Raw genomic sequence first — 72,089 nt, 5'->3', positions numbered from 1 at the left:
TACATCAGATTACTTTATCTACTTTATTAAGACACCCTCTTAACTAATTAAACAATCCATTTCTTAGACTCCGTGTCCAAAAGAAGGACCTCTATTAAGGCGGAACGGAAGGAGTAATATTTTAATATTTATTCTGGAGTAATTTTTATTTCTATATGAAATTCAAATTTGACTTTGTTTTTACTTTTAATTAATTTGTGGATTGAATTTCACTTTATAATTTCAAACAAATTTTATAATTAAATTACTATGTTAATACACGTCCTGGAACAGTAAACAAACTTTTAAAATAAACAAACATCTATATCTATATATCCTTAAAAGCAAGGTTTATTTTGGGGGGAGTTTTAGGAATGTTTCTGCCAACTTTCTAATTTTATTTACGTGGGAAATCAGGTGAGGTTTGTCCGCCAAATGTCAATTTGATTTATTATAATTATTTTTTAATGTTAATTGCATTTAAGAGGTTGGTGTATTCTTTACATCTATATATTCTTTTTAGGTACGCTGGGTAATAGTTTGTCACCCTGCATTAAAGCTGAGAATTAAATCAAATCAATCTTGGTTAGCTGCTATCATTTCTCAGATTAATTAAAAATAAGTTTTTTAGGCAAAAAAATGGGTGGGAAGAATTCTGCATATAAGAGGATTTTCCCTCTCAAATGATTTAGTTTTCATCATTTTCTCTCTGTCTACTTTCCATCTTTCTTCTCTTTCTTTTCTTCGTTTTTATTTTTATGTTTGTTTATATGTTTAAATTTATTGTTTAAATAATTTCTGATGATTATGTTTTTGATTTTGCAGATATTTCAGCCGAGTTATTTACTGATCAGACTACACAATACACAGTGATGTGTTCTTAATTTGTTGTTTTTGTTTTTGTTAGTATTCATTTTGTGTAATCTAATGAGGGTTTTCTATTTATTATTTCTATTTTATTGCAGATATTTGTAGTCCATCATCATCGTGTAAGACAATCGGTTTTGTTCTATGTTCAAGTTGTAAGTTGGTTGTTCAGTTTTTGATGTATCCCATGTGTTGTGTTTTAGTACTATTTTACTATACGTATATATGTATATTTGTTAGTTGCAGGAGGGGGAAAAGAAAGATGTTTTCGAAGGATGATATGAAAGTTCATACCGATGATCCAAGAAATCATAGTTTAGGATGATATGGTGACACGAGCATTATTTAGTTAGTTAAATTAGAGATTTGCGTATCTTTTCCATATCTTTGTTTATTTGCGTATCTTTTTTCCATATCTTTGTTTTCTTGTTAAGTAAGTTAGTCATTAGCATTATAAATAGGAGTTATTGTAATCATTTGAAAAATCAATCAATAATATCAATATTATCGTTCATTCTCTTCTCCAAGTGAGAAAACCGTCGTGCTCGACGGGCACTCGCCCGCGACAAACATTTATCGATCGCCGATCTACGGACGCCGATCAGCCCGATAAGAGGTTTATCCTATCATATGGTTTGTTGCATATCTTTTTTTGTTGGAGAAGAAATGCCTTTTCAAATTTTCGACAAGACTAAAGTTTTTAGTGAATATCATAGAGTTTGGAGTTGTGAATTTTGTTTCTATACTCTTTTTCTGTATATGGTACTTATTAATTACTACCTTTATTCTTATTCTTCATTGTATATTTAATAATACGCATTATTGTTAATAGATTGAGGACTTCGTCCCCGTGTTAGATCAAAGAAATGTTTTCTATTTTCATTTATTTTTAGGGTACATTGTTATTTTGTTTATTGATGGTTCTGCGAATTTTTGATGGTGATGAATGCTCGTAAAAATAAAGGAAGATCAACACACAGAAATTTACGTGGTTCGATTTACTGAGGTAAATCTACGTCCACGGGAAGAAAAGAGGGCAGAGTTGTATTGCTTGATCTGTTTTCTACAGCTAACAATACAGACTTGCTATTTGCTATTTTCTCTCTAGAGAGCTTAACAGAAGTTAACAGAAGGAGCTTATCTATCTGACCTAGGTTCTATTTATACATTGAACCAAGATCGTGGCATGCAGCATTTATTAGGTAGTGGATGTCGTGGAGGTCGTGGCGACCTTGCATGGGTCCACTATCCTGCATGAGTTAATGACTGCTTGACACCACTAAATAGATCGTCGGTGTAGCGGAGGTGGAAATCTTGCATGAGTCCACTATTTCCTAGTTCGGTCGAATACTGAGACCGGACTGCTGAATTATTGCCGAGCAGCTTTTGCCGATCTGAGAGTAGAGCTTGATGCCGACCAGAGAGCAGAGTTTGATTGGTTGGCTTTTACCGAGCTGTAGGCTGGGGCCGAACTCTGTGGTTGTGCCGAACTGAACTCTTGAGTCATGCCGGACTGATACTCTTTAGCCATGCCGAACTGATACTCTTTCTTGGGCTTTACTGCTGTTGGGCTTGTTTAGTATTTGTTTAGTACGTACTCCATCACTACCCCCCCCGAAAAGTGAAGTGAATCACTTCGGCATTCTGGATAAAGGTACGGGGTAAGTTGATGTTTGTCCTCGGTCTGATGAAGTGAACTCTTCTTTGACCGGACTTGGTTTGTGTCCTAATTTGGCGAGTTTTATCGCTCGGATCGAACTTTCCGTTGTCCTAATTTGGGGATCGGACTTTCCCTTGTCCTAATTCGGCGAGTTTTATCGCGTGGATCGGACTTTCCCTAGTCCTAATTCAGGCAAGTTTTATCGCGAGAATCAGACTTTTGTTGCAGTTCGTTTCAGACGAAGTGCTTGATTCTTAAGCTGAATTGTGGTCTTGTATCTTCTGTAGAAGCTTTGACTCACAATCGTTGGCTTGTTGCAGCTCGTTTCAGACGAACTGCTTGTTTAAGCTGAATTGTGGTCTTGTATCTTCTGTAGAAGCTTTGACTCACAATCGTGTGCTTGTATATGTTCTAAGAAGGGGATCAGCCTTCGAAGAACAAGATACCTCAGTAACATTTGTAAGAGACGACACGCACAGAGACAGACAAAACACATAGACAAAACGCATAGAGGCAAATAAAAAGCACATAGAGAAACAAAGATCAAGCAAACCAAATAAAGCACATTGACCGGACAGGACTCAAGACTGACTGACCGGACTGTCTCTTACAAATGAAACTTCTTGAGGTTGGAAATGTGCCATGTTCGGGGTACCTGTTCTCCTGACATGTGAGCCAATTTGTAAGACCCTTTGCCGAGGACCTCTGACACCCGATACGGACCTTCCCATGTGGGTTCGAGCTTGCCCAGCTTTTCTGCTCGGCTTACTTCGTTGTTTCTCAGGACGAGATCTCCCACTTGAAATTGCAGCTTCTTCACCCTTTGGTTGTAATACCGGGCTACTTGCTCCTTGTACTTGGCTGCTTTTATGCATCCCAATTCTCTTCTTTCTTCGGCAAGATCTAGCTCGGCTCTCAGTCCGTCGTCATTCATTTCTGAGGAGAAATTTAGAGTTCGGGGACTGGGTACGCCGATCTCCACCGGAATCACGGCTTCAGTGCCGTATACCAGACTGTACGGAGTTTCACCGTTGGAGGTTGTGGGTGTAGTTCGGTAGGACCATAGGACTTGAGGGAGATTTTCTACCCATTGTCCTTTGGCTTGTTCTAACCGAGCTTTTAACCCTTTCACCAGGATACGATTTGTTACCTCCGTTTGTCCGTTTGCTTGTGGATGAGAGACCGAAGTGAACCGCTGTTGAATATTCAGCTCTTGGCACCAATTCTTGAACGTCTTGTCGGTGAACTGAGTCCCGTTATCCGAGATGAGGATGTGGGGTATGCCAAATCGGCACACTATGTTCTTCCAGACGAAATCCAATGCCTTCGAGCTCGTTATCGTAGCTAATGGTTCAGCTTCCACCCACTTCGTAAAGTAGTCCACGGCAACGATTAGGAATTTCATTTGCCGAGGAGCTTGAGGAAGTGGTCCCACTATGTCTATGCCCCATTGCATGAAAGGCCAAGGGCTCTGCATAGTGGATAGATCGGTTTGCGGCATCCTTGGGATATTTGCATGGATTTGGCACTTCGGGCAGGTCTTGACGAGCTGCACTGCTTCTTGTACCAAGGTTGGCCAATAATATCCCCATCTTAGAACTTTTTTAGCTAAAGCTCTAGCTCCGATGTGGCTGCCGCACGATCCTTCATGAACTTCTCTGAGGATGTAGTCCGTCTCTTCTGGCCCTACGCACCGCAATAACGGCTGGAGGTAAGACTTTCTAAAGAGGACTCCTTCATGAAGTTCGTACCGAAGTGCTCGGCACGTGATCTTCCGAGCTTCTCTCTTATCCTCGGGCAATTGTCCTTGATCCAGATACTGCAAGATCGGCGTCATCCAGTTCGGCGAGCTGGATACTGAATGTACCTCGGCTTCATCAATGCTTCGATGCATTAATTCTTCCGCCTTTGAGCTCGGATCTGAGGCCAACTTACTTAAGGTATCTGCTCGGCTATTTTCTGCTCTGGGAACGCGGATTATCCGAAAATAGGAGAAACTTCGGCTGATGCTTTGCGCTTTGTCCAAATACTTCTTCATTCTCTCGTCACGAGCTTCACTTGTACCCAACATGTGATTTACTATGACTTGTGAATCACAATGGACTTTGAGAGATTTGACGAGCAGACTTTGCGCTAACTGGAGTCCGACCAGGAGGGCTTCGTACTCGGCTTCATTATTAGTAGTGGGGAATAGGAACCGAAGTGAGTAGGTTACCTCGTGTCCGTCGGGAGCGACGAGTAAAATACCAGCTCCACTTCCCATCTTGTTTGAAGCTCCATCTACGAATCCGCTCCAGCAGTCTGGCGGCTCTACTTCGGATTCCAAGGGCTGTGCTAGTTCGGCATTGGCAGACTTTTTCTGTTCGGCAATGACAGGGATTGCTTGATCGAACTTGGCTTCTGTAAGAAAATCTGCCAAGGCTTGTCCCTTGATGGCTTTCCGAGGTAGGTACTCGATTGAGTGTTCTCCCAGCTCTATGGCCCATTTGGCGATTCTGCCTGATGCTTCTGGCTTGGTCAAAACTTGCCGAAGAGGCAGATCGGTTAAGACGCATACCTTGTGAGCATAGAAGTATGGCCGCAGTCTCCTTGCTGCATTTACTAACGCCAGAGCAATTTTTTCCAGAGGTTGATACCTTGTTTCTGGACCTCTTAATGCTCGGCTTGTAAAGTAGATGGGAAACTGCTTTAGGCCTTCTTCTCGTACAAGCACCACGCTGATGGTTTGATCTGATGCCGCTAAGTATAAGAATATTACTTCGGCTTCGGTTGGAGCAGAGAGAATAGGAAGCTCGGCTAGATAACTTTTGAGCTCGTCAAAGGCCTTTTTCTGCTCGGCTCCCCACTCGAACTTTGGTGCCTTTTTCAACACCTTGAAGAACGGCAGTTGCTTTTCGGCTGCTTGGGAAAGGAATCGATTCAGTGCGGCTAGACATCCGGTTAGTCTTTGCACGTCATGTATGGACTTCGGCATTGCCATGTTCTGAACGACTTGAACTTTTGAGGGGCTTGCCTTGAGTCCGTCCTTTGAAACCCAACAACCCAGAAACTTTCCCGAATCTACCAAAAAGGTACACTTTTGGGGATTAAGTTTAAGGTTGGCTTTCTTGAGCACGTTGAGAGTGGACTTGAGGTTGTGCTCGTACTCCGAAGTGCTTTTGCTTTTGACGACTATATCGTCAACATACACTTCGACCTCCTTTCCAATCAGGTGCCGAAAAAGCTTGTCTACCATCCTTTGATAAGTGGCTCCGGCATTCTTTAAACCGAATGGCATCTTTTTATAAGCGAAAATGCCGAAATCGGTAATGAAAGCTGTTTTCGGAGCGTCACTCTCATCCATCAACACTTGGTGATATCCTTTGTATAAATCAAGAAAACAGAAAATTTCGAAGCCTATCAAAGCTTCTACTTTTTTATCTATGTTCGGAAGGGGATAGCAATCTTTGGGACAGTGCTTATTTAGATCGGTGAAATCTATGCACATCCGCCATCCTCCTTCCTTTTTCTTGATCATGACAGGATTGGCCACCCACGAAGGATACTTCACTTCGAATAACACATCCGCCTTCAATAATTGACGGACTTCGTCATGGATGACTTGACTTCGTTCTGCCGCAAAGAGTCTTTGCTTCTGTTTTATCGGCCGGACCGAAGGATCAATATTTAACCGATGAGTGATTACCTCGGGGGGCACTCCGGTCATGTCCAACGGAGACCATGCAAAGACGTCTTTATACTCCTTGAGGAGCTGGATGGTTTTTTCCCGAAGTAGAGGTGTTCCCGCGAAGCCGATCTTAACCGTTCTGGATGGATCGTCTTCGTACAGCTGAACTGTCATCGAGTTCGGCTCCGGTATGGCTTCGGTCATCGCCTCTGACTCCGACTGCTGTGATTGCTATGCTTGGTGGTGCCGATCTGACTGCTCGGCACTTCTAAGCGCAATTTGTAGACATTCCTTTGCTCTCTTTTGGTCACCTCGGATGACCGCTATCCCTCCTTTAGTAGGGATCTTGATGGTGAGGTGATAAGTAGAGCAAACGGCCCGAACTGTGTTGAGCCAGTCTCTCCCCAGGATGATGTTGTACGGGGACCGAGCTTTCACCACAAAGAACTCGATCATCGTATTGGAGCTTGTAGGCGCTTTTCCCACCGTGATCGGAAGGCTGATAATACCTTCAGGGCGGGTGTCCTCCTGGGCGAAACTTTTCAGAGGAAGCGGAGCCGGACTGAGTCGAGCTGGATCCACTTCCATTTTATCGAAACATTCTTTAAAAAGAATGCTGACTGACGCTCCTGTATCCACAAATACTCTGTGGATCAGTTTGTTTGCCACTCCGGCTTGAATGGCAATAGCGTCTTGGTGAGGAGAGATGGCTGGGACGGGATCGGCATCTGAAAATGTAATCACTTCGTCTTTCTTCAGCCTTTTATGTGTTGGCTCCTCTTGATTGGAACCTCTGCGTTCTGCTTTTAGGGACGACTTAGTCTTCCCGGCAGGGAGAGCATCAATAGTCAGGATTACTCCATCATATTGCGGCTCGTCGTCGTCTTCGGGATCCTCATGCCTTTTCGGATCCTGAGGATTGCAGTTCGCACCTCTCTGTCTTTTGTTCTTTTTCGGCTGCTTGCTTTGGTATTTTTTTAATGTTCCTGTTTTCACAAGAACATCAATACCTGCAGCCAAATCTCGGCACTCCTCGGTATCGTGTCCGTGGGCTTGATGGAAGGAGCAATATTGATCCTGAGGTCGCCGCACGGCTGATTTCGTCATCCGCTTTGGTCTTTCGAACATATCGGAATGTAGTTCGAAAATTTCCGCTCTTGACTTGTTCAGCGGTACGAACTGAGCGGGCGGCTTCTCGGGGTTGAGACGTGGTCCCAATCTGCCTTGTACCGGTGCCCTTTGAATTCTTTCAAAAGGAGTTCGGCGAGGAAGCCTCTGATCGCTATGATCGGGCTTCTTTTCGTCTCCTCGGGATGAGCTGTCTAAAGACCGTTTTCGACGGTCTGCCTCATCCGCACGGGAAAACTGGTCCGCAATGTCCCACATTTCTTGAGCTGTTTGCGGACCGCACTCCACGAGCTTTCTGTAGAGAGCTCCGGGCAGGATTCCATTTTGGAATGCCGAAATGACAAGTAGATCATTGAGATTATCTACTTGTAGGCATTCCTTATGGAATCTCGTCAGGAAGTCGCTGATCTTTTCGTCGCGACCTTGACGTATAGAAAGCAGCTGAGCCGAAGTGATCCGGGCTTCTGCTTTCTGAAAGAACCTCCTGTGGAAAGCATCCATTAGATCTCGGTAGGATCTAATGCTGCCTTGAGGAAGGCTGTCGAACCACCTTCTGGCGTTCCCGATGAGCAGCTCGGGGAACAGTTTGCACATATGGACCTCATTGAGACCCTGGTTCGCCATATTATATTGATAGCGTCCCAAGAAGTCATGAGGATCCTCTAGCCCGTCATAAGTCATTGACGGTGTCCGGTAGTTCCGCGGCAAAGGAGTTCGGGTGATGTCGTCCGAGAACGGAGTCTTTAATGCTCCGTACATGGCGAACCCGACATCTCTTCGGTACGGAGGAGATGGAGTTCTCCTGTGGTTCCGGTACCGAGGAGGAACTGGAACATGTCGGGGTTGAGGATTCTTTCTCCTGGAAGACACGTCACTACTGCGGTAGTGACTTTCATGTCTGGATGAGGAGGGAGAATCCGCCGTTGTCTTCTCCGGCTGTTGGCTCTTCTGCAGGAAGGTTAAGAACTCCTCCTGCTTCTCGGCCAAGAACAGCTTGACAGCTTCATTTAAATCGGGCTGCTGGGAAGACTCGGTGCGATGACTCCTGGAGTGGCTTGTTCCTCCTTCGTGAGAACCGGAGGTAGATGTCTCCCGAGGCCGTTTTTCAGACCTGCGAGCTGGACTAGCTTCCTCACGGTGATCACGAACGGTATTACGGGTGGTATGTGATCTGGTATGCATTTTTTTGGGGTGGAAAAAGGGTCAAAAATTCGCTTTATCACAAATTTGGTTCTCTGGTTCCCACAGACGGCGCCAGTGATGGTTCTGCGAATTTTTGATGGTGATGAATGCTCGTAAAAATAAAGGAAGATCAACACACAGAAATTTACGTGGTTCGATTTACTGAGGTAAATCTACGTCCACGGGAAGAAAAGAGGGCAGAGTTGTATTGCTTGATCTGTTTTCTACAGCTAACAATACAGACTTGCTATTTGCTATTTTCTCTCTAGAGAGCTTAACAGAAGTTAACAGAAGGAGCTTATCTATCTGACCTAGGTTCTATTTATACATTGAACCAAGATCGTGGCATGCAGCATTTATTAGGTAGTGGATGTCGTGGAGGTCGTGGCGACCTTGCATGGGTCCACTATCCTGCATGAGTTAATGACTGCTTGACACCACTAAATAGATCGTCGGTGTAGCGGAGGTGGAAATCTTGCATGAGTCCACTATTTCCTAGTTCGGTCGAATACTGAGACCGGACTGCTGAATTATTGCCGAGCAGCTTTTGCCGATCTGAGAGTAGAGCTTGATGCCGACCAGAGAGCAGAGTTTGATTGGTTGGCTTTTACCGAGCTGTAGGCTGGGGCCGAACTCTGTGGTTGTGCCGAACTGAACTCTTGAGTCATGCCGGACTGATACTCTTTAGCCATGCCGAACTGATACTCTTTCTTGGGCTTTACTGCTGTTGGGCTTGTTTAGTATTTGTTTAGTACGTACTCCATCACTTAATCCGTACTTATTAATTACAGTATCTTTATTCAGACTTGAGACTAATTTAATTTACAAGATGTATATAATTATATTATTTATTTGCAAGGATGTACAGTTTGTGGGATTTGCTTGCCTATGTTTCATAAATTATTTGATTATCTTTGATATTGTAATGTAGATTGCTTGAAATTATATGCTGAGTTGATTGCCTATGTATCGCAGATTGCTAGGCTAGATGAAGTTATTTGTAAATCTAGGATTTTCCAAAATAGAGAGAGAGTTGCTGAGATGAGAGAGAGGAACGAATGAAATGAATGTGGTGGTTGGGGTGGGTGATTATTTTTTCTTAAAATTGTTAAGCACTGATTAGATTTTAATTGTAATAAGGGCATCATTAATTAAGGTGTTTGAAATCCCTAATTTTTACTAAAAATGGAAATGTATCAACTTTGTTGGGACAATCCAAAGAGGAAAGTGACTCAACTTTTATGGGACGAAGGGAATACTAAAGATGTTGTGTGCAGCCATGAACTTGGGTAAGTAAGATAAATCGAGCAAATAACTGAAGTAAGTAAGCACATGATAACATGATAACACCGATGTGAAACGGAAGATAGTAAACTTAATTAACTAGGCGGGAAAATAAGCTATACTATTTGGGTGATTAAAAATAATGAACAGGTGGTACAGTATGCGACAGTCAACGAAAAAAAACAGCAATAAACATCATACGCTAGACTGGGAAAAACAAAAGTCAACCTAACTCATGTTTTCCTAGGATGGAAAGTTACCTTGAAAGGTGGGCATTGCATCTTCATGTTTTGAAGAGGAAATTAAGGAACAAAAGAGGAAATAAACTATCTAATCATAGCTGCAAGGGGTGACACAAGGCTCGGATGAAATTAAGGAAATTAAAGTAATGGTTGTACCTTAAAGCAAATTTGGTTCTAAACCCTACAATAACACTTGGGAGTTGAGCAGACACCAAATATGAGATTAAAGATGACATTTTAACTAAAAACAAGCACAAAACCATAGGGTCCTTCGTCCCTTAAGCTATAAGGCTTGAAGGAACGATGCAAGATGATTAGAAAACTAAGATCCAACACTTGTCCAAGTGCATTTGTATGAGTAAATTACTGAACTAAGATGCTTTAAACCTTGAATCTAATAGCTAAACAATCAACATACAATAATTAACAACAAACACCAAGAACATGTAAGATATCAACAAGAAATAAACACCAACCTAAAACATGTACGACTACCTAGTCAGACATAGATTGGAAACTTAAATACTCCAGACAACATTCTTGACTACAATCATGCAAGAATCATAAATAATAAAGCTTTGAGGAATGAATACTCACTACAACCATGAAATGAAATCTTAACGCTAGTAATAAGTTATAAAGCTAGCTAAGGAAATATGCAATAAATTATCTAAGAGCAAGAGATAAACTGAAGTAACTAGAAACTAAAATAAAGAATGGTTGTTTGTTCGATACAATTTTCGGTTTTTGTACTTCCACATGTACCAGCTTCGCGCATACACTTCACACGTGAGTAAGCAACATGGTCTTCGAGAAGCACGTTTCTCTATGTTGTCCACAGCTGGAACCCATTTGCTAGGTTTGACACATGTTTGCTGGAACTTCGTGGCCTGAGCACCTGGAACCCATTGGTCATCCTCATCATTAGCTAGCGGAACCCTTCTTTCCATCTTCTCGACTTCGCGCGCTAAAACTTGTGCGTGATTCCACTCCCAAAACACACCTTTAACCGCATCTGCACATGCAAACATACACATTATAGCACAAAAGTCATAAAAAACAAGTGACGCAAATCACCTATCAAACCTCCTCACACTTGGATCATACTTACCCCCAAGTATGTGGCTCTTTAAAGATGGGTCGATTTGGGTCACAACTTCCCCCAAAATGCTAGCACATATAACAAAACAAGACACAACAAAAGAAAAAATAAGTAGACAAAAGAGACAAAAATATTTAGTAAGAATTGACAATGCCCCAATCATGTTCCCAGTAATTTGACACTCCTAGAAAAGATTGTACACACCAATCTTATAAATTGGTCTAAACTCATAAACTAGCAATTAAGTAAGAATATGGCTCCCACCAGGGTAGGTCGCGATATTATTAGAAATCACTTCTCATTTAAACCATTTATTTATAAAGAAGTCTAATAAATAAATATAAGAAGTCTAATCACATGAACTTGCATATCAATATGACTCCTACTAGTGGATCGCGGTATAATTAGAAATTCTTTCATATGTAAACCAAATTTATAGAGAAAATATATGATGTTGGTCATAGTTATAACTTAGTTATTTCAAAACTTGGTTTATCATTTAATTACTATAATAGTATTAAGTAAATAAGACAAATTTGTACTTAAAATTATAATGCATATAATTATTCAGGAAAAGTTTAATACCAAATTCTAACTAAATCCATAAGGAAATAATTTACTCTTTAATTATATTCGATGATTATTTCCATAGTTATTTAAGGAGAAGATTGGGTTTTCTCAACAAGATAAAACAATTATACAATAAAACTTTAATTAATTTTATTTAAACCCAAAATAAATGGATACAAAATATAATTATATTCCTTATTATTAGGATTTGATTTTATGAAATAAAATAACGAAGCCTAGTTTTTCATGAATTGAATCTAAGGTTTTTGGAAACCTTAATCACGCGTTTAGAAATTTCTCGAATATGGCGTAGAATGTCTCATCCTAGTCGTCACCTCATGCCGCAAACTACCTGCTTGCGTCATTGTCGCCGCCGCTTCCATTGAACGTGCAGCCCGCTGATTGATCCCAAGCCTGTGCGGTGGTCGCATCCTCACGTTCCAGCCCGTATTCATGACGAGCCGCAGTCGTGTGCGTCACCTCTTGCCGCCGCTCCTATCGCTGTTGCAGTAACTCTCACTACATGATGGCAGTTGGTGACCCACGTCACCACCCCCACGGCCGCTCTGTTTGGGCGCGACGAGTTTGTATTTGAAGATTCGAATGTTCATCACCTTCTTTCATGATAATTCAATTCAGAAGGGGCAAAAATATATATATAAAGAAAATTTGAAAATTTGAGGTGAGACATTTATAAAGAAAATTGAAAAAATTGAAAAAATCAAAAAACGAAATGATAAAAAAAATATGTTGGGGAGGGGGCATTTGCCCCTTACCCCTCTCAAGTAGCTCCGCCCCTAGTGATATTCAATTCGCTCGGTAGACAATCATTTGATGTTATTGTTGGTTCTATTGATTATTACAAGAGATAAAAGCCGGGCGTAATACAACCCAAAAGAAGGAATACAAGAAACGAAACTGAACTGAATTACAATGAAACAAATAAACCGTGAATGTTTAGCCGAGTCGAGGAGGCCTCTTCCCGCAAGACGAGATACGCCCCGGTAGTGCTCTTCGGTTTGGCGTTTCGTCCCCAAAGGTAAAACGACTACGTCTCTATTGATGCAGCACCGCAATCAGTAGAGCTCCGGCGAACTGGATGTAGGAGAGGGCAGAGCTTCGACAGAAAGACAATGCAGAGAGGGAGAGAGCTTATGATGCAGAGAATGCTTGGAATTGTGTGTCCTAATGCAGTGGTATGGCTAGCCTATTTATAGGCCAAGCCACCATGCAGGGTCAACCGAGCCATGAAGGCTCATCATGGCAGATTCGTAACCGACGTCGGTTACGAGCGTGTGGCAGGCGTGTGCCTTTCGCATGTGGAGCGTGTGGATTTCTCACGTGGCAGCCGTGACTGTGCCTCGCTTGACGACGTGTCAAGCCACTTGGATTGCTGACTCGGCGGTGGTCCAAAAAGAATAGTTTGGGCCAAGCCCCAAGCCCAAAGACCACCCAAAGACCAATTGCCAAGATCCAAGTCCAAGTCCAAGTCCAAGTCCAAGATCGAGATCGAGATCAAGATCGGGATCGGGATCGGGCCCAGGCCCGCGAGCGCGAGCGCGAGCACGAGCACGTGCACGAGCACGGGCTCGGGCGGGCGGGCGGGCGGCGGCGGCGGCGCGCGCGTGTGTACGCGTGTGGGCTCTTTCACCCATCTTGGTCCACTATAATTATTAAGTAACATAAAGTCACTTAATTTATACACATTAAAAGATGTGTTAATCCTCCAATGTGGGATAATTAACACTAGTTAATTATTCCCTAAGCTCCAACTCCAAGCTTTAATTAAAAGCTAATTATGCCCAACTTTAATCCACTATTTCTCACTCACCGGAAATCGGATTTGAGAAAGTGAATATACTACATTTATCTACGTAAAATGTAGATCGACGCTATGTCATTTAATTTCACAAAATTAAATATCTCGTCACATTTATTATTTGGTCAAAATCCATTGACCGGGCATATTTAAATACCATGATTTCTACAATCCCCCACATGAGTGGAAATAGCCGAATGCATATGCATGCAGACACAAGCTCAACCCTCGAGAGGTATATAAGCATAAGGATAGGTAGTTGTTGACTTTGAACCCTCCATAGTCGACACCATCGGATACACAGGCGGCTTAGTAGCGCGATGCTTTGAACTAATCCCCCACGGCGTGCACCGAGACAATGATGTTAACGCTTAAACACCTCAACCTCATCCGTTCTCACGTTTTGTGTCCATTGCGGTCTTGGACACCACTTTGGATTCATAAGTGCATTTTTTATGAAGCGACCACACTTCGTACTTACATAGGTGATTCTTAGTCAAGTACCTTGCCATGCTTGGTCTCTTTGAGAATTCCATCTCTTTGAGATCCTTAAGAACCATTAAAAGTCATAGACTTAGCCTTTACCACTAGGCAAGCTCTCCAGCACTCTATTGCTCTCTAGGGAATAGATATAGTTGAGTGTTTCTCATGAACTCTCATAGCTTAGTTGTCCCTTTGAACCAAGTTCTTGGGATCTCCAGTCATCATGGTTGGGTTACCACTATGATAGTTCTTTAGTTTGTGGATTTCAAACCCATTCCCTCTAGCAACTTATTCATTTGATCACGGTTTAACCCTTTAGTTAGCGGATCCGATAGATTATCTATTGACTTCACATAGTCAATTGTAATCACCCCTGTTGTGATAAAATGTCTCACGGTGTTATGTCGTCGACGTATATGTCGAGACTTACCGTTATAGAAGCCATTGTTTGCCCTTCCAATAGCTGCTTGGCTATCGCAGTGGATCAGCACTGGTGGCACTGGCTTAGACCAACATGGAATGTCTTCAAGGAAGTTCTTAAGCCACTCGGCTTCCTCACCAGCCTTATCCAAGGCAATGAACTCCGATTCCATTGTTGATCGGGCTATACAGGTCTGTTTTGTGGATTTCCACGATACAGCACTACCCTCAATAGTAAAGACATATCCACTTGTTGAAAGTGAGTCTCTATTATCGGATATCCAATTGGCATCACAGTACCCTTCAAGTACCGGGGGGTATCTCGAGAAGTGTAGCCCAAGATTTTGAGTGTGTTTTAAATATCTCAAAACCCTCACAAGAGCTCTCCAATGCTCTTTGCTTGGATTGCTCGTGTAACGACTCAACTTGTTCACGGCACAAGCAATGTCAGGTCGAGTGCAATTAGTCAAGTACATAATGCACCCGATGACCCGTGCATACTCTTCTTGTGCAACGTGCTCGCCTTTGTTTTTGCTCAAGTGAACGTCGAGTTCAATTGGAGTCTTAACCGGCGCGCCATCATAGGCTTTTATTCAATATCTTCTCAACATAATGTGATTGTGTTAAGATGATTCCATCATTCGTTCTTAGAATCTTCATTCCAAGAATTACATCGGCTAGACCCATGTCTTTCATGTCAAAGTTTCTCTTTAACATGGCCTTTGTATCGTTAATTACTTGAGTGTTGCTACCCAAGATTAACATATCATCAACGTAGAGACACACTATAACATGACCGTTATTAGTGCTTTTGATGTAGACACATTTGTCGCACTCGTTGATTTTAAACCCATTTGATAACATCACATTATCAAACTTCAAGTGCCATTGCAATGGCGCTTGTTTCAATCCATACAGGGACTTTACGAGCTTGCATACCTTTTTCTCTTGTCCAGGTACTACAAACCCTTCGGGTTGTTCCATATAGATTTCATCTTCTAGTTCACCATTTAGAAACGCGGTCTTTACATCCATTTGATGAATCTCAAGATTGTGCAATGCAGCAATAGCGAGAAACACTCGTATAGATGTAATCCTTGTTACAGGTGAATAGGTATCGAAGAAGTCATGTCCTTCCTTTTGTTTAAAACCCTTTACTACTAATCAGGCTTTATACTTATCAACTGTTCCATCGGCCTTAAACTTTCTTTTAAGAACCCATTTGCATCCTAAAGGTTTAGCACCTTCGGGCAAATCAACCAACACCCATGTGTGGTTTAGCAAAATTGAATCAATTTCGCTTTGAACAGCTTCTCTCCAATGCAGCCCGTCTGGGCCAGCAAAGGCTACTTTTATCGATGTTGGTTCTTCATCCAACATGAAAGCAATGTAGTCAGGACCAAAAGTTTTTGGTGTTCTGACTCTATTGCCACGTCTTAGTACTGTATCTTTTGGATCGGGCCTTGCACGCTTGCGCGATTCAGGTTCCGCATCTGCTTATTTAGAACTAGTGGCTTCTTCTTCCACTTGTTTAGAACTAGTGGCTTCTTCAATTCTTGTCTCAGAATTGGTTGAGACTTTTTCCTTGTCTTTGCAAGGAAATGTATTTTCGAGAAATACAGCATTCCTCGACTCAATTGTTGTTCCTACTGTGATAGTCGATATTTCAGACTTGTGAACAACAAATCGATATGCACTACTGTTAAGTGCATACCCAATGAAGATGCAATCAACCGTCTTAGGTCCGATTGTAACTTCTTTGTGCGGAGGAACCATCACCTTTGCCAAACACCCCCACACTTTGAGGTATTTGTAGGATGGCTTCCTTCCCTTCCACAACTCATAAGGAGTGACATCTTTTCCTTTGAGAGGGATCTTATTCAAGATATAGTTGGCTGTCAAAACAGCTTCCCCCCACATGTTATGTGGTAATCCTGAAGTTAGAAGCAGTGCATTCATCATCTCTTTTAGAGTTCGATTTTTGCGTTCTGCAACACCATTAGATTGTGGTGAATATGGAGCAGTTGTTTGATGAATTATACCACTTGCGTTGCATAACTCCTCAAACGGGGCTACATATTCGCCTCCTCTATCGCTTCGAATCATTTTGATTTTACAACCAAGTTGATTCTCAACCTCGTTCTTATAATTTTTGAACGCTTATCTTTACTTCTTAAAAGATAAATGTAGCAATACCTTGTGCAATCATCTATGAAAGTGATAAAGTACTTTTTACCACCTCTTGTTTGCACCATCTTTAAATCACATACATCCGTGTGAATTAATTCAAGGGGTTTTGTGCTTCGTTCAACCGAGTGAAACGACAACTTAGTCATTTTTGCTTCAAGACAAATTTCACATTTATCTTGGATATCCAATTCATTACCTTTAGTAAGTCTAAATTTACTAATCTTTTAATGGCTTTTGAATTTACATGTCCCAATCTACAATGCCACAAATTTGAAGACTCGGTCAAATAAGAGGAAGTAGATGCTTTATTATTATTAGCCAATGGCTTTGCAACACTGCGAGTTGCTACACTAAGCTTGAAAAGCCCATCAGTTACATAACCTTTTCCGAGGGATTTTCCAAACTTATACAAGACAAACCTATCAGACTCAAATACAAGTTTAAACCCCTTATTAACTAGTATTGATCCTGACACTAGGTTCTTGCGGATGTCCGGGACATGCAGCACATCCTTCAAAGTGATTGTGACGCCAGACGTCATCATGAGAATCACGTTGCCAACGCCGAGGATTTCAGACGATGCTTGATTCCCCATGTTGATTTTCCTTCCTTCAACAGCCGTGTAGGAGGCAAACTTGCTCCTATCGGAGCAAACATGAGCAGTAGCGCCGGTGTCGATGTACCAGCCTCCCTTGTTATCAACAAGGTTAACCTCTTCAGTGACCACTGCAATGAGGTCGTTCTCATCCCAGTCCTTGAACTCCTTCTCAACGACGTGGGCTGCCGGCTTCTTCTTCTTGCTGCGGCAGTCTTTGGCAAAGTGGCCCGGTTTGCCACATTTGTAGCAGTCGCCTTCAAACTTCTTTGAAGGCTGCTTTCCCTTCCCTTTGTCGTTTGGACGGTTTGGGCGAGGACGTTTGTTGGAGGGACCGCCCCGCTCCAACAGGTTGGCTTTGGCTTCATTTGGGGTGAAGCCCTTAGCCTTTTGATCACTTTTGCGCACGTCGGCCTCAATGCGCAACTTCACGATCAAGTCTTCAAGGGTCATCTGCTTTCGCTTGTGCTTGAGATAACTCTTGAAGTCCTTCCAACTTGGAGGGAGCTTGTCAATGATCGTGCACCTTAGGAACTTATCGGGCAAGGTCATCCCTTCAGCCACTAAGGAGTGGATGATCATTTGGAGCTCTTGGACTTGCTCCATGATGGGTCGAGAGTCGACCATTTTGTAGTCCATAAACTTGGACGCTACGACCTGTTCAGTCCCTGCAGCATTATCTATGCTATATTTCTTTTCTAGGCTTTCCCACATTTGTTTAGATGTAGTTACATTGGAGTATACATTGTACAAACTATCATCTAATGCACTTAGAATGAAATTTTTACAAAGATAATCTCCTTTTCTCCAAGCTTCGTAGTCCGCCATGACTTCGAGCCTAGTCTCTTGGTCACTTGGCGCTGGCGGCTCGTTTTCCGTAAGGAAGTTGGCGACGCCCAATGTTGTCAAGTAGAACAACATCTTTTGGTACCACCTCTTGAAGTCTGATCCTCCAAACTTGGGTGGTTTCAAGGCCGGTGGCATCATTCTTGGTGCCAAAGGTGCCGCAGTTGGTCCTTGGAAGGAACCAATTCCCTTGCCCCCGAAGGAGCCAACAACGTGGTTGGGCATAGAGCCCCCACCATTCACGTTAGGCATAGAGCCCGCCATGGTCGTACCAGCCCCGAAGGGACTAGCACCCGCATGAGACCCGAAGGCCCCAGCATTCGTGTGAGACCCGAAGGCCCCAACACCCGTGTGAGACCCGAAGGCCCCAGCACTCGATCCATTAAAGGACCCGAAGGAACCACTCAAAGTGGAACCAACCGACCCACTCGAAGTGGATCCACCAGTGAGCCCAATGGGGTTAACGAACTCCCAAGGGGTTGTTGAGGAAGAAGGATAGCGCTCGGGAGTGGGCATCATCGTCGGAATCGACGACGTGTTGACAGGTCCAGTGGGCGCCATGGTTGAAGGAATGGCGGCGGTGGTGGCGGCAGCGGTGGTGTTGGATTCCGTCGACATCTCAGCAAAGGTGTATTAAGTTTCGAAATTTTAAGTTCAGTTCAGAGGTCAAAAACCCTTCAAAAGCAAGTTATCACGTCTTGCGATTGTTGGTTCTATTGATTATTACAAGAGATAAAAGCCGGGCGTAATACAACCCAAAAGAAGGAATACAAGAAACGAAACTGAACTGAATTACAATGAAACAAATAAACCGTGAATGTTTAGCCGAGTCGAGGAGGCCTCTTCCCGCAAGACGAGATACGCCCCGGTAGTGCTCTTCGGTTTGGCGTTTCGTCCCCAAAGGTAAAACGACTACGTCTCTATTGATGCAGCACCGCAATCAGTAGAGCTCCGGCGAACTGGATGTAGGAGAGGGCAGAGCTTCGACAGAAAGACAATGCAGAGAGGAAGAGAGCTTATGATGCAGAGAATGCTTGGAATTGTGTGTCCTAATGCAGTGGTATGGCTAGCCTATTTATAGGCCAAGCCACCATGCAGGGTCAACCGAGCCATGAAGGCTCATCATGGCAGATTCGTAACCGACGTCGGTTACGAGCTTGTGGCAGGCGTGTGCCTTTCGCATGTGGAACGTATGGATTTCTCACGTGGCAGCCGTGACTGTGCCTCGCTTGACGACGTGTCAAGCCACTTGGATTGCTGACTCGGCGGTGGTCCAAAAAGAATAGTTTGGAGATCGAGATCGAGATCGGGATCGGGATCGGGCCCGTGGCCCGCGAGCGCGAGCACGTGCACGAGCACGGGCTCGGGCTCGGGCGGGCGGCGGCGGCGGCGCGCGCGTGTGCGCGCGTGTGGGCTCTTTCACCCATCTTGGTCCACTATAATTATTAAGTAACATAAAGTCACTTAATTTATACACATTAAAAGATGTGTTAATCCTCCAATGTGGGATAATTAACACTAGTTAATTATTCCCTAAGCTCCAACTCTAAGCTTTAATTAAAAGCTAATTATGCCCAACTTTAATCCACTATTTCTCACTCACCGGAAATCGGATTTGAGAAAGTGAATATACTACATTTATCTACGTAAAATGTAGATCGACGCTATTTCATTTAATTTCACAAAATTAAATGTCTCGTCACATTTATTATTTGGTCAAAATCCATTGACCGGACATATTTAATACCATGATTTCTACAGTTATAACCCGTGTCTGTTTCTTAATCTTACCTGCCCGATCTTCACCAATACACATCACCCAATAAACATTAAATTCATGCAACTCACGTAAACACAAAATATAAATGGACAACATTTTAAAAGTCGCGTAATAAGTAGTAAACTTGTATCCAAGAACTTTGATCCTAAATTTAAGCTTTTTAGCTACATTTATTTGAAGCATAAAAAATTCTTCTCCAATTAATTGGATAAAAAATTCATACCATAACAAACAAATAAGACTATTTGTGAGTAAAGAAAGTAAAGTATTCCATTCCGTTTGCGATAGATTATCTTCATTTTTTAATTGAATATGTTTGCAATTAAAATTTCATTTACAATTTTCCATTTGGGATAAGTGAATTTACACACCGCAATAACTACTAGAATTACATTTTATTATAAAAATTGGGGTACACACTACATTAACCTTTAAACTCATTTTCTTTAAAATTTCATAAACTCAGCGTTAGAATTAAAATGAGACTACAAATTTCTAACAAATGGAGTATTAGTTAATATAAACATTTTTTTATATGTGTAGTAACTATTCATGATTTGTTAAAAATTTAATGCAAAGGGGAAGGCTAGGAAGCAATGAATATTGCGGACCTACTTATAATTGTGAATGAGTAATTAATACACGATTATTTATTTATCATCTACGCTTACAATATGATTTAAATTGTACCCCTAAATCATTACAGGAGTGCGGTGCTAATCGGCAACCGAATTGAGAATCACATTACTTTCAATATTCATATTTCATATTATTAATAATTTTAAAAGGTGCGCTCATATTGTCGTTAAAGTATGTATTGGTAAAATTGGTGATTGTATTAATTGATTAGCCAAATCTCAGTACATTGGCTAAATAAGGTCTCTATGCAATAATCTCTATTTAGTTGCAATTTTGCCGCTTAAAAAATATCAGGCATTGGGCATTAATAGTCTCTAACTCTCTATGCAATAATATCTATATTTGTAAATGTTTATATTTATACCAACAAATAGTTATCCACGTCATCATTACGCCACACAAGCATCATATCGTATACGTGGCATCCAATGTGACACCCACCCAAAAAGCTATCCACCAAAAAAAGCACTCATTTTGTCAAGCCACTATTGCAATCTGAAAATATATTTCATCTCCTATTTCTTTATTTTGCTGCCCTAACTAACATTATTTTTTATTTTTATTTTTATTTTTATTTTTTTACCCTAACTAACATGAGATAGAGCAAGATATGAGTGTGTTTACCTATTATTAGCATGGTTAACGCTTGAATATAAAGATTTCATATTTAAATCCATTGTAAGTTGTAACGCTGACTGTTAAATTTATGATTATATTATTATAATAAGGAATATTGGTGCTTATTATTATGAAATTTTCTTTTAAAAAATTGTTCTTCACATATAATATCATGAATTTAAATAGTTATTGAATTTTTCCCAAAGATAAAATCCAGCTACATTTCATTTATTATTACATCACATAAGATATGGTTACTACTGAAAAATGATAGTGATGTGATTACAAAGTTTCTAGAAGTTAGACATGGTTATCCATCTCTTTTTAATATAGTTGAATTTTGTCTGCAGTAAAAAAATTCAACAACTATTGAAGTTTGTCATATTTAATGTTAAATTCAAAATTCATGAAAAACTAATTTTTGAAAAATTTCATGATATTAGACGACAATATTCCCTTAAAAAAATACAACAATATTTTAGCTTATTCAAAACACATGATTTCAAATAAAAGTATTTTTATTCAAACCTAAACACACAAAATATGACAAATCATCATACATATACCAGCTAATTTCAACATTTAATACAAAAGGGAAAAAACATGAATGGGGCAAGACAAACTCCTCAACACTAATTAGTGGGGACATCACTGGCTAACTACAAAGTGTAATTCCATAAATAAAGCATTCATAAAATTAATTATGGCAGATGCAAACTTTTAAAGGAGTAGTTATAATTTACACTTTACTACTTTCCATGGATCTTCTTCTTCTTCTTCAACCTTAGCTTAATTTTTCACCCTCAAATTCACACAACATTGTCATGAAAATCCATGTGTTTGCTCTACTCATCACCATCAACCTTGCAATCAACCAATCTCTCTCCGCATCCGAAATCAGCACTGGATATCAAGTCACTCTCGCAGTTCCATCCGATTACACAAAGGGCTTTGTTGGGCGTGCTTTCCTCATCAAAACCGATCAAAATCCGCCTTATTTTAGCGCTGCGATTAGCGTGGAAGCCGTTGAAGAAGCACAGAGGTTTTCTTGCTCTTTAGATGTTTTCCTCGGGGAAGTCAGAGTGTGGAGCTCCGCCCATTTCTCCAGATTCTACGTCGATGAACAGTGTGTTCTTGAGCTCAACGATACCGGGGATTTGAGATTGAAGGGGAAAAATGAGAGAGTTGGTTGGAAGAGTGGAACTTCGACACAAGGTGTTAAGGTAAATTTTTTTATGTTGTGTTTCTTGGTTTCCAATTTTGTGTTTATTTTTGAAATTTTGTGTTATTGCAGAGATTGAGTTTGTTGAGAAGTGGGAATTTGGTTCTTGTTGATGAGATGAGATTGATTAAATGGCAAAGTTTCAATTTCCCCACTGATGTTATGGTGTGGGGGCAGAGGTTAAGTTCTAAGACAAGATTAACCTCTTTCCCGCCAAATTCTACTCTGTTTTACTCTATGGAAATCAAGGATGACAAGATTGAGATGTTTTTGAATGATGGGAAATCAAGATATTCTTATTGGGAATATAAGCCAATTGGTGTGAGAAACATCACATTTGTGGAGTTGTCTTCTTATGGCCTTGAGATCTTCAATGGAAAGCACAGATACGATCAGATCAGGACGACCGCCACGTCGTTGGACCCGTTGAGGTTCCTCTCTCTCGACAACAACACGGGCAATTTGAGGATGTACCATTACTCGGAGGAGACCGGGAAGTTTGAGGCTTCCTACCAAGCACTCAACTTCACTTGTGATCTCCCCCTGGCATGCAAGTCCTACGGCATCTGCTTGCTGTCGGGCTCGTGCTCTTGCATCCGCCTCGTTGGGGACATATGCAATGAGGCGGGAGGAGCGTGTGGAGCAAGGGACTCAGAGATGGTTGAGCTCAAGGACGTTGTGAGCGTGCTCACAAGCGAATCTTACAAGGATCGCGTTGGGAAACAGGAATGCTCGCGTTTATGTAATGAAGACTGCGCGTGCGTGGCCGCGCAGTATGTCGAAGATGAAGATGAAGATGAAGATGATATTGGGAGTTTAGGGAGGTGTTTTTTGTATGGGATTGCAAGTGGGATTAGGAAGGTTGAGAGAGGGAATGAGAGAGTTGCATATATTGCTAAGGTTGGGAGAGGGTTGAATCATAGTCATGGTAAGAGTTTTGGGTTGAAAAAATGGGTGATAATTGTGGTGGTAGTGGTTGATGTGTTTATTATTTTGATTATTTTGGGTGGTATTGGATATTATTTTTTTTGGAAAAGGAAAAGGAATCTGGCAGCAAGAGAGCAAGCAAGTTAGTTGCTTACAATTTATATTTCTTATTTGAAAGAAAGATAGTGTAGATGATTGTGAGTTCTTTTTTTTAAAAATTATTTGTGAGTTGTAATAATGTTGTCAATTTGTTGTTTTACATGTACAATGGATTCATTTTCTTAATTACCACTGATTTTATGGAATGATGAGTACATGTGTTTTCTTAAATATTTGGAACTTTTAAATCCGTGAATGCTAATTAAATGTGTAAGCGATTCACATAATCTTGCGCATACATTCAATTTTTTAATTATTTTATAAAATTTGTACTCCTATTTCAGATTAAAGTGAGTAGGCTCGCTCCTAGTAGATATAAGTCCAAATCCTACGCTCTTCATTTGATTAATTATAATTTCCCATTATTATTGTTTGATTAAGTATTAGTTCATATTAATAGATAAGAAAAGTGAGTAGGCCTCTCCTAGTAGATATAAGTCCAAATCCTACGTAAGTTTGGTAAATACTACTACTATGTTTTAATAATTTCAATAATTATTTCTCCTAAAACTCTTCATTTGCATATTTATGTTTTCCTATTATTATAGTTTGATTAAGTAACTAATTCATACTCCATCTGTCCACTACATATGAGGCGTTTCAATTCGAACATTGTTTTACTAAAATGATACTCCCTCCGTCCACCATTTAAAGAACCATTTTGCCATTTTGCCATTTTGGTTTGTCCACAATTTATAGAATCATTTACTTTGTTCCACTTTTTAGTATACAAATCCCACATCCCACCAACTTATTACACTCACAATCCAATATAAAACCAATACTTTAAGACCATGTTTGGTTGGCGGGAAAGTAAAGTTTGCAAGGAAAATGATTCCTGGGAAAATGAATCCCGGGAATATGATTCCTAATAACTTTACTTTCCCGTGTTTGGAAAATATCAAGATTTTAAAGTTTATATTTGATTTAAACACTAAACTAAAAATATACTTATCAATTTTTATTTATAAAAAATAATAATACATATTATTTAATAAATTATTAATTACAAATGATAATAATTATATTATTATATTTATTATTACGATGGATAGTTTAAATATGGATTATACATCATAATACATAAGAATATAATAATAAATAAGATTATTATTATTATATTTACTAAATTTTTAATTGAATAAATTTTTTAATTTAAAATTTTACTACAATTTTATTGTTAATTACTAATTTTATTATTATACAATTATAATCATTTTAATTATTTAATAAATTATTATTATTAAGATAATAAAAATTAAATATAAATATTAATAATATAGTTATAATTATGATAATTTGAATTATAGTTATTTATTATCCTGAAATTAGGTATGGTTTGTACTTTTAAATTATTTTTAAAACATTGTAATAAATAATAATAATAATAATAATAATAATAATAATAATAATAATAATAATAATAATAATAATAATTATAAAACTATACTATATTGCATTAAATATGTAAGAATCCTAAAACTGAAAAAAAGAGTACCTAAGAAAAGTTAGGATTTAGAATCCAAGAAAGTTGTACTAACTTTCCTTGTTTCAGGATTTTGATTACTTTCCCAATTTGATTAAAAATCGAAACAAACACAAGAATTTAAAATTTAAGGAATCAGATTACTTTCCCAGACATAATACTTGCAACCAAACATGACCTAAATGAGTCTCACATTCCACTCACTTTCTCTCTTTACTTTTCTTCACAAAGTCAAATAATTTCTTAAACCCATGCCGAGTCAAAATGGTTCTTTAAATGGTGGACGGGGAGAGTAATAAATAGTTAGAATGGAGAGAAAGTAAAGTAAGTAAGAGAATAATGTATATACGACTCTCTTCTATATTATTCTCTCTCTTACTTTACTTTCTCTCAATTTTAATTATTTATTATCATCCTCGCAAAATAACGGACGAAAAGAAACATCTCACTTGTAGTCAACGGTGTATCTAGTAAGGAACAAGGGGGTACAACTGTACCCCCAAAATTATCAAACAAGTAAATTGAAATCTTATATAGGTATATTTAATCAAAATGGTGTAGCTGTTGGAGTCTTTAGTATTTATGGCTGAAAGCGTGGGTTCGATTCCCATCACCCCTATTTTGCATGCTAGTTGTTTTATTACTCCTCTTTCTTACTGCCTTAAATGACTTTATGTTTTACTCTTCGACTTTATGTTTGAGTTATTACTCTTTGTTTAATATCATTAGATTTAAATCAACTTTCTTTCAATTTTCATATTTTAAGCACTTTATTTTTATTTTCTGCACACTGCTTTTATAGTACACTTTTCTTTCTTACACTCATTTGTAGCTCTCTTAATCTCTTATGGCTTTGTTTTCTTCAATTTTTACCTTTTGTTGAAGAATATATATTTTAAAATCAAACTTTTCCTCAATGCTCATTTATGATCATACATAAAATATGTAAAATATATTTGACGTAAAACATGATAAATAAATTATATAGAAAATGGTAAGGATGCATTATGTCGTTTTTTTAAGTAATTGAAGTTTTTGGCTAAGATGATTTTTAATTAAAAAATACATTCTGCAAAATTTAAAATAAATTTAATTTTTCATTAATCCATTTTTTATATATGATGAACTTTCTTAAGCAAAAAATTAAAAACAAAGATTTTTATTCAAAATCAAAATAAAGAGAAGAAAATTGATCTTTCGGATTTTTAAGTTCTATATTGTGGCGATAATTTATCGCACCCCACAACAAAAAATTCTAGATATGCCATTGCCGTGTAGTGGGACAAAGAGAGTATTAATAGATGTGAGTAGGCCTGCTCCTAGTAGATATAAGTCCAAATCCACGGTGTAAGTTTGGTAAATACTAGTGCGTTTAAATAAATGTAGTGTTTGGTAAATACTCATAATACCCCTACTTTTTCTACATTTTTATTTGTTCTTGAAAGAACGTCATTTGCGGACCTAAAAATTTTTCTCCTTAGTTTTGTTTGTTGAGAGAAGGATATATATTTTGGGCCTATAGCAATTATTCATTTTCTACCCAATTTATTTATTTTTCCTAGCCCAATTCTTTTTATGAAACTACATTTCGAAGCCTAACTTCTGGAGAAGCCCAATTATTCCATAAAGAATTAAACGGCCAATGCAAAAATTTCAGCTCCATAAAATCTTCCAGGTCATGATCTGCACTAGCTGAAAATTAGGAACCAAATCAGTTTCAGCAAACCCTAGCAATAATCTATATACTTTCACGTTACACATTCCCTCAAAGAGAGTGGGCAGTAGTTCAGATTATTAAAGGCAGATTCTTCACCACACAAGAAGGCGACGCCGCTGCCTGTGCGTGTCCGGCAGTGGCAGCGAGGGCGAGGAGGACTGACCGCGACGACGGCGGCTGCTTCAGTCTTGCATCACAACCAAGCCGCAGCAGCGACGCGACCTCGGCTCTGAGCTGGATCGCGCACAGCCACGACGAGAGGAAAGCAGCAACGGTGAGGGTGCTGGTGTTGATGCAGCACCGGAGCAGCAGGCTAAGACGAACAGCGACGGCGCTGTGATGGAGACTGAGGAGAAAGGGAACGGCGGAGGATCGACGGATTTGAGAGGGGTACGCCTGGTCGGAGACAGTGATGGCGCTGTGAAACTCCGAAAAAAAAGAAGAAACGAGAGAGAGGAAGACATAGCGAAACCGTTTGAGATAGAGGACCGAGCAGCGGGGGCTGACGACGACGGACTCCCATGGTGGTGGAGTGCAACAGCGCTGCCACGAAGCAGATGGAAGTCGTGCACCGGCGACGGTGACGGCGCTGCAGTGCTTGGATAGGTCTCCGAGAAAGAGGCAAAATAAACGATGGGAGATAAGAAACTATATGTTGAGAAGTAAGAAACCAAATGTTAAGAGTTCTCTGGCAGATTTGAAGCACATGAGGGAGAATCACGATGGGGAGATTACAAATTAAAAAGAGATAGGCTAAGTGGAACACTCAAGGTGACGAAGGCTTTTCACGCACGCTATTCGAGAATGGAACAACAAGACAAATTAAGGTTTAAGCGAATGATGTGGGCTTTCGAACTAAAGTATTTTCAAGAGCTTTCGTTTTAATACATCAATTTGAGCATCATTTTATGTGACGAAATTTCTTTTAACTGAGACTGCAATTTTTATTAATTTTTTTTGATGATGATGTGATTTATGTGTTTAAAGTGAAATGATAAAAGTGAAAGTGATGTTATGTGATATATGTGTTGATTCATTGAGTGATATTGTGATTTGCTCGACTTGTTGATATGATGTTAGATGATGCTCGACCTTGACAGAAAAATTATTTATGTTTCAAATACATTTTATGAGAAAAATGGAGTTTGCAGAGGGTATGTCGTGCCATGTTTTTGTTTTGAGAAATACCTATCTGTTTGTTTAGCAAGTAGAGTTGTCTCTACTAGACCTATTGAAATCGAATTAAGGTCTGACTAGGGAGTGAGTCCCTACTCAGTCTAGTGTACACCATTGGGGATCGTGAGCTGTCTTTTGGGTCGGCCGGTCTAGTGAACGAGTTTGAGGCCACATTCTCGTTTCATATGATGTTGAGGTTGTTGAGATGATGATGTTAATGATTGCTTAGTGTGGAGTGAGTCCCTAATATGAGTTTAATCGAATTCGGGTCCTAGCAAGGGTGTGTCCCTACTGGACTAGTGTTTATGATGAGGACTGTGAGTCATCGAATGGGTTGGCCGGTTTTCGTGCTCGTGGAAAGTGGTCCCCTTACACGGCACCCTAAAGAACAAATATGATAGTTTCTTAAATGACTTAATGAGAAATGGTTGTGTTTTGAAATGATGAGGAAAAGGATTTGAGTATGAGTTGAAAGTTTGTGTTTGAGATATTTTTAGTATCTCGGGCCTTTTCAAATTAAAACCCCGAGGTCACTCAATGGCGGCATGCCATAACTGTTTTTATAAAATTGTTTTGGCATTTGTTCACCAAGTACATCAAGTACTCAACCCTGTATGTGTTTTCCCTATGTGCAGGTTGAGCTGTGACGAGCGCGGTGGATGTTGAGCATAAAAGTGAAGAATGTCTATCAAATGTCCAGAATATGTTGTGTCTTCATACATAACATTATTCTACTCTCGAGATGCTTCCGCTGAGCAGTTGTTTTCTTTTGAGTTCTTATATTGCTGAGATAGTGTTCTTTTGAGTTGTTGTTTGTTGAGAGATACTCTGATTTTATTTGAGCTATTCCCATTTATTTTGAGCTATGGTCGAGTTTTGTTGTTTTCCCATTTCTTTCCTCGCTTCTTAATCTTTCTATCCTTAAAAAATGCAGGCGTGACAATACTAGTGCCGTGTATGCGTGTGAATATGGGTTAAATAAATGTAGAGTTTGGTAAATATTAGGGTTGTGTATCGTGTGAATATGGGTTAAATAATATGTTATATGGGTAAACACTAGTGCGTGTGTTTTAAATAAGATGTTATAAATTGGAAACAAATTATATGTACATGACACGTTTACTTATATAAACTGTCTTATAACTTAATTTGATTTCAAATTCTGCCAATTGAAAATTTCAATCTCTTTTCTCACACTAGAACTGGAAAAATGCACCCAAGTTGTAGCCTCTTTCATATCCTTTTCTTCTTCACCTCAATAATGATAATTTCCATTCCTTCTTCACCATCTTGTTTAATTTTGCCTATAAATACTCTCCTTTGATCACACACATTAATTCAGTAATCACATTTTTCATTTTTGTTGAATACTCATGGATACTTTTAAGAGCTTTGTTTGTGCATTTTCATTGCTAACTCTTGCACTTTCCAACCTTAATGTTGTCAAATTGTTGTTTTACACGTACAATGGATTCATTTTCTTAATTACCACTGATTTTATGGAATGCTGAGTACATGTGGTTTCTTAAACCAGAATATCCTAAATATTTGGAACTTTTAAATCCGTGAATGCTAAGTAAATGTGTAAGCATTTCACATAATCTTGCTCATACATTCAATTTTTAAATTATTTAATAAAATTCATATTTCAGATTAAACTCTTATTTTCTTCTAGCATTAATTAAACTCTTACTCTCTCAGTTCCAAGAAAGTTGAGTCACTTCTTTTTTGCACTCGTTTTGAAAAAATCGCAATAAATAGTTAGAGTGATTAATAGTAAAGTAAAAGCGAGAATAATATAGAGAAGACTTTATCTACATTATTCTCCCTTTTACTTTACTATACTCACACTAACTATTTATTACGATTTTTAAAATGAGTGCAAAAAAGAAGTGACTCAACTCTCTTGGAAAAATGAGGTATTTTCTTCTTAAAAAAACCATGAAAATCAAGGCTAAGAATAAATATATAGTGAGCCACAACAAATTTTATTCTCCATTTACCACTAATGGGCTTTCCTACACTTTGAAACAAAACTAATAAAAACGAATTCAACTACGGACCCAGCCCATTAGGCTTTTAGGTAACTGGACTGGAGATATTACAATTTACACAAATTTTTATAGGTTTATGAACCGCATGATACGTTGGAGATAAAACTTGCTCTATCCATCCCACAAGAATATACACTATTTTCTTTTTAGTCCGTCTCATAAAAATATACACTTTCTATTTTGGAATATCTTTTCTCTTTAATGAGGTGAGACTTATTCTTCACTAACAATACTTTAGTTACTTTTTCTCTCTAGCTCTCTCTTACTTTACCAATTTTGCATTTAAAACACTTGCCGAACCTAGAATGCATATTCTTTTAGGACGGAAGGAGTATTATTTATATCCAAGTAAAAAATGAAGATTTTCACATTAATTAATGTTTATAACATTATTAAATTTCACTGGTCCATAAAATGAAATTGAAATCCATGAATCCCATGCTATAATTAGTTCGTACAATAGTTAGCAATTTGCGTGGTAGTCCATTCATATTGCCGCAAAATATATGATCTAAAATAGAAGGATCTTACTTGGATTTATTAAGCAAAATTAAAATCCATGACCCCCTTGCAATAATTAGTTCGTGCAATAATTAGAAATTTGCACGTAATTCTAGGATTTATTAAGCAGAATTGAAATTCATGAACCCCATGCAATAATTAGTTCGTACAACAATTAGCAAATCGAGATGGAAAATTAATATGAGACGTATCAAATTAAAAATCTGGGACCCATAATGGGGCGGAGGGAGTTATTCATGTATATTTTCAAGACCCTTGTGCACTTTCATTGCTTTCTTGTCGTGCAATTTTCAACCTTATAACATCCACAGTGGCGTGGATGTCCCGACGGACATCCCCGCGGATATCTCAAAAATACATCCGCTACGTCATAAGGACTTTCCACTGCACTACCACGTCATAAGGACATCCCACTGCACAATGGCGAACATCCTAAAGGACATCCCGACGGACTTCCCACAATAATAATAAAAAATAACCGGGACGTCCGCGCGGAAGTCCGTAGAGTCAACACAATGGCGGACGTCCGCAAGGACGTCGCGACAGAAGTCCCAGGAACGCCGCAGAACTCCGGTGTCCGGAGCAGACGTCCGTATCCTCGTCACCGCTGCACAATGGCAGACGTCCCGCGCGGAACTCCGGGACGCCGGCCAGACGTCCGCCTGGACGGACGCCATTGTGGATGCTCTTAATCCAAGTAGGTGGTTGATGTCCAAACAACAACACATGACTAACTATCATTTCCAACCACCCATACGTTGGATAAACGGGTTCTCTCTGTCTCTCTTTGTGAATGCATGTAATCCCTCTATCAACCATTTAAAAAATTATTTTGCCATTTTTTTGGTTTGTCCACGACTTAAAGAATCAATTACTTTTTCCCACTTTTGATATATGAACCCCACATTCCATTAACTTTACACTCCCAATTTATTATAAAATTAATATAAAAAATGAGTCTCATATTCCACTTACTTCTTTCTTTACTCTTCTTCACAAAGTTAAATAATTTCTTAAAATCAACGTCGAGCCAAAATGATTGTTCAAATGGTGAACGGAGGGAGTTGTACATAAGTATATTGTGTCGATGTTTGGGTTTAATTTGGGGTAAAGAAAATTTGTGATAATAATGTACTACGTTTGAATGCGTGAGGTATCATAGTGCATACCATACCGAAAATTACGGTATGACAAAATATCGTACTGATGGTATGGTATTTTTTATTTCGTTACCTTATTGTTATTGCGGTATACCGAAATACGGTATGGTATATCGTAATACCGAAAAAACTACTCTCTCCGTCCCCCCAAAAATAGGCAAACTTACATATGGCACGAGTTTTAATGTGCAATTGGTAAAGTAAGAGAGATATGAAAAAAGTAAGAAAGAGAGAAGGAAAGGAAGTTGAAGTAGTATTACTGGATTGTGGGGTACACATTATTAGTGGTATATAATTGGTTAAAAACTTTCTAGATTTATACCTTGTCTAATTTGGGGGAACGACAAAAAATGGTAAAACTAGTCAATTTTTTAAGGATGGATGAAGTATTTTATACACATTATTTTAAAGTAAGGTTTTGCAGAGTTTTTCAATATATACCAGTTTTCGGTATGTATCGGTATACTAATATATGGTATATACCGAATAATCAGTGTTCCACGGTATACCACAACATAAGAAAATTGATACCATTATTGTACCGAAATCTTTTGATACGATATACCGAAAAATCGGTATTTTCGATACGATAAATGTGATATTTTGATAAATTAAACGTAAATTCTACACATGCATCATTTGATTTTATTGCATTTTCAAGTCAAATTGATTTTTATAGTACTTTACTTACTCTCTCTGTCCACCAATACAAGGCCAATTTGATCGGGCACGGGTTTTAAGAAAAGTAGTAGAAAGTGAGTGGAAAATGTTAGTGGAAGATGGGTCCTACTTTTATATATTAATTTCATAGTGAAATGTGAGTGAAATAAAGTTATGTAAAAGGTGGGTTTTGGAGAGTTTTTCAATATATACCGGTTTTAGGTATGTATCGGTCAGGGCCGGCTCTGGGCATAGGCAACCAAGGCCACGGCCAGGGGCCCAGGATGGACAGGGGCCCAAATTTTTTTTGCAGCTTCTTAGGCCCAGCAAGTCAGCCCAGGTAACCCAGGCACCCACCCAGCGATGTCCTTTGAGGCTTTGAGTTGCCAGCCTGCCACCGTTCCACCGAGAGTCCGAGACGCAGTCGCCAGTCGATCCATACGAAAACGAACAGGCAGAACAGCCCTTGACCTTGCCGCCTCCAAAAAACGCTGCGCCTCCGTCGTCTCTCAGATCAGATCGCGGCACGGCATCGCACCTTCGACGCTGCGTCCCGTCCCGAGTGCCGACCAGCAGGGATTTGTTGACAAGGATTGTTCCTAGTACATGGGAGAATCTTGACAATGTCAAAAGGGATTTGTTAATTGAAAAGGGACCGGTGAGAGAATTGAATCTGGAATTCCCTAAAGATGCTATTGGTAGACATTTTTCATATGCTTTCTACTCTAGGAAGTTACCTAACAATGAGGTTGTTGATAGAAAGTGGTTGCTTTACTCTAAGAATGTGGACAAGGTATATTGTTTTTGCTGCAAGTTGTTCAAATCAAATTGTAGCAAGTCTTTATTGGCATCTGATGGACTGAGGGATTGGAAGCGTCTTAGTCAGAGGCTGAAAGAACATGAGAGCAGTGTTGAGCATCTAAAAAGTATGAGTACATGGAATGAACTTAGGTTGAGGCTGAACAAAAATGAAACAATTGATGATGATTTGCAAAGGGAAGTGGCAAAGGAAAAAGAGCGTTGGAGACAAGTGTTGACAAGAATTGTTTCTGCTGTGAAGTTTCTTGCTAAAAATAATTTGGCCTTGCGAGGAACAAATGAGAAGATTTATCAAGATAATAACGGTAATTTTCTAGGCACAATTGAAATGATTGCTCAATTTGATGTTGTTATGCAAGAACACATTAGACGGATTCAGAATAATGAAATTCATCATCATTATCTTGGCCATAATATTCAGAATGAAATAATTTCTCTTATTGCTGATTCCATAAGAAGATATATGTTGAGTATCATCAAGGCTGCCAAATATTTCTCTGTTATCTTGGATTGTACTCCAGATGCTAGCCATGAAGAACAAATGACTTTAATTGTGCGTTGTGTCAATATGTCAAGTAACATTCCGAGAGTGGAGGAATTCTTTTTAGGCTTCTTATCTGTGGAAGAAACAACAGGATTGGGACTCTTTACTTATTTGATGGATTTATTGGAGCATTTTGAATTGAATGTTGCTGATGTGAGAGGTCAAGGCTATGACAATGGTTCTAATATGAAGGGAAAACACCAGGGTGTTCAGAAGCGTTTGCTTGAGATTAATCCAAGAGCATTATATATGCCATGTGCTTGTCATAGTCTAAACCTCACTCTTTGTGACATGGCACAATCTTGTGGAAAAGCTATTTCATTCTTTGGTGTTATACAACGGATATATACTTTGTTCTCTGGTTCTACTAAGAGGTGGAAAATATTGACTGACAATGTTCCCAAACTAACTGTCAAATCTTTGTCCACCTCTCGTTGGGAGAGTAGAATAAACAGTGTCCAAGCTATCAGGTACCAAACTCCCCAAATAAGAGCAGCTTTGTTGGAAGTGGTGAGAAGTTCTACAAATGACCCAAAATCAGTAAGTGATGCTGAAAATTTAGTAACCGCTCTTGAGAATTTTGAATTTTTATGTGGTATGGTTATTTGGCATGATATTCTATTTTCAATAAATATGGTGAGTCAAAAACTGCAATCTAAGATTGTGTGCATGGATGCTGCAATTCACCAAATAGAAGGTGTCATTTCATATTTCAAGAGGTATAGAGACGAAGGCTTTAGTCGTAGCATTAAGATTGCAACAGAATTTGCAGAAGAGATGGATGTGGAGCCAATATTTCCGACAAAACGAAAAGGTAAAAGAAAGAAACATTTTGATGAACAGAATGATCAAAATGAAGAGACACTAGCAGCTATAGAGTCATTCAGAATTAATTATTTTCTTACCATGATTGATATGGCGATTGCTTTATTGACTAGTCGATTCGAGCAGATGAAGACATTTGAAAACCTGTTTGGTTTCTTATTAAACTCAGAAAACCTGAAGTCTTTGGATGATAATGATCTATGGAAGTGTTGTACTACTTTTGCAGAAGCTTTTTCTCATGATAACTCTTTTGATGTTGATCTCAATGACTTTATCAGTGAATTACAAGTGCTGCAAAAAATTTTACCAGATGATTTGATGTCAGCACCTGAGATTTTTCAGTTCATTACTGTTGAAGATTGTTATCCAAATGTTTCTATTGCATATCGAATTTTATTGACCATACCTGTGACTGTAGCCTCAGCTGAAAGGAGTTTCTCAAAGCTGAAATTGCTCAAAAATTATTTGAGGTCAACTATGTCGCAAGATAGATTGAATGGCTTAGCTACATGTTCTATTGAGAAAGGTATATTGGAGAATGTTGATCTCAACATCGTCCTTGCTGATTTTGCTTCAAGAAATGCTCGACGGAGTTTTTTGTTATGAGACATTGAGTATTAAATGTAATAAAAAATATTGAGAGTTTTTTGTTATAAGACATTGATAATTAGATGTAATCATAAATTTTATAATCCAGTATGGGGCCTTGACATCCAGCTTGGCCAAGGGCCCTTCAAAACACAAAGCCGGCCCTGGTATCGGTATACTAATATATGGTATATACCGAATAATCAGTATTCCACGGTATACCGCGACATAAGAAAATTGATACCGTTATTGTACAGAAATCTTTTTGTACGATATACCGAAAAACCGATATTTTTGGTATTTTTCAGTACGATAAATACACTATCTTGATAAATTAAACGTAAATTCTACACATGCATCATTTGATTTTATTGCATTTTCAAGTCAAATTGATTTTTACAGTACTTTAATTGATTTTTACAGTACTTTACTTACTCTCTCTGTCCACCAATACAAGGCCAATTTGATCGGGCACGAGTTTTAAAAAAAGTAGTAGAAAGTGAGTGGAAAATGTTAGTGGAAGGTGTATCCTACTTATACTCCCTCCGTCCGCCATTAGGAGTCCCGTTTATGGGCGGCACGAGTTTTAAGAAATGTTAAAAAATGGGTGGAAAAAAAGTTAGTGGAATATGAGTCTCACTTGTATATATTAGTTTTAAATTAAATGTGAGTGAAATGAGTTAGTGAAAGGTGAAACCCTATTACCATTTATGGTAAAAGTGAACCGCGACTCTTATTCGCGAACAGACTAAAATGGAAAAACGAGACTCCTATTCGCGGATAGAGGGCGTATTAATTTCATAGTGAAATGTGAGTGAAATAAAGTTAGTGGAATGAGGGATGCATTACCAAAAGTAGTAAAAAAACAAATGGGACATTTCTTTGTTTACATACGAAAATGGCAAAATGGGACATTTATTGGTGAAAGGAGGGAGTATTATTTTAGTTTCATGTGGCGCGACGAGTGATACGAAATCTCATATCCAAATGGTCAGTTAGTTAAGATTGGGATTATAAGAGAAATAATTATAGTGAGTCGTATTGAAATGATGATGGCCATGTCATGTGTTCTTAGAGCATTAATAACGCTGGGGGCCGGACCGACCTGGGTCCCGGCTTGCAGCCTGGCGCATCAGAGGGGAGGGAGACGTGGCCCGAGCAGCAAGAAAAATTAACACTAAAAATCAAATGTTCAAAACTCAATCTGGTTATATAGTACTCCCTCCGTCCCTTGGTAGTAGAAGCGTTTCTTTTCGGCACGAGATTTAAGAAAAAAGTTGGGTTAGGTGAGTTAAGTAAATGAATAATAAAGTAGGAAATGAAAAAGGTAGAGAGATGAAGAGAGAATAAAGTAAGAGAGAGTAAAGTAAGAGAAAAGAAAAGTTGTTGCTTTTTGCCAAAAAAAGAAACGATTCAGCTACAGAGGGACAACCTAAAAATAAATACGACTCGGCTACAGAGGGACGGAGGGAGTACTCCCTCCTTCTTGTAATAAGCAAGCCACTTCCTTTGGCACAAGATTTAAGTATTGATATACAAAGAGTTAGAGTGGAGATAGAAAAGTATGAGAGACGGAAAAATAGAAGAATGAAAAGAATAAAGTAGGTGTTAATTTTTTTCACAAAAAATCATATAAATCAAAACTTGTCATCTTCCATAATGAGGAGATTAATAAGATAACAAAAATCAGATCCTATAAGATATTAAAATCATGCATTTAATATTTGTAAAAACTATATAAAGAGAATCGTAAGATTTCAATCATCACTACAACAACAAATATAAAAAAAGAAAAGAAAAGATAGAAGTCAAACGATTGAAGAACTACATTATGTGCTTCACATTAATATTATAAATATTAATTTGAATTATATATTATGAATATTTGATAAATAAATCTTATACGGTAACCCATGCTGGTGTTGTTGTATTTTCACAAAGAAAGATTTAGTTCCTGATAGAAAAATAAGGGTTGGAATGTCCAGTCATAACAAGTTTAATATTTCTGTTTATTTTTGTACTATTGAAAGTTTTTTAATATTAATACATGAAGTGCTAATGAGGTGCTTCATGAAGTGCCTCTACTTTTACATGTTGTTTTCACGAATTATGTATCAAAAAAGTCAGTCATAAATTTATGTATGTGATGAATCGGCGAATTTCTGATGTTTGTGAATGCAGGAAAAATACAGATCACGACACAAATGATTTTACGTGGTTCGATTTACCGAGGTAAATCTACGTCCACGGGACGAAAAGAGGGCAGAGTTGTATTGCTTGATCTGTTTTTTACAGCTTACAAATACAAACTTGCTATTTGATATTTTATCTCTAGAGAGCGAGAGAGAGAGAGCACCCCATCTATCTGATCTAAGTTCTATTTATACATTGAACTAAGATCGTGGCTTGCATCACCACTAATGATGGTTGTGGATGTCGTGGAGGTCATGCGATCCTGCATGGGCCCACTATCCTGCATGAGTTAATGGCTGCTTGACACCACTAAATAGATCGTGGGTGTAGTGGAGATCGTGGAGGTTCTGACATGAGTTGACTATCTCCCAGTTCGGTCAAATACTGAGACCGAACTGCTGAACTATTGCCGAGCAGCTTTTGCCGGTCTAAGAGTAGAGCTTGATTGGTCGGCTTTTACCGAGCTGTAGGCTGGGGCCGAACTCTTTGGTAATGCCGATCTGATACTCTTCCTTGGGCTTTGGGCTGATGGGCCGTCACTGCTGTTGGGCTTGTTTAGTCCGTACTCCATCACTACCCCCCCCGAAAAGCGAAGTGAATCACTTCGGCGAAGCGAGTCACTTCGGCATCCTGGATAAAGGTACGGGGTAAGTTGATGTTTGTCTTTGGTCTGATGAAATAAACATCTTTGACCGGACTCATCTTTGGTCTGATGAAATAAACATCTTTGACCGGACTCGTCTTTGGTCTGATGAAATAAACATCTTTGACCGGACTCGTCTTTGGTCTGATGAAATAAACATCTTTGACCGGACTCGTCTTTGGTCTGATGAAATAAACATCTTTGACCGGACTCGTCTTTGGTCGGATGAAATAAACATCTTTGACCGGACTCGTCTTTGGTCGGATGAAATAAACATCTTTGACCGGACTCGTCTTTGGTCGGATGAAATAAACATCTTTGACCGGACTCGTCTTTGGTCTGATGAAATAAACATCTTTGACCGGACTCGTCTTTGGTCTGATGAAATAAACACCTTTGACCGGACTCGTCTTTGGTCGGATGAAATAAACATCTTTGACCGGACTCGTCTTTGGTCTGATGAAATAAACATCTTTGACCGGACTCGTCTTTGGTCTGATGAAATAAACACCTTTGACCGGACTCGTCTTTGGTCGGATGAAATAAACATCTTTGACCGGACTCGTCTTTGGTCGGATGAAATAAACATCTTTGACCGGACTCGTCTTTGGTCTGATGAAATAAACATCTTTGACCGGACTCGTCTTTGGTCTGATGAAATAAACATCTTTGACCGGACTCGTCTTTGGTCTGATGAAATAAACATCTTTGACCGGACTCGTCTTTGGTCTGATGAAATAAACATCTTTGACCGGACTCGTCTTTGGTCTGATGAAATAAACATCTTTGACCGGACTCGTCTTTGGTCCTAATTTGGCGAGTTTTATCGCTGGGATCGAACTTTCCCTTGTCCTAATTCGGCGAGTTTTATCGCGTGGATCGGACTTTCCCTTGTCCTAATTCAGGCAAGTTTTATCGCGTGAATCGGACTTTTGTTGCAGCTCGTTTCAGACGAAGTGCTTGATTCTTAAGCTGAATTGTGGTCTTGTATCCTCTTTAGAAGCTTGGACTTCACAATCGTTAGCTTGCAGCTCGTTTCAGACGAACTGCTTGTTTAAGCCGAATTGTGGTCTTGTATCCTCTTTAGAAGCTTGGACTCACAATCGTTAGCTTGCAGCTCGTTTCAGACGAACTGCTTGTTTAAGCCGAATTGCGGTCTTGTATCCTCTTTAGAAGCTTGGACTCACAATCGTTAGCTTGCAGCTCGTTTCAGACGAACTGCTTGTTTAAGCCGAATTGCGGTCTTGTATCCTCTTTAGAAGCTTGGACTCACAATCGTTAGCTTGCAGCTCGTTTCAGACGAACTGCTTGTTTAAGCCGAATTGCGGTCTTGTATCCTCTTTAGAAGCTTGGACTCACAATCGTTAGCTTGCAGCTCGTTTCAGACGAACTGCTTGTTTAAGCCGAATTGTGGTCTTGTATCCTCTTTAGAAGCTTGGACTTCACAATCGTTGGCTTATTGCAGTTCGTTTCAGACGAGCTGCTTGTTTAAGCTGAATTGTGGTCTTGTATCTTCTGTAGAAGCTTGGACTTCACAATCGTTGGCTTATTGCAGTTCGTTTCAGACGAACTGACATCTCTTCGGTACGGAGGAGATGGAGTTCTCCTGTGGTTCCGGTACCGAGGAGGAACAGGAACATGTCGGGGTTGAGGATTCTTCTTTCCGGAAGACACGGCACTACTGCGGTAGTGACTTTCATGTCTGGAGGAGGAAGGAGAATCCACCCTTTTCGTCTTCGGCTCTTGGCTCTTTTGCAGGAAGGCTAAGAACTCATCCTGCTTCTCAGCCAAGAACAGCTTGACAGCCTCATTCAAATCAGGCTGCTGGGAAGACTCGGTGTGTGGACCTTTTGAGCGGCTTGTTCCTTCTCCGTGAGAACTGGAAGTAGATTTTTCACGAGGCTGCTTTCCAGGCCTATGGGCTGCTGGATTAGCTTCCTCATGGTTATCACGGACGGAGGCACGGGTGTTATGTGATCTGGTATGCATTTTTTTGGTAGAAGAGGATCAAAAACTCGCTTTATCACAAATTTGGTTCTCTGTTTCCCACAGACGGCGCCAGTGATGAATCGGCGAATTTCTGATGTTTGTGAATGCAGGAAAAATACAGATCACGACACAAATGATTTTACGTGGTTCGATTTACCGAGGTAAATCTACGTCCACGGGACGAAAAGAGGGCAGAGTTGTATTGCTTGATCTGTTTTTTACAGCTTACAAATACAAACTTGCTATTTGATATTTTATCTCTAGAGAGCGAGAGAGAGACAGCACCCCATCTATCTGATCTAAGTTCTATTTATACATTGAACTAAGATCGTGGCTTGCATCACCACTAATGATGGTTGTGGATGTCGTGGAGGTCATGCGATCCTGCATGGGCCCACTATCCTGCATGAGTTAATGGCTGCTTGACACCACTAAATAGATCGTGGGTGTAGTGGAGATCGTGGAGGTTCTGACATGAGTTGACTATCTCCCAGTTCGGTCAAATACTGAGACCGAACTGCTGAACTATTGCCGAGCAGCTTTTGCCGGTCTAAGAGTAGAGCTTGATTGGTCGGCTTTTACCGAGCTGTAGGCTGGGGCCGAACTCTTTGGTAATGCCGATCTGATACTCTTCCTTGGGCTTTGGGCTGATGGGCCGTCACTGCTGTTGGGCTTGTTTAGTCCGTACTCCATCAGTATGTAGCTAGGAAATTAATCATAAATCTAAATACAGAATTATTTTTCACAGAAACTAGTCATTCTACACATAAATTATAAAATTACAATATTTTTATGAATATTTGTCAAAATAATCTTATGTGGCAACACATGATGTTGCTGGAAAGTTTCATTGTTCAGAAAATCAGTCTCGTTCTATTTTTATTATTCAAATCTAATATTTTGATTTAAAAAAAGTAATGGTTGATTTTAATTCAGCATGCTTTTGCACGTACCCACGCGTTATAGAGCGTGCTTAGGGCAGTAGCACACATGCGGACACTCTAAAGGAAAGGATGTTGGAAATATTGCAGTCTTTACACGGACAACCCTTGCTATTACAAAAGAACAAAACTGGAAGGTAAATGTAACAATGTAAATTACAACGAACGTAAAGAGATGCAAACTATAGTATTCTTCAAGTCGAGTCGAGGTGACCCTCTCTCCGCAAGACGAAATACGCCCCGGCTAGTGCTCACGGACTGACGTAATGTCCCCAAAGATGAAACGACTTTCCTCCTATCGAGTTGAAGCACCTCAAACTCGTAGGCTCCAGCGAACTTGAATTGGAGACGAGAACCGAGCAATGCAATGCTCCTAAGATGCACACTAGAATGTAGAGACTAGAGAGAGTAGAGAGAATAGTTGCTGTTGGTTTTCCATCTACAAATTCATGCCTTATATAGGCTAGAGATGGAGACATGAAAGATCATGATATTAAGACACTACATAAAGAATTTGGGGGTTACTCAATGTGAAAGGCCAAAGGACTTAGCCACATGAAAGGCCAAAAGCCTTTTATTTTAACACATTTTCAACAATCCCCCACATTGGTTAGAGCACTGCAAGCTCAAACCAACACAAGATGTGTATGCATGGATGCAGACTCTTTGGCTCAGTTCTCGAGAAATGATACTGCATTTGGAGAGGTAACTTGTGATTTTGAACCTTCCATAGTCAACACTATCGGACATACCGGCGGGCTAGTGGACGCGATGCCTTGAACTATTCCTCCTTGGTGTATGCCTAGTCAATAGCATCAACACAGTATTGTCTCAACTCCATCAGTTCTCACGTTTGTGTCCATTTCGGCCTTGGAACACCTCTTTGGAATTCATAAGTGACACACACTCGAAGCGGCCCCACTTCTCACTTATATAGGTGATTTTTTCATAAGTATCCTGTCATACTACATCTCCTTGAGATTTCAAGGATCATTAAAAGTCAAAGACTTAACCTCTTACCACGTACATGTTACAACACTCAGTGCTTTCTAAAGAATGAGCGAAGATTAAAATCTTCCAAGTGTTATAGCTAGATTCATATAGCTTTGTTTTCCCATTGAACCAAGCCCATGGGATCTCCAATCGTATGGTTGGGTTACCACTATAATCATCTTTTTAAGATGTGATTTTCAGCCCCATTCCTTTTAGCAATTTATGCATTTGATCACGGTTTAAACCTTTCGTTAACGGATCCGCTAAGTTATCCACTAACTTTACATAGTCATCTGAGAAAATGCCACTTGTGATCAACTGCCTTACGGTATTATGTCGCCGACGAATATGTCGAGACTTACCATTATAAAAGCATCTTTGTGCTCTACCTATAGCTGCTTTGCTATCACAGTGTATCAATACTGCGGGCACTGGCTTCTTCCAACATCGAATACATTCTAGGAAATTTCTGAGCCACACAGCTTCTTCCCCTGCTTTATCCAATGCGATAAACTCAGATTCCATGGTGGAACGAGCAGTACACGTCTGTTTCATTGATTTCCACGAGACAGCACCACCCCCCACAGTGAACACATACCCACTTGTCGAAAATGAGTCTTTTGAATCAGAGATCCAATTTGCATCACAATACCCTTCAAGTACTTGGGGATATCTTGTATAATGCAACCTAAAGTTAATAGTATACTTCAAGTATCTCAGAACTCTACACAGAGTTTTCCAATGTTCCTTGCTTGGGTTGTTTGTAAATCGGCTCAACTCGTTTACAGGACAAGCAAGATCAGGTTGAGTACAGTTTGTGATAAACATCAAACTTCCTATGACCTTTGCATACTCTTCTTGAGCAACAGAATCACCCATATTCTTGCTCAGATGGACATTGAGCTCCAAAGGAGTCTTTGCTGGCTTACAATCAAACGAGTTGAATTTTTTAAGCATTTTCTCAACATAATGAGATTGTGTTTAGACAATTTCCTCGGGATTCCTTTCAATCTTGATTCCGAAAATCACATCAGCTAGACCAATGTCTTTCATGTCAAAGTTCATTTTCAACATTGATTTTGTCTCGTTGATAATTCTGCTATTACTGCCCATAATCAACATATCGTCTACATAAAGACACACAATAACAAATCCATTATCTGTGTTCTTAATGTAAACACACTTGTCACACTCATTGATAGTGAATCCATTTGCCAACATCACGTTGTCAAATTTCAAATGCCATTGTAACATTGCTTGCTTCAACCCATATAATGACTTTACCGATTTGCATATTTTACGCTCTTGCCTAGGTACAACAAACCCTTCGGGTTGTTCCATATATATTTCTTCATCCAGATCACCATTCAGAAATGCAGTTTTCACATCCATTTGGTGAATCTTAAGATTGTGCAAAGCAACAATCGCAAGAAGCACCCGAATGGAAGTGATTCTCGTAACAGATGAATAGGTATAAAAAAAGTCATACCCTTCTTTCTGCTTAAAGCCTTGGACAACTAGGCGAGCTTTGTACTTATCTATAGTACCATTGGACATATATTTCCTTTTCAGAATCCACTTGCACCCTAAAGCCTTACAGCCTTCAGGCAAGTCTACTAACACCCAAGTGTTATTTCTCATGATGGATTCAATTTCATTATTGATAGCTTCTTGCCACCATGCTGCGTCTGGGCCAGACAAAGCTTCCGCCAATGACTTTGGTTCATCATCCAACATGAAAGTTATGAAGTCTGGACCAAAAGTCTTAGCAACTCTAACTCTTTTACCACGTCTTGGTTCTTCATTCTCAGGACTTGACCTCATTTCTTTTGGAGAATTAGAACTAGTGGCTTCATCCACCATTCTATCACTAGAACGATCATCTTGCTTCTTGCAAGGAAACACATTCTCAAAGAATACAACATTCCTAGATTCAATTATCGTTCCTTCAGCTACATCAGGTATAACTGACTTATGAACTAAAAAACAACAGGTGTTGCTGTTAAGTGCATATCCAACAAAGATACAATCGACTGTTTTAGGACCAATTGTAACTAGTTTTGGAGGTGGCACTTGTACCTTCGCTAAACACCCCTACACTTTAAGGTATGTATATGAAGGTTTCTTTCCTTTCCACAACTCATAAGGAGTCACATCCCTTTCTTTGAGTGGAATTTTGTTCAGGATACGATTCCCTGTCTGGGATAAACCAGAATTAATCAACAGAGCATTCATCATCTCTTCAAGTGTTCGATTTTTTCGTTCAGCAACTCCATTTGACTGGGGAGAATATGGAGCCGTTGTTTGGTGAATTATACCACTTGCATGATATAATTCTGCAAACGAGGCTACATACTCACCACCTCTATCACTTCAAACACACTTAATTCGACAATTAAGTTGATTTTCGGCTTCATTTTTGAAGTCTTTAAACGCTTTAATTGCCTCATCTTTACTTCTTAATAAGTAAATGTAACAATACCTTGTGCAATCATCTATAAATGTGATGAAGTACTTTTTACCACCTCTAGTTAGCACAAATTTTAAATCACATACGTTTGTATAGATTAACTCTAGAGGTTTTGTGCTCCGTTCTACAGAGCGAAATGGTAGATTGGTCATTTTTGCTTCAACACAGACTTCACATTTCTTTTGTGAGTTAAACTCGTGAACTTTTAGTAAATCAAGATTTACTAATCTTTTTATAGCATTTAGATTTACATATCCTAATCTACAATGCCATAAATCGGAGCACTCAAGCAAGTAAGAAGAAGAAGCATTCTTATTATCATTCACTTGATTCGGTACACGGCCCTTGGCCATTACATTGAGTTTGAACAAACCATTGAAAAGATAACCTTTTTCAAGGAAAGTACCAAACTTAGATAAAACAAACTTGTCAGAATCAAACACTAGCTTAAAGCCATGACTAACAAGCAAACTACCAGAAACAAGATTTTTACGGATGTCTGGGACATGCAGCACATCCTTCAGCTTCAGCTCACGACCAGATGTCATTAAAAGCTTCACTTCACCCATGCCAATGACTTCAGACGAGACTTGGTTGCCCATGTGGAGCTTCTTCCCTTCGACTTGTTTGTAGGTCGAAAATTGGCTACGATCGGAGCACACATGCTCAGTAGCTCCGGTGTCAACAAACCAAACCTTCTGATTGTCAATGTGGTTCACTTCAGAAACCACATCAGCCAGATCATCATCGTTGAAATCTCTCTCGACTATTTGAGCACTCTTCTTGAATTTCATCTTCTTAGGCTTTCGGCAGTCCTTCGCCATGTGGCCCGACTTATCACAGTTGAAGCAGTTGCCTTCAAACTTTCGGCTAACAGTTGCCTTCCATTTGCCCTTATCTTTTGGCTCGGGCGGGGACGTTTGGAGGATTGTCCCTTCTCCATCAGATTTGCCTTGGCGACTTCTTGCCCTCCCGACTTCTGATGGTACCGCCTATTGTCCTCTTCAATACTAAGACGAACTATTAGGTCTTTTGTCGTAATCTCCTTTCTCTTGTGCTTTAGATAGTTCTTGAAATCCATCCAGCACGGAGGAAGCTTCTCGATCATTGAAGAAACAATGAACTGGTCTGGTAGGGCCTTCCCTTCAGCGTGGACATCGTGGACTATGATTTGCAACTCTTCAACTTGCGCCACCACTGAACGAGAGTCCACCATCTTGTAGTCCAAAAACTTTGAGACTACATATTTCTTTGTACCGGCGTCCTCGACGCGATACTTCTTGTCAAGAGCTTCCCACAACACTTTGGAGGTTTTAGCCCCTGCAAAGATAGAATAGAGACTATCCTCTAAGCCGTTCAAGATATATTTCTTGCACAAGAAATCTCCTTGATGCCATACATCATAGGCAGCTCGAACATTAAAGTCCGTATCTTCCTCAGGTACAGTTGGAGCATCCTTCTTGAGGAAGTTGGCAACACCCAACGTAGTTAGGTAGAACAACATCTTTTGTTGCCAACGTTTGAATTCTAAGCCCTTAAATTTTTCAGGCTTCTCAGCTTGAGCTATGACCCTTGAGGTCGACACAGGAGCCAACATTGAGGTGTTAGCGGCAACAGAAGATGATCCAATGGTGTTGTGTCCGTTCCCTCCAGCTTCGGTCGACATGATTTCAGCAAGAGTACAATATTTCGTCTTGCGATTGTTGGAAATATTGCAGCCTTTACACAGACAACCCTTGCTATTACAAAAGAACAAAACTGGAAGGTAAATGTAACAATGTAAATTACAACGAATGTAAAGAGATGCAAACTATAGTATTCTTCAAGTCGAGTCAAGGTGACCCTCTCTCTGCAAGACGAAATACGCCCCGGCTAGTGCTCACAGACTGACGTAATGTCCCCAAAGATGAAACGACTTTCCTCCTATTGAGTTGAAGCACCTCAAACTCGTAGGCTCCGGCGAACTTGAATTGGAGGCGAGAACCGAGCAATGCAATGCTCCTAAGATGCACACTAGAATGTAGAGACTACAGAGAGTTGAGAGAATATTTATTGTTGGTTTTCCATCTATAAATCCATGCCTTATACATGCTAGAGATGGAGACATGAAAGAACATGATATTAAGACACTACATAAAGAATTTGGGGATTATTCAATGTGAAAGGCCAAAGAACTTAGCCACGTAAAAGGCCAAAAGCCTTTTATTTTAACACGTTTTCAACAAAGGATAATAAGATATTTTAATTATTGTTTGTAGAGGAAATAAAAGATTCTTTGTTGATACTATACTTATGGAATAGGATCGGAAGAGAAGAAAAGCCAATAATTAAAATAACATAAAAGGAAAAACAAAAAACAACAAGAATATATATATCATCATCATTTTTGTATTATGTTCTATTTAATACAAATTTTAAAAAATGCTTAAAATTTTCTTATATATATATATATATTAAAATATATGATTCATAATCAGAATCAACAATTATTTTCTAGAATAATAGTGTAAAAACAATGTCAAAACTCATGTAGCAAAGAAAATTAACACTAAAAATAGAATGGTCAAAATTCAATATTGTTTTATTCAAAGCTACGAGATGGTTTATAATAGTACTACCTCCGTCCCACTATAAGTGAGGTGTATTTGTTTTAGGTCGTCTCATTATAAGTGACACATTTCCTTTTATGGCACGGAAACAATACTCTATTTCTCTTACTCTATCCCCTCTCCTACTTTTTATTTCTCCTTTATTCTCACGCCAACTTTAATCTTTTTTCATTTAACCACTAAACACCACTACCTAAAAACCTGTGCCAAAAAAATGTGTCACATGTAATGGGACGAAGGGAGTATTAATTTTCCATTCTTCCCAAAAGAATATGAACTATTTCTTTTTTCGTCCGTCCATGAAAAGTATGAACTTTGTAGTTTTGAAAAAGTCAAACAACACATTGTCCCTCATATTATTTTATTTACAACTTATACTATTACCAACTTATACCATTACAATAATGTGGATGGACCCCACTCCCCATTAACATTATTTCCACTACCCTCTCTCTCTCTCACTTTTCCCGCTATTTATTAAAACCCGTGCCAAATCTTTTGTTCATACTCTTTGGGATGGAGTATTTTTTATCACAAAAAATCATATACTCCATTCGTCACCCAGTAATTGTCCGCTTTGATTCCGACACTAGTTTTAAGAAATGTAAAAGAATGTGGTTGAAAAAGTTAGTGGTATATGAGTCCCACTTTATATACACCATTCCTCCCCCATAAATTGGCATTTTCCTTTATCGTCCGTCTTCCAATAAATTGACACTCTTACTTTTTACTATTTTTGTAATGGATCCCACATTCTACTCACATTTTGTTATAAAATTGATGTATAAAAGTAGGACCCACCACATTCCACTAACTTTTTCATCCACTTTCCACTACATTTAAAAACCCGTGCGAAGTCAGCCGGTGTCAATTAATGGTGGACGGGGGAGTATTAGTTTTGTAATAAAATGTAAGTGAAATGAATTAATGGAATGTGAGTCTACTTATCCTTTATGATCAAAGTGAAAGTGAACCATTAATGAGGGACGGAGGAGGGAGTAAATCAAAACTTCTTATCTTCCATACTAAGGAGATTAATAAGATAAAGAAAAATATTTATGGAGGAAACAAATATTGTTTGTTCATGCTATATGAAATAGGATAGGAGGAGAAGAAAAACCAATGATTAAAATAAACTAGGAAAAAATAACATTAAAGGAAAAAACAAAAAACCAAAAGAATATATATTATCATCATTTCTGTATTATGTTATATTTAATGCAATTTTTTGAAAAATGCTTACAATATTCTTATATTTTTCATATATTAGAATATATGATTCATAATCTAGATGAACAATTATTTTCTAGAAAATTATAGTAAAAACAATGTCAAAACTCACGTAGCAAAGAAAACTAACACTAAAAATAGAATGTTCAAAATTCAATCTGGTTTAATTCAAAGTTACGGGATGGTATATAATAGTACTACCTCCATCCTAGGGCTGGGGAAAAATACCGAAATACCACCCTTATCGTACCGAAAAAATATCGAAAATACCGAATTTTTGGTATACCGTGACTCTCGGTACGGTATGATACCTTACCGAAAAATTTCGGTAAGGTAACAGTATGGATTTTCAAATACCGCGGTATACCGCTGCATACCGAAATTCGGTATATACCGTAAATTAAAGTATATACCGTAAACTAAGGTATATACCACAAAAATATAAACACAATTATATATAAAATATATTTTATATATTTTTAAATTATAAAATCTATTGTGAAATATAAATATAATTATGAATAAATTATATTTAATTTATTTTTAAAATTATAAAATATAAATAATATTCTAAAAACTCTAATTTTCTATTTTAATTGATGTTGAAAGTCAAGTATACCGAACTTCGGTATGGTATACCGAAAATAAGGTACGGTATCGGTATGGAAATTCGTCATACCGAAAATAAGGTATACCGAAGTTCGGTATACCAAAAACTTTGGTAAGGTAAAGGTATGATTTTTTCGCATACCGTATTTACGGTAAGGTATACGGTATGGTGGTTTCGGTAAGGTATATCGTACCTACCCACCCCTAAACTATAAGTGAGATATATTTGTTTTAGGTCGTCCCATTATAAATGACACATTTCCTTTTATGGCACAAAAACAACACTCTATTTTTCTCTTACTCTATCCCTTCTCCAATTTTTTATTTCTACTTTTTCCTCATTCGTACTTTATTTTCTCTTTATTTAACCACTAAACGCCACTACCTAAAAACATGTGCCCCAAAAAAATATGTCATATGTAATGGGACGAAGGGAGTATTAACTATGTAAATTAATACTTCCTCCATCCTCAAAGAGTATGAACTATTTTTTTCGTCCGTCCATGAAAAGTATGAACTTTCTAATTTTGAAAAAGCCAAACAATACGTTGCCCTTCACATAATTTTATTTACAACTTATACCATTATTATTACCATTACCAACTTATATCATTACAATAATGTGGACTCCACTCTCCACTAACATTATTTCTACTACCCTCTCTCACTCACACACACACTTTTTTCCTTATTTATTAAAACTCGTGCCGAACCCTTTGTTCATACTCTTTGGGACGGAGGGAGTATTTTTTATCACAAAAATCATATTCTCCATATGTCCCCCAGTAATTTTCCGCTTTGATTCTGACACTAGTTTTAAGAAATGTAAAAGAAAGTGGTTGAAAAAGTTAGTGGAATATGAGTCCCACTTTATATACTCCCTTCGTTCCCCATAAATTGACACTTTTTCCTTTTTCGTCCGTCCTCCAATAAATTGACACCCTTACTTTTTACTATTTTTTGTAATGGACCACACATTCCACTAACTCATTCCACTCACATTTTATTATAAAATTGATGTATAAAAGTAGGACCCACATTCCATTAATTTTTTTCATACACTTTCCAAACTACATTTCTTAAAACTCGTGCCAAGTCAACCGGTGCCAATTAATGGTGGACGGGGGGAGTATTAGTTTTGTATGAAATGTAAGTGGAATGAATTAATGGAATGTGAGTCTACTTATCATTTATGGTCAAAGTGAAAGTGGACAATTAAGGGGGGCGGAGGGAGTAAATCAAAACTTCTTTATCTTCCATAATGAGGAGATTAATAAGATAAAGAAAAATATTTATAGAGGAAACAAATATTGTTTGTTCATACTATATGAAATAGGATAGGAGGAGAAGAAAAGCCAATGATTAAAATAAACTAGGAAAAAACTAAAAACAACAAGAATATAATCATCATTTCTGTATTTAATTCAAAATTTTAAAAATGCTTAAAAGTTTCTTATATTTTTCATATATTAAAATATATGATTCATAATCTTGATAACAATTATTTTCTACAATAAAAGTGTAATATATCAATACCAAAACTCATGTAGCAAGAAGAATTAACACTAAAATTAAAATGTTCAAAATTTAATCTGGTTCTATTCAAAGTTACAGGATCGTATGTAGTATTATTAACTATGTAAATTAAATTTTTTTTTATTACAAAAAATCATATAAATCAAAACTGGATGGTATGCAGTATTATTAACTATGTAAATTAATTTTTTTTTATTACAAAAAATCATGTAAACCAAAACTTGTTATCTTTTATAATGAGGAGATTAATAAGATAACGAAAATCAGATTCTATAGGATATTAAAATCATCTATTTAATACATAAAAATCTATATAAAGAGATTGGTAAGTTTTCAATCATCACTACAACAACGAATAACGAAAATCAGATCCTTTAGGATATTAAAATCATCTATTTAATACATATAAATCAAAACTTGTTATCTTTTATAATGAGGAGATTAATAAGATAACGAACATCAGATCCTATAAATCAATCATCACTACATCAATCAATCATTACTATAAATCAAAACTTCTCATCATTTAATACGATAACGAAAATCAGATCCTATAGGATATTAAAATCATCTATTTAATACATAAAAATCTATATAAAGAGAGTGGTAAGTTTTCAATCATCACTAAAATATAAAACAAAAAAGAAAAAGAAAGAAGTCAAGCGATTGAAGAACTACTATCATGGCTTATACAAAGTTGATTTTGATGGTCACCCTTTTGTTCACTGCAGCGGGTTAGCATTATTCTGTAATATCCAAATTAGAGTAAAAAATTCATAATTCATTTGTTTTTATTATTTAACTATGTTTTATAAACGCAGCAAGCACATCGGCAAAGTTATGCACATCCAAAAATGATTGCAACCATCTAATTCCTATTTGTGAAAAGATTCAGCATCATGCAGTTTGTAATGGAAAGCTTGGTTGCCATTGCAATCTATTGCAAGAAATTGAGAAGAATGATGGTATATTCAACAATGTTTCTTTCATTATAAAAATTATGTATTTATTTATTAATTAAATTTAATATTTTACAGTTAATCAAATTAATCAAAGATGCAGAAGAACCGAGGACTGCGACTCAAGTTGCTTAAAGGGTAAGAAGATATGCGCCAATGGCTACTGCGGTTGTACTTGGTAGACTATCTTTTCTCTTAAAATGGGCATTTATATTGTTAGCCCTTTTTATGGTGTTTTTAACATCAATCCATAAATGAATAAATTGAATAATTTGTCTCCAAGTCCATAAATTTCTGAGCTGTATGATTATGATAATCTCTTTTATAACTATATTTTCTATTTCGAATATGTAGCAGATATGTTAAATAACGATAGCAAGGAAAATCATCATAATTAATTTGCATTTGAATATGTTCAGAATCCCAAAGCTAAGTTAAAAATGAAAAAGGTTTTATGTACTCGTATCATCGTATGTTGATGACTTTGCTTATGCTAACATAATTTAATTGAACAAACAAACAAAAAGAATAATAAAAATTGAAATAACTTGACATTGATTAAAAAAGCATAATGACAAATACATACATGTAAATATCAATTTTTTTCCAAAATTAATGCATGAGACTTTCTAATAAATATCTTGAACATCAACCGAAATTGTGCAAAATTATTTCTTTGATGAATGATGTGAAATATTATGGACCCCCTTGGTGTTTGAGGTCCGTTATGTGCTTCACATTAATATTATAATTATTAATTTGAAATAATGGTTGGAATGTCACCTTAGAATGAAAAAAAATAAACATAAAGCAAGTATAAAAGTTTTCTTTAAAACTATTGCATAAGAGTTAAAATAAAGAGACAAACTCAAGAGTGCACCAAGCTCTCTCCTTTCCAATCTCTAATGCAAGAAACCGCCGCATCTTTAACTACCCGAACAAAGAAAAAGAAAAAGAAAAAGAAAAAGAAAAAAAAAATTAGTTACAATGAGGGAGGTACCTACCTCAAGCTGCAGAAAATCAGAAAATTTAATGCTTTCAATGAGCACGTCTCATAATAAATTCTGCAAGATCAAAAGAGAGTGGATGTGATTTGAATACACTTAGGCCACCCGCAACGCGTTACGCGGGTGGCTCGAAGCCCGTTCCTCCGTGACGAGATGCGCGCGGGACGTCTCGCCACGTGAGAAGGCCCGCGACACGTCTCGCCACGTGAGAAGGCCCGCGAGACGTCTCGCCACGCGCGCGCGACGTGGCGCGCTCCGACGCCATGCGTGACGCCCACTCGCCGCCCCGCGAGTGGGTTTTGTCACGCTGACGCAATAAATCATTTTTTTAAAAAAATTCGAATTTAATAAATAAAAAAAATTAAAATTCGAAAAATGGTAATATTACCGTTTTCGACCGTTTTCTTATTTTAATTTTTATTTCTTTACTCTATAAATACTCCTATTTCATCTTCATTTCACACACAAACACACATCTATTTTTCTCAAATCATCTGTCTTTCAACTCCAATTTTCATCTCAAATCAACTCTTTTATTCTTCCCCCAAAGTTAATCGATCTAATGGATCCAAATGAGCAAATGCGTCGAATAATGGAAGAATCACTTGAAGAAGATCGACGCCGGGAGGCGGGGGAAGCCGTGCCGCCCCAAAGACGCTCTCGGACTTACATCCATCGTAACCGGGAGGAAGCCGCCGCAAGGTTAGTCCGCGACTACTTCTGCGATAACCTGGTGTGGGGAGATACCTACTTCCGTCGCCGTTTCCGCATGCGGCGACCGCTATTTCTCCACATCGCAAATACATTAGCAGCCCGGGAAGAGTTCTTCCAAGAAAGGTTCGACGCCGTCGGCCGTCCCAGCTACACGATGCTGCAGAAATGTACTGCAGCAATCCGTCAACTTGCGACTGGACAAACGACGGATGTGTTCGACGAATACCTCCACATTGGAGAAAGCATTGGGAGAATGTGTTTGATCCAATTCTGAAAAGGCGTCCGGGCAGCCTTCACCGACGAATTTCTCGGGAGGCCAAGCACGACAGATTGTCAGTTTCTGCTCCACCTTCACGAAGAAGTGCACGGATTCCCCAGGATGCTTGACAGCATCGATTGCATGCACTAGCAATGGAAGAATTGCCTTATGGCGTGGAAGTGGTCGTACACTAGCGGCCACAAAGGCACCCACCTCACCGTTATACTCGATGCCGTTGCCGACTACCGGCTATGGATCTAGCATGCGTACTTCGGGGTCCCTAGATCGAACAACGACATAAACGTGCTCCACCAATCCGACCTCTTCGCCGAAGTTTTGGATGGTAAAGTGCCGACCATCAACTTCATCGCTAACAACCGGCAGTATAAAATGGGGTACTATCTTGCCGACGACATCTACCCGAAGTGGTCAACCTTCGTGAAGACGTGCAACAGGCCTGTGAACGCAAAGCAAGCTCTTTTTGCGCAGAAGCAGGAGGCTGCTCGCAAGGATGTGGAGAGGGCGTTCGGGGTTCTCCAAGCGCGCTTCAACATAATCAAAGCCCCGGCTCGTACGTGGTTCATGGAGAGTATGGTCGACATCATGTCTACGTGCATAATCTTGCACAACATGATTGTCCAAGACGAAGGACCAGAGGCGGGAAATTGGTTCGACCCTGAAGCCCCCGGAAGCTCTACCGCAAGTAGTCCGCCTCGCAGTGGAGTGCATCCGTCTATACAAGAACGATTTTCTATTCGGGCAAGGACACGTGACTCTACCGCCCACGCCCAATTCCAAGATGATCTAATAATGAAGCACATTTGAGCAAAATTTGGCGGAGGAAATTATTAAATTATGTATTTTAAATTTTTTTAGGATTTTACGAATTTTATGTTGTAATTTTATTTTATTTAATAAAGTGTGTTTTTATTAATTGAATTTGTTGGAAATAAAATAAAAAATGAAATTGAATGAATAGTAATTTAAGAGAAGGTTAAGGGACGGATAAGAGATGGAGGGTTGCAGGTTCAGTCCCTTAGTTAAGAGATGGAGTGAAAAAGTACAGTGGAGCCCAAGAATAGTAATTTAAGAGACAGTTAAGAGACGGATAAGAGACAGCGTTACAGATGGCCTTAGTGTTAACACAACACAAATCACAAACCTTGGATTGGGCGAATGTGATTTTAATACCTGAACTATATTACTAGACCAGATTTCTACTTTATAGGGGCAAAATTGAAAACACGCAATGTCACGACCGCATCTTCTAATGATAGAAAATACGGTTGATCACGACTAGGGGAAGATTAAAGAAGCGGTGAAGAAAATGGGAAAAGGGATACAACTTGACCAGGACTCGAAATTATAGAAGTTACTTGAATAAATCAAGTATTATCTCAACAATAATCATCTCATCAGTACACAAACTCAAAAGAAATACTATTTAGCAGAAGCGTTCAAGAGAGAATGATGTCATGTTTGAAGACACGACGCATTCATAATACTAGACGAGACATACTTCTTCATTGACCTTGCTCAACACCACCCATCGTCGTCCTCAACCTGCACATTTTTAAAACATATGCAGGAGTGATGCACTCAGTGGACTAATGCCAAAAATACAATTTCATAAAAGAAATATTTATCATGCCATTAGAGTTACCTCAGGGTTTCAACTTTGAAAGGGCCCAAGACACTAAAATATTTCAACGTATCATCTACCAACATCCATCACCATCAACATCAATATCACAATCACCATCACCATCACCATACCATATCTGAACATACATGACAAGGAATGTGACCACATTCCAAGTCATTATACTGGCCAACTCGAAGAGATAGCGCTCGATCTACGGGGTGTACACTAGCTTAATTAGGGACCCATTCCCTAATTAGACTCGAATTCGATTGAACATACATGGCAAAATCCACTTCAGATAGGTCCCATAGAAATAAAAAAAACATGGCATGACAAACATATCCACATCATTTTCATGTAAAAAATACTTAGGACATAGTCTTTATTTAAAAAGAAAGCTCACTTTGTTCGCTTAAATCCTCAACTTGTCTTTGCGTCCCATTCTCAAATAGCTTGCAAAAATCACCTTTTTTTTAAATGACATAACATGCAAAAATTAAACTTTAGAAAAATAATTTAATTTAAACAATGCATGCATCCATCTTACCTTTGATCATTCTAAAATTTTCTGCGACTTTAGAACAACTTTCGCATCCTGAAAATTTAATTGGAGCAGCCCGAGCTCCCTCTCTCCAATAAACCCAACACTCGCATTATTTATCTTGGCCCACCAAGCATTACAGAAAAAGAAACTCATCTCATCCATATAAAACTGTGATCTCAATGAAATTGAAACTTCCGTCCACAGCCAATTCAAAAGAACCACACTTTAGCCCCATACTAATTATTAAATCAATTGGCCCAACTTATTAAACAAACAGCTCAGTCTACACAAATAGGGATAAGAATCGCTCTCTTCATCATTCTTCTTCCCCAATTTCTCTTCTCTTTCTCTCACTCAAAATTTTCTCAAACCACACCTCTCTTTCTCTCCTTCCTTTCTCCAGATCAGTAAGTCTCTCTCTCTCTCTCTCTCTCTCTTCAAATGAAAAAAAAGACCCTAACTCTCTTCTCTTAGGTCTAGCCTTTTCTCATATTTTTGGTAGAATGATGAAAACTGATTGCATTGTGAAGTTAAAAGAGATAAGAGGATTTGATTTGTTTGTTGGAGATTTATCAGGTGGTGGGGATGTTGATGAAACCGTGTGAAGTTGCAGGATGAAAGGATTTGAAATAAAAATTTGGCAGAATTGGTTTTGGGCTTCTCAAATTGACTTTATTTAAAAAGGAAAAATTAGACTAGAAAAGGATAATTGTTTCGGCCCAAAATATAAATTCATTTTCCATAGTTGATATCACATGTCTCGTTCTTTGATTTCCATTAGCATCTTTCTCATTGGTAGTAAATCGAGTCCTTCAAACGTATAAAGAACTTGGGTTCAAAAAAAAGATTCGGTTGTACACATGACGACTTCTTAAAACAAATAAAAAGGTAAAAAAAGTTGGAATGTTGCACTCCATGAGATGTATCGGTTTTAAACTGCATGTCCGAGATTTCAGCGGGATAATTTTTGAGAGGCGATACACATTCCTATTCTCTCAACATCACTTCATCCTCTCTTCTCCCTCAATTCTCTCTGCGAAAACCCTAACCACCGCATTCAATTCGAAAAACCAAATTCTGTGTCGATTCTCACTTTGAAGACGATGATTAGTCGGATGAAATCCGACTTCCCTCTAGTCATTCGAAGGTTGTTAATTGTGTCTCGGCCCAACCAGTTCTCGACCGTCTGCTACAAAAGCCAAAAACATGTTACAGATTTTGCATGTTTTTAAGGACTATATTTGGCTCATTTTGAACGTCAATCATTTAAAATATGTTCATAAATTTTACTCCCTATGTCCCATTGAAAATAAAACGTTTTCCTTTTTGGGTTGTCCCATTAAAAATAAAAATTTTTCTTTTTTGGATTGTCCCATTAAAAACGAAACGTTTCCTAAAATGGAAAGAACATCATCTCTAATTTTTCATCTCTCTTACTTTATTCTCTCCACATTAACTCACATAACAACACTACATAAAATTTTGTGCCGAAAAGCAAATGTTTCATTTATAGTGGGACACATGGAGTATATTTTATATATTTTGGTATTTTGACGTTTTTGTGAGAAATGTGCAAAATAGACGTAGAAAAGGGCAGAAAAAGGTCAGAAATGAGAGCTAAACTACATGGACACAAACAACGGTCGACGAAAAGCCGGAGGTCCATCTTAGTTTTATGTCTTCTTATTTTATTATGGATTGTGTTACCTCGTCTATGGGTAACTAATTCGTTGAAAATTCTGGGGACTGGAATGTAACTCTTCATTTTTATTCAATTCCTATTATTGATATCCTAGACTTCTACTTCTTTCAATTATGTGTATAATGCTTCAAGTTGAGTTACACATCTTGTTATTTATTGGCATGTGAGAGAATCGAGAGAGGATCCATATGTTAGATTCAGATGGATGACACTATATTGACAACCTTAATGCTAGTAATCCACGATGCTCGGTCAACTACAGTAATTAGGTGACTCACCTTAATAACCCTGAAGTCGTTGTTTGGATATCATAATTGTTTTCTCGATCAAATCAATTTATGTTAGCAATTACTTTTTTTATATGATTGTTTATTAGTTTAGTAGTGTTCTTACTTCTAAACCTCGTTAGTCTAGATAGTATATGAAATTGAGTACTTGGTAGCCATTGTGTGAAACTATTCCTCATGTTTGATATTCGGTACTGACCTTTAGTTATACTAGATCTACTCTGTATACTTGCAGCTATTTTTAGGACCAATAAATAGTGCATCACTTGGTCAATTTTCTCCAGTCTTCGTTTCCTACCTTTTTTTGCCATTTTCTGTTTATTTTGCACATTGCTAACAAAACACGTCAATATCAAAATGTATACAATATGCAATTTAAGAACATTATTTGCACTATTGACATTTAAAATGAGCCAAATATAGGCCTTAAAACATGCAAAAATCTGTGTTTATCAATAAATCATGTCATCTCTTAATTGAGCTAAAGATATGAAAATCGCATTTAGACGAATTATGTTTTGTCACTGATAAGGCTCATTTCATGCATGACTTTTGGGGATATAACACCATCTATTTGGGGAGATAATGCACGAATTTGGTAAGAGTTATGTGCAAAATAGGCACTTGATCAAGAGGAATAGTGGACAAGTCAAGCAGAATTATGTGCAGAATAGCCACCCAGATGATCAATCGGACACATTTGAGAGGTGCGGGCGCTGCATGAGGTGAGAGACGAGATAAGACTAAGAATACACCCTGAATCCAAGGGTACAAATGTCAAAAAAGGAGAGCGAACCCATGGGATTAGAGCTGTAAGCCGTCCATTAAAAGAGAGTGCAACAAGAAGAAAAAAGTGAGTTTTTTCGAGAAGACACACACCAAAAATGATTCGATTGAATTCTGATTTCATGAGTGTGTTCCTTGTACATGTGATTCGACTAGTGAAATATTCAAGTTCGCATTCCCGTGGATGAAGATGAAAACCGAACCACGTCACCAAGCCTCATTTACAATTTAGTGTGAGATTAGAGTTTGATTGTTTCGTTTGTGTTCATGTCATTTTGATCGGATTGATTGAGCTAAGATTCACATGGAGATCTAGCTAAACAAGATACTCATGTTCATAACAATGCACTCAACAATGCTCTTTTCTCGGTTAATCTCTCATAGTTCAGTTGATTGATTACCTCCAGAAATAGTTGATGCACTCCTTATAGATGAGCAATCTTCTACTCCTTAAATAACCATATAACAACTCTTAAACACAAGTTGGGAACCAGTTGGATCGAGTCCCCAAATAACTGCAGTTAGCATCTATACAATAAAAAGTGGCAGTTGGATGAAATGATATTTTTGCCCTTTTGAAGGGAAAATGAGAAGCTGATGTGTAATAGTTATATTTACCTTTTTTTATATTATTGTATTTTTAAAAGCATGTGTATTTACTTATTTTTTTATAATTGTTGTTGCATGTGATAGAGAGAGACCAAGAGAGTGAAAAAGAGGGAGGGGGACAAATTAGAGAAATGAGAGAGACAAATATCATTGGGAAAAAATTTGGTAAAATATTGGTCTAATGAAATGATAGCTTCCCAAAGAAGATTAAACACTTATATAAACACACTTACACACCATTATTGAATCTGCATTCTTTTGGTACTGATTTCTATTTTTTTATTTTAAATTTTGATTGCAGCAGTGAAAAACTCTTGGAATCCGGCGATAGCCTCGACAACGCATGACGAGCGCGGCAAGGCTGAGGGAGGAGGGGTGGTGGCGGCAAGGCGGTGGCTGCCCGAGAAAAAAAGAGGGATCCAGAGCGAGAGAGATGGGGATGAAAGGTGAGAAGAGGAAGTAGAGAGAGAAGTATTGTAACGGTCTCCCTTTTATGGCATCTCTAGCCGCCACTTCAAAGATCCGATCTTTACTGACGACAACAGCAGCGCGGCATGAAACGAGAGATAGGGCATCCAATTGAGGCGGCAGGCGTGGCGGGTAAGGCAGAGCAGTGCCGCGGGACGAGCCGACGAAGAAGAAGGAGCGGTGTTCTGGCGGGAGATGATTTCCGCCGGCGATTGGAAGGAGGGAGGGTGGGAGAGACTTGAGAGAGATGGAGGCGTGTATGTTGCTTTAGGGTTTGATTTAATATTTAGTGGGCTTTTAGTGTGTTGGATTTTGGAGTATAATTTGGATTTTAAGTAATGGTATAAAATTATGCACTAAATTTATAGTACTGGACAACCTTTTTAAATTTATAGTACTGGATTTTACATTTAATTAATTAAAATATTTTTTATTTATCTAATATATTGTTATTGTACATTTCTTAGTCAATTACTCCTATCTGATTTATACTCTTTGATCTTTACTTACGCATATTTTCTTTATTTGTATATTTTATTCTAACTTATTCATATATGCTTCAATCAGGTGATGAACCTTCAAAGTTTAACGAATGTTCTTCTTGGGTTGCATCTATTGGTAATGGTGTTATTGGTGGTCCAAACAATGGTGAAGTGAATATTCATTTTCCTTGGGATAGAGGGAGAATTAAATTGTGTGAAGAATAGAAAATCTTTTTTTTAGATTAGGACAAAGGATCATGCTTCTTTTTAATTATTTACCATTTGCAAATATTATTTTAATTATTTCTTATCTATAAATATATTTTTATACTTATTTACTCTATATTCTTTATTTTAAGTTAATACATCTTCATTATTTAATAATCTTTTGTCCTGTGCACAGCACAGGTGGTAACACTAGTTCTATAAAAGCAAGAGATTAAGGTAATTTATCCTTAATTTAGGGATACTTTTATTTACGTTCTAAATTGTTGTTACTTTTTAAAAACTCTCAATGCAAATAATTGCATCTCTATTTTTTGTCTTCTTTAAAGATAAATTTTTTGTAGTGGTATCGGCGTTTTGATTTCGATAATCATGCATTCATTTTTTTAGTTTCAGCATTTTCATTTTGATCAACATGCACTCATTTTTTTTAGTTTCAACATTTTCATTTCGATCACTGATAAGGCCAATTTCATGCATCGGTTATGGGGTTAAATTCTATGATTTCTATGAACTAATACACGTTTTAAGTTTAGGTGCGTAGAGAATCTGCCAGGTCAAGGAAACGGAAGGAAAAATCTACCAAGCAGAGGAAACCGAAAGAAAATGGAGCGAAGAAGCCAGTTGCAACCTGACCCAGGAGATTGCGGAAGCAGTTGTGAGCGTAAAAGTATCTTTTTGACGGACTTTCTAGGAGGGAAAAATTGACAAATTAGCAGAGGAATTACCCTAGAGGTTCGAGCCTCAGCTATAAATAGATAGACAACATGAAATAGAGAGACAACATGAAGAGAGGCACCATCGATTATCACTCATCACATTCACTTTTCACTCTTAGCTCATCACTTCACACACATTTTCTCTGCGCACTTAAGCAATTATAGGGTTAATTCTGGGAGTTTGTGGTAGCCTATTCTGATTACTGTGGTGTAACACCGTCCTCGTGAAGGGCGAAGATAGAATTTACTGTTTTCTGTCATTTTAAATCGAGACTTCATCGTTTTAGAAGCTCGACATTTGTTATTTCCGTGTTGAACCTTAAATATCATACCTATGGAAGTTTATGTTTTCTATTCAGCCGATTCTAATGTTTGATGGTTGGTATTTACTGATTTGGATGCTTTTCGCAATTGATGTTTGATTTTGAGTTGAGATTGGGTTGATCGGAGTTGATTTGTCGTTGAATCGGAGTTGAGGAGTATGGGTTTGACGGAGTTGTGGATCTGAGTCGTGATGTTCTGAATTTTGCATGGTTATGGATGTTTACTGTTTTCTGCTTGTTTTGCTCGGCCTAGTAGTTTAGATCTAGTCATTTCATGTTTGATCATAATGTTTGAAGTCAGATTTGTGATTACTCTGTTTTCGTATGCTTGATGCTCTGTTTTGCTTCTGTTAAGTTAGATTGTTGGAGAAGATGAAGGTAGAAGTTAGTTAGGAGTCGGATCTCTGTTGGTGTTGTTACCTTTTTGCAGTTTTTTTGTCGTCATAACCAATTCGGGAAAATGGTCCCCACTGCATGTTGCGTATTGTCCAGCTGTTTTTGGAAATCTGTTTACCTGGTCTAGTAGTTTGGTTGTTGAATATTTTCTAGTCAAACTTCATTTTTGTCACCCATAAGCGATGCATGAAATTGGCCTTATCAATCAACATGCACTCATTTTTTTTTTAGTTTCGGCATTTTCATTTCGATCAACATGCACTCAATAATATCATATTAGAACTTTATTTATATGTTGTCGCCAAACTAATTAATATTGGCTTGTGAACTATATTATGATTTGTCACGACCGCACTTGCTAAGGATAGCATAGTCGGGGAACCGTGACTAGGGGTGGGGGTATAAGAAGCGGGGATAGAATTTAGGGGAAATAAAATCAAACATTGATTGCGAGACATGACTAATCAAGTACTGATACATAGAAGAAAAGATACTCGATCATGAAAACTCGAGTATTTGTTTGTAAAAATTTCAAAATATCAGAGTTTTGAACAAAATAGACTTGAGTCTTTTAAAATGCACAACAGAAGCAAATGAACGCGGTTCTATGTATGAAGACATGAACCTCTGAGAGTCAAAATCTGACTGAATTAAATGTCTTGTCTCAATAGCACTTCCCCCACCACTTCCCTCCTCAACCTACACATTTAGAAATATATGCAGGGCTGAGTACAAAAGTACTCAGTGAACACATTGCCGAAAAATACAAGTATACATTTGAAAATATTGTCAAGCCATCATCACAGTAACACTCGGGGTGTTTATTGAAAATGCCCGAGCTTACTAAAAATATTCACATTGGGCTGTAGCCCCTTTTTCCTGTACTTAGCCATATCTGATCACATTGTGCCGTCGAGATGGTGTTCTCGCACGGTCACCTTCTCTGCCCAACATGTCAGAGGTTTCCATGTGCCGTGAAGGTGGCCACCTTCCACGGTCACCTTCTCTGTCGTTCACGGTCAGAGGTTCCAAGTAGGGACACCACCCTACCAGGACTCAAAATCGAATCGGTTCACGTATATCATCATTCATAATTCACTTGGCCTTAGCCAAACAGATAGGCATCATACACAAAACATTTATGGCAAGACAACATCTTTAAAAACCACAACCATGTGTTCGTGTTTTCATAAAATACGATTTGTATTTTTAGTATAGGAAAGCTCACCTCATTCGTTTAGTTTCTTTAACTTGAATTTTCCCGACTCCATCCTTAACTCACGGAGATAGCCTTTTGAAAACAAACAACGTACTAATAAGACTCGAGAAATTCACATACTTATAGGAATGCATGCCCCTACTTTATTTCTTTTATCATTTGTTCACCGTTAGAAAATTTTAGAAACTTGCATATTAATTAAATTGAGAAATTTAATTAATAGCACTTCTTTATTAAACTTAATTATTTCTGTGACTTGAGAACGTCGTCTCCCTCTTTCTTTCCATTTCCTTAGTGGCCGCCCGAGGCGTCGATTGCGACGCTGGTCGGTCGCTTATGCCCAAAATTTCTCCGTTGGCTCCTCATATTTTCAACCACGATGTCGAATTAAAATCCCAAAATTATATAAGCGCTTAACCGAATTATCGCAAGTATTCCCCTTTGTTAAGAAAAATTTATATATTCCGGACTTGGGATAAACTATTCATACTTCAAAATTATTTCAGGATTTAATTAAATAATTTGTCACGATTAATTATCGGCCCAAAGATTTATTTAAAAGGCCCAAGACTTAATTATTTTCACACCTTATATCTCCAATTCAAAATTTTAAAGCCCAAAACAATTATTAACTCATCCTTATCTCTCCATTTTATTTAGTAATGCCCAACTAAAAAGAATGGCCCAAATCAATTAAATGGTGCCCAAACCAAATAAATCATCCTATTTGCTTTATAAGGCCCGATTTCTTTTTTTTTATTTTTTTTAAACAAATAAAGGCCCAATTCTTAAAAAAACAAAAGAGGCCCACTTATACTCCCACCTTCTCCTTCGTCCCTCACTCTCTCTCTCCCTATCTCTATTTCTCTCTCTCGTCGACAATATGAAGAAATCCTCGATCTAGCGTCGCCTTTCACCTCCGCCGTTCCTTCACCGCCGCGATTCCGGCGATGAGAGTCACGGCTCTTGTTATTCCCTTCCCTTCCACAAGGAAAAGAAACCCCCAAATTTTCCGTCGCCATCGCCCGATTCACCACAGAATTGATGGTCGTCTTCAGCGTCCAGCCACCGCCGCCAATCCGCCGGAAGAGCTACTGCCGTCTCGCCGGGAGGACGCTGCTGTCGCCGCTGCTGTCGCCGCTGCACAGAGCCGGGCTGCTGTTCGCCGCTGCACAGAGCCGGAATGCTGTTCGCCGCCGTCGCCATCTGCACCGTGCCGTCGGCTGCTGTTCGCCGCTGCTCCATCGGTGGTCGTGCAGCCCTGAAACATCACCGCAGCCCCCCGATTCATCCTGAAACCAACCCGAACAGCCCCGCACAACCCCGAAAGATAAGTTCTTTACTCAACTTTTATGTTAATTCGCACTTTCCGATTAATTGACGTGGTATTCAGTGGTTCAGTTCGGTTCATTGTTGAATATTGCTTGTGTTTAGTGTGCGAGGTTGATGTATGAGATATACAATGAATGAATAAACTTGGAATGCATTTCAGGGACAAAATAGAGGACTAGGAATAGAATCCAGAATGCAAAAGAGAGGAACTTTGGTAGACGTTGTAAATTCTCCGAATGTATTTAATAGGATAGTCCTGGATGAAATGATTGTATTATGATGTTAAGAAATGTTCGATTGAAAGAGAGTATACCTTGATGTGAGTGTTATTTGTGGGCCTTAGTGTTGCGAAATTTGCATACCTTCCCTCGTACTTCTTACCCCCGGATTCTTAGGCCATCCACAATAGGAATAGCCCAGCAATAGCCCAGCCATAGCCTAGCCACGAACTCCTCCTGCCACATCATCAACACTAAAAATCCTCCTGCCACATCATAAATAGCCATCCATAGCCTAGCCACATCATAAATAGCCCAGCCACATCAATAGCCACATCACTCAAAATTATATAAAACAAATAATTAACAATCACACAAAATACGCAATTTAATTTACGATACATATACGAGAAAATTCAATAATATTATTAAAATTTAAAAAGTACATTAATTAAAAAAAATTACATAATAAACAAAAAAACTACTGCCGTGCAGTCCTCCGCGCCCATAACTCTTCAATTAAATCCTTTTGGAGTCGAATATGAGCCTCCGTTTGGCCCATGTCGGTTCGTATAGGCCTCTAGCGCTTCGTTCATTATACGCTCGTACTCCTCAGCATCCCCACCACTCCCACCACTACCACCGGCGTTACTCATTTCTAGGTGTTGATCTTGTACAGAAATTAAGATAGAGAGAGTACTCGTTAATACAAGTGGTGCGAATGAAAATGACGGGCAAGTCGCGTATATATAGTGTTTCGGAAACAAAAAAAAATTAAAAATTCGCGCTAGGCGGTGCGCTAGGCGATCCGGACGCTGCAATAGCGCCTAGCGCACCGCCTAGCGCCACGGAACCGCCGAGCGCTAGGCGGTTTTTTTCGCGAAAATCCCTGGGCGGCTGCAATAGACCGCCTAGCGCACCGCCTAGCGCCGGCGCTCGGCTAGGCGGTGCGCTAGGCGCTATTGTGGATGCTCTTAGTGTTAGCGTGTGTGTGATTTTTCTTCAAAGTGATGAGTGTTGAAAAGGAAAGGCTAAGGTATATATGTATATGTAAGTTTCTCCCTTTTGGCAAGTGTATACGGTTATTAGAGCACCCGCAACGCGTGCCGTTGCGGTGCCTTATTTCGTTCCGGAGGAACGGAACCGCGGCGGCACACGTTGCAGCCGCCCGTGTCGTCGCCATTCCGTGCCGGTGCCGTGCCGGGTGCCGTTCCCGCGAGACGCGGCACGACACGTTCCGCCACGTGCCGAGGCGACGTGGCGGCCTCCCATTCGACGCGTGACGCCCACTCGCTGCCCCGCGAGTGGGCGTCGTCACGGTGACGCAATAATTCATTTTTTTAAAAAGAAATTCGAATTTAATAAAAAAAAAAAAATTGCAACGGTATTGTTACCGTTTTTTTTGCCGTTATTTATTTATTTATTTATTTTAATTTATTTTAATTTATTTACTCTATAAATACTCCTATTTCATACTCATTTCACTCACAAACACACATCTATTCCTCTCAAATCCTCTCTATTTCCACCCCAATTTTCATCTCAAATCAACTCTGTTTTTCTTCTCCCAAATTTAATCAAACTAATGGATCCTTTTGAACAAATGCGTCAAATATTGGAACAATCCCAAATTTATTTTTTTAGGATTTTAATTGTGTGCTTTTTATTTTTTAAAGTTTAAGTTGTAACTTTGTTTTAATGTTGTGTGTTTTTTAATAAAGTGTGTTTGTTTTTTATTAAAGTGTGTTTGTTTTAATTGAATTGAATTGGAAATAAAAATAAAAAATGAAATTGAATGAATAGTAATTTAAGGAATGGTTAAGGAACGGTTAAGGAACGGAGGGTTGCAGGTTCCGTTCCTTAGTTAAGGAATGGAGTAAAAAACTACAGTGGGGCCCGCAAATAGTAGTTTAAGGAACGGTATAGGAACAGCGTTGTGGATGGCCTTAATGACGCATATCTTTTTAAGATCTTGTATTAATGACGCATATCTTTTTAATATCTTTACAAGATCTCAAAGATCTAATTTTGGATCTTCTATTAAATGCTACGACCAAGATATGCGTTTTGCCACTATATTTGCATTTAATTTCTCCTCAATTGTGCTACATTAGGATTCAATTAGTTTTGTAATGTTGGACGTTTGTGAAACGGGCACTACAACTTTTCTTCGAATTTATTCTTTGATAGTCATTGGAAATAATTGCTAAACATTAAAGAACATTTATTGGATGTCTTGTCTAAATTTTTTTAGACTCATCATTATATACCTTAAAATCTTAGGTGCCACTTTGAAATGTCACAACATTAGCCGCAACGTGCTTTTATTTGATCTCGCAAAAACCACTTATAAAATTTTGGGTTGTTACAGGATTAGTATACTGAAAATCATATTTCGAGCATGTTGCACGGATAGAATTGCTTGTATTCAATAAACTCTACAATCCACTTTTAACCCAAAGCGAGAAGAAGTAATTATATTACATTGATATTTGCTTGTGCATTTGTAAGATGTTTCTCAAACATTTAAATATATAAGACCCAAATAAGTCTAAGTCTTCTACATAGTAGACTGGTCGTGAACGACGTTCACAAAAGGTGACGCAGTCAGTTCTTTGTAGAAGAGAAATAGAATTTCACAACCTAGATAGACTTTGGCTATCTATCGTGAAATGTTGTAGTGTCAGTCCGTATGTTTCCTTACCTTAGGAAATAAACAACACTGGTGTGATATAGCACTGAAAGATCTAACCATTGAGATAAGTCTTTCTTGCTATTTACTGAAAGACGAGGTCTCAGTGATTCTTAATCATTGTTAATATAACATTGAGCATACGATGTTGATTATGCACTACTTTGATTTATCAAAAGATGCTGATTTTTCGCAATCAAAGAATCATGATATCTTGGGTAGTGGTGATCAATGTCTAGAGGTGCTAGTATTGTTATTGTAATGAATCATGTGCTGGGTGAGTCCAGTTTGATAATATCCTCAAGAGGTGTTCGAAAAAGGTTTTATTATTCAGAAACCCCATCGGTTGGAATTTATTCAAAAATAATAAATAATGATTTTAAACTAGACAACTCTTGAAAAAAGATATTAATTAATTAAAGTTAAATAGCAGACTTAAATTAATTAATAGATATTTATATCTTAAACACGAGAAATAATAAATTAAAGAGGAAAAGCCCGGATTACGAGTAATTTAGGATTGGACGGACAATCAATATTATTTTACTGTAGTGACTAATAATAATATTCTGTTTGGACTTGTATTTAACTGTGGCTCAATTTAATTAATAAAAGTCCAACAGGTTTGGCCCAAGCTTTGCCCACCCAAAGATCATTATTAAAAATTTTATTGAAAGTCCATGGATCTCTAATCTGACTCATCATAACTCTATATAAAGGAGATTAGACAGAAGACAAATTAATTAATTTTATTGAAAATTTCGTTCTATTCTCTACGGATTGAACGTATTTTTCAGTTCTCTCCAGAACTGAAAATCTGTCTTCTTTCTAATCAAACTCTTTTCGATTCTGACAAGCTTTGCCCACCAAAAGATCATTATCTGTAACACCCGTACTTTTTAAGTACTCCCTCCGTCCCGGGCTACTCGCTCCTTTCCTTTTCGGCACGGAGATTAAGGAATGAGTGTATAGGAAAGTCAAAAATTACGGCTGTAGGTGAAAATTTTTACTAAAAATGGAAAGAGTGCAAGTAACTTGGGACGCCCAAAAAGGAAATAAGTGCGAATAGTGCGGGACGGAGGGAGTACTAAATTAATATATGTCATGAAAAAATATATAATAATAATAAATAAATAAATAATAATAATAAAATTATTTCGGATATTATGCTTCTCGTTAATGTGCTTTGGAATGGAGTGTCGTGTTTATGTGTTTGATGTGAAAGGGGACGTACTTTTTATTAAATTTTGGAACTTTGGGAGACATGTTGAAAGTCTCGTTGAAATAATGATGACGATTTTGCTATGCTTAGCATAATGGATGAGATGTTTGAGATGGATGTTATGGTGGATGACGCGCATAAATCGAGGAGCGGTCGATGTTTTTATATTTGGAACAACACCAAATATAAATGGTTACGATGGGCGAATTTAATCGTCGTTGGAGACGAAACAACGAAATTAATTAAAGTTTCCCCGAATTTTAATTATTTGAAAGAAATGCGAGAATGCAAAGTATGTATACATTTGGGCTTCTCAAATTAAATTAGAGACCAAATGTATATATATAAAAATGGCTTTGGGCCATAACCTTTAAAAAAAATCCAACCCATTGATAATGTTATTCAAACTTGGGCTTTCAACTAAATGAGCCCAAATCAATTTAAATAAATTATGTTGAACCCAATACTTTTTCCAAAATATGGGAGCAAGCCCAAAGATCTTTTTCTTCATGGTCGACGGTTCTTCAAGTGGAGACTTCCCATCTTTCAACTTCTCCACTCTCCATCTTCCACCATTAATCCTACAAACCAAAGGTCACCCATTACTTCTTCATGTAACCTCTTCCCTAACTCCTCACAATACACAGTTTACAACAAGCAAATTGAGAGAGAGGGAGGGAGCCGAGAGGAGCCGAGAGGAGAAGAAGTAGAAGGAGTTGTTGTTTCCATTTTGTTTCAACCACAACCAAGTTCAATTCATTGAGGTATAAACTCTTTTGCCATAGCCAAATCACTCCATACTTTGCATACAACATACTTGATGAATTCGGAATCAAATAACGTGAACACATAACTAATCACAACCGAACAAGTAAGCGAACATAACGAAGAGAGCTTGAACATAAGTGTAATGAACTTATCTTGCGGGACGTTTCGGAGTGATTCGGGATAAGTTCGGGGCTATTCGGAGGGAATCGGGGCTGTTTCGGGCTTGTGCGAGGCTGTTCGGGTTGGCGGCAGGGACGTTCCTGGGCTATCCGACCACCGATGGCTCGCTGTTGACGGCGACGGTGGCTGGGCGCTGCTGACATCGGCGGTGGCTGGCGAAGAAGGCTGGAACGGCAGAGGGGCGACGGCAGCAACGGCGACAGCAGCAGCGAGCAGCGACGACGCCCTGGGCCGTCCGACTACCGACGACGAGTCAACGATGGCGCCGGTGGGTGCGCGACAGCAGTGGCCTGTCCGACGGATCGACGGCCGGACTTCCCCCACTCCGACGACAGCGGAGGCGTCGTACGAAACGGAGTCGGCGACTGGACGGAGATGACGACGGCGATTCAATCGGCCAACGGACAACAACGACGGGAAAGAGACGATGGGATTTGAGAGGAAGCTTCTGCTTTCGTCTACTGCTTTTGCGTCGAGAGAAAGAGAAGAAGAGGAAGAAAAGAGAAAGAAGGAAAGGGGGAGGAGAGAGAGAGAGAGAGAGACGCGGGGTATGGTGGGAGAGGAAGGATTTGGGCTTTTCATTTGAAAATTTTTTTTGAAATGGGCCTATACAATTTGTTGTTTTGGGCTCTAGTAATTAAGATGAATGAGTGAGCCGCATCCTTTAAATTTGGAACTCTTAATTTAATTATGTGAGCTGAGAGTAAGTATTACGGTTGGGCCAGATTAATTTGTGCTTGGATTGGATTCAAATGGTGGAATAAGATTGGGTCTACTAATTTATTTTGGACTAGAAGTAATTATGGAGAAGAGCTTGGAGCTCGAAAGTTGATGAATTAATTCCTAAATAATTTGTTAAGTTTCCAAAGATGGAAAGTGATGAATTTAAGGACGCGAAGGGCCGACTGGCGTCGCCCCGCGACGCCTTGGGCGGCCGACGAATAATCGAAAATGCACGAAAACCGAGAGACGAGATAAAAGACTTTAATTATAGTGCATGCATTCTAAATGTCTTCGTTATTGAGATTGATGTGTACTTTATATATTTTCCGAAAAGGTGGTTCGCACGCCCGCTAAAGTCGGAACAAGAAGTTATTTAAGGAAATTTCTAAGCTATTGAGGTGGCTTTATTACTTAAACTCTTTTATTTGCAATGATATGTATATGGTGAGATAAGGGTGGTTTAAATGTTATGTCATGCCGTATTTTATGTTTTGAATTGCCTATCTGATTGTCTACTAGAATAACGTTCTACTAGACTTTGATGGTTAACGAATTCGGGTCTGACTAGGGAGTGAGTCCCTACTCAGACTAGTGCACTGATGGGGATCGTGAGCCGTCCTTTGTGGTCGGCCGGTCCAGTGATCGAGTTTGTGGCCACATTCTCATTTCACATGATGGTTCAGATATGGTACATGATGGAGGATGATGGAGGATGATGATGATGGGCTGAGCAGCCATGTTTTACGATGGAAATGATTTTAGTGTTTCTCGACATTTTTAAAGTAAAACCCGAGTTTCACTCAATGATGGCTTGACATAACTTTATTGATGAAATGTATTTTGGGCATGAGTTCACTGAGTGCATCAAGTACTCAGCCCCTGCATATGTTTTCCCTATGTGCAGGTTGAGCGTGGACGGGAGACGGAGGATGTTGAGCATTGGACCGAGACCATATTCAATAAACGTTCCGGTTGCTATTGTGTCTTCATACATAGTAGTAGCTGACTCTCAAATGCTTCCGCTACGTCAAGTTTTAGAACTCCGATGTTATCTTTATTCTGTTGGACTATTTTTCCTACGAACTTTGTTGCTTCGTTATTTCAGACTATAATTTGGTAATAAAGTTCATCTTTTGATCTACATATCGTACCCCTTGATTGTTTTTCCCTTCTTCCCCGCTTCTTTATTCCCCCATTAGTCGCGACTCACCGTACTTTCTATCCTTAGAAAGTGCGGTCGTGACATTATCTGAGTTCGGGATACAAACTAGAAGGTTCGTGGTTGAGTACGAAGAACATCACGTGGAGAATGCGCACGCAATCGTCGATTCTTTGGAGAATCAGATCGGTAATTCTAAACCGTAGGAAATTCATGTTTTAGGTTTTAATTCCTTTTACATGAATTATTTGCGTTCTAGCATGCAATTGATTGTTTAACATGTGATAAATTGATCCCATAATCTGTCAAATAGATCCATATGTATGATTTATTTGTGAATGCAGGACTTTCGCTGTGAAGGGGCACAAAACCCAGCAAACTTGGTGTTAAATCCAATTGTCATATAATTTGAAAAATTGTCATATAAACTACAACTTTTGATTGACTTATAAAACTGAATAATTTTGCACATTTCTTAACTGTCCCACACAATTAAAATTTTGATAAAATTTAGTATTATTTAAATCATAATTTTTATTAACTTTTGAATAAATTTAACATTATTCAATATTATAATGGTCGATTTTGGGTGGTTATTAATTAATTGACGAAGATATAATCACGAAATGTATAAAAGTCACAACAAATTTAATCAAAATTTTAATTGCCTGAAATAATTGAGAAATTTTCAAAAATTATGATTTAACTAAATACTTTTATAAGTTATGGGATTGACCACATTTATGATTAAACTAAATAGCAATTTTCCCAATCTAATACTATGAAACAAGTTGTTTTAATTTAATTTTCTACTGTCCTTGCGAAGACTGACTTAGTTTTATTTTCATAATTAATGCTCAGAATATCTCACCTATACAATATAATAATACTATATACTATGGTACAATACATTCATAAATTATATTATTCTCCTATTCCGTTCGAATATCTCATTTTTCTGTTTTGAATTATCCAATTTAAAATATATAATTTCTTTTGAGAATAAAATTTATGGGCCATATATCCTTTCTAAAAAATGGGACAGGGAGTAACTAATAAAGAAAATGTTAGTAATTAAAGTCGTTGCTAAATTCCCTAAATATTTAATTTCAAATTTAGGAAGATGGATTTACGAATATATTAATCAATTAAGGAGATCAATGAAAAAATTACCGTTAAGGATTTCAATTATTCGAGACAATATATAAATTAATTCCCTAAAACAAAGTTACAATCGTAAGCTGGGATCTCCAATGCATGTATTAGATAAATCTTTTCCACATATTACGTGTATCTTGAACTAATGAT

At 38.4% G+C, this 72,089-nt stretch overlaps 2 protein-coding genes across 2 annotated transcripts; both read left to right on the top strand.

Moving 5' to 3' along the window:
- Positions 1 to 21,778: 21,778 nt before the first annotated feature.
- LOC121797888 (G-type lectin S-receptor-like serine/threonine-protein kinase At5g24080) lies at positions 21,779 to 23,525 on the top strand. The gene is made up of 2 exons (XM_042196655.1): positions 21,779 to 22,294; positions 22,366 to 23,525. Exons 1-2 carry the CDS (start codon positions 21,896 to 21,898, stop codon positions 23,365 to 23,367), a joined length of 1,401 nt encoding a protein of 466 aa, XP_042052589.1. The 5' UTR covers positions 21,779 to 21,895; the 3' UTR covers positions 23,368 to 23,525.
- Positions 23,526 to 32,897: 9,372 nt separating this feature from the next.
- On the top strand, positions 32,898 to 34,948 carry LOC121766764 (zinc finger MYM-type protein 1-like). The gene is made up of 2 exons (XM_042163036.1): positions 32,898 to 32,947; positions 32,989 to 34,948. Exons 1-2 carry the CDS (start codon positions 32,898 to 32,900, stop codon positions 34,946 to 34,948), a joined length of 2,010 nt encoding a protein of 669 aa, XP_042018970.1.
- The last annotated feature ends 37,141 nt before the right edge of the window (positions 34,949 to 72,089 follow it).

Source organism: Salvia splendens, chromosome 1 (genome assembly GCF_004379255.2).
Source record: "Salvia splendens isolate huo1 chromosome 1, SspV2, whole genome shotgun sequence".
In the NCBI taxonomy this organism is placed as follows: Eukaryota; Viridiplantae; Streptophyta; class Magnoliopsida; order Lamiales; family Lamiaceae; genus Salvia; species Salvia splendens.
This window is presented reverse-complemented; position numbering and strand designations above follow the sequence as displayed.

Excerpts from the sequence above, each read along its gene's own strand:
- LOC121797888 (XM_042196655.1), top strand. The coding sequence starts at position 21,896 with ATGAAAATCCATGTGTTTGCTCTACTCATCACCATCAACCTTGCAATC. Across the intron at positions 22,295-22,365 it reads CTTCGACACAAGGTGTTAAG|AGATTGAGTTTGTTGAGAAG; the intron begins GTAAATTTTTTT and ends GTGTTATTGCAG.
- LOC121766764 (XM_042163036.1), top strand. The coding sequence starts at position 32,898 with ATGAGGTTGTTGATAGAAAGTGGTTGCTTTACTCTAAGAATGTGGACA. Across the intron at positions 32,948-32,988 it reads ACTCTAAGAATGTGGACAAG|CAAGTCTTTATTGGCATCTG; the intron begins GTATATTGTTTT and ends ATCAAATTGTAG.